The 72,089-nt window shown below is 32.8% G+C and overlaps 6 protein-coding genes across 7 annotated transcripts; 1 reads left to right on the top strand and 5 right to left on the bottom strand.

Annotated features, from left to right (window-relative positions):
• Positions 1–8,760: 8,760 nt before the first annotated feature.
• On the top strand, positions 8,761–14,757 carry LOC132052079 (vacuolar protein-sorting-associated protein 11 homolog). Its single transcript, XM_059443438.1, has 5 exons — positions 8,761–9,275; positions 10,731–10,904; positions 11,014–11,337; positions 11,473–13,233; positions 13,978–14,757. Exons 1-5 carry the CDS (start codon positions 9,060–9,062, stop codon positions 14,365–14,367), a joined length of 2,865 nt encoding a protein of 954 aa, XP_059299421.1. The 5' UTR covers positions 8,761–9,059; the 3' UTR covers positions 14,368–14,757.
• Positions 14,758–20,504: 5,747 nt separating this feature from the next.
• On the bottom strand, positions 20,505–21,975 carry LOC132052078 (F-box/kelch-repeat protein At3g06240-like). The gene has a single exon (XM_059443437.1). The coding sequence runs from the start codon at positions 21,781–21,783 to the stop codon at positions 20,575–20,577; it is 1,209 nt and encodes a 402-aa protein (XP_059299420.1). The 5' UTR covers positions 21,784–21,975; the 3' UTR covers positions 20,505–20,574.
• Positions 21,976–29,007: 7,032 nt separating this feature from the next.
• On the bottom strand, positions 29,008–30,358 carry LOC132052077 (transcription factor TCP8-like). Its single transcript, XM_059443436.1, has one exon. It carries the CDS (start codon positions 30,049–30,051, stop codon positions 29,098–29,100), a length of 954 nt encoding a protein of 317 aa, XP_059299419.1. The 5' UTR covers positions 30,052–30,358; the 3' UTR covers positions 29,008–29,097.
• Positions 30,359–41,002: 10,644 nt separating this feature from the next.
• LOC132052076 (uncharacterized) lies at positions 41,003–46,117 on the bottom strand. Its single transcript, XM_059443435.1, has 2 exons — positions 45,675–46,117; positions 41,003–41,309 (listed from the first exon to the last, which is right to left on the bottom strand). The coding sequence occupies exons 1-2, from the start codon at positions 45,852–45,854 to the stop codon at positions 41,136–41,138; spliced, it is 354 nt and encodes a 117-aa protein (XP_059299418.1). The 5' UTR covers positions 45,855–46,117; the 3' UTR covers positions 41,003–41,135.
• Positions 46,118–50,765: 4,648 nt separating this feature from the next.
• On the bottom strand, positions 50,766–57,617 carry LOC132052075 (probable alkaline/neutral invertase D). 2 transcript variants are annotated; one of them, XM_059443433.1, is made up of 5 exons: positions 57,463–57,617; positions 55,562–55,963; positions 54,847–55,278; positions 51,557–52,115; positions 50,766–51,342 (listed from the first exon to the last, which is right to left on the bottom strand). In XM_059443433.1, the coding sequence occupies exons 2-5, from the start codon at positions 55,928–55,930 to the stop codon at positions 51,047–51,049; spliced, it is 1,656 nt and encodes a 551-aa protein (XP_059299416.1). In that variant the 5' UTR covers positions 55,931–55,963; positions 57,463–57,617; the 3' UTR covers positions 50,766–51,046. The 2 variants fall into 2 exon arrangements, with proteins under 2 accessions (XP_059299416.1, XP_059299417.1); XM_059443434.1 differs by having other exon boundaries at positions 57,459–57,606.
• Positions 57,618–70,304: 12,687 nt separating this feature from the next.
• Positions 70,305–70,589, bottom strand: LOC132053887 (auxin-induced protein X15-like). Its single transcript, XM_059445982.1, has one exon. It carries the CDS (start codon positions 70,587–70,589, stop codon positions 70,305–70,307), a length of 285 nt encoding a protein of 94 aa, XP_059301965.1.
• Positions 70,590–72,089: the final 1,500 nt, after the last annotated feature.

Genomic DNA, 72,089 nt, shown 5'->3' with positions numbered 1-72,089 from the left:
TTGAAATTTTAAAGCGTCACTTATTTTGAAACAAAATAAAAAGTCTAAAAAAACACTTATTTTGGAATGGAGGGAGTATAGAACAGTCTCTTATTCATTTGTTTTCACGTCTCGTCTTTTCAGTTGCCATATAAGAGTAATTCACTTTTATTCCGTCTTCCTCACCGTTAATTCAGACGGATCCTCAAAAGTCAAAGTATCTTTCTAACCTCGATATTTTGGGATCTAATCACTGGTTACCTGTGAACAGCATGTATTTATGGAGTGATGAGGGATAAGATGTTAGGGGGGCGAATTGCATAAGTTGTCCCCTAAACTTGTCCGGAATTTTTTTGTACACACTTCAACTTTATTGGCGATCTATCACTGTATACCTTTTACTGTCATGGTGATCCAGGTTCCTGCTTTGATTCTTGACTGTGAGCCCAACACTGACTTTATCAGAGACATTCAAACAAAGAGGCCGTATGCCAATTTTCAATTTATCACTAGATAGTAGCGTGGGCCCAATATGGTAAAGCTTGGAATAACTATTCGCAATTAAACTTGTTTCGATATGAAATTGCAAACGAGAGATGGGCATTGATGCATCATTGGTAAGTGGCACAGTTTCTACGATGTTGTTTACATATATACTTCCTTCAGTTCAAAATAATTGTTTATCTAGCTTTTTTGTTTTGATTCAAAATTAGTGTATACTTACAAAATTAAGAAGGAATTAATTATTTTTCATATTTATTCTTATTTACTCAAGACAATAAACAAGTAAGAATGTTATTAATTAAGAATAGTTTAATTAAAATACCAATTTTTTTCCTAGGAGTTAGCAGTGTTTTCTTAAAGAGCGTGAAAAAGGTAGCTAGACACTTATTTTAAACAGGAGGGAGTATCATTTGACAAAAGTTAATGAAAATTCTTACCTTGTGCCTCACCCACTAACACAAATCCGCTTAAATTCTTTTACATTTCTAATTGCCAATAAGTTGTATATACAAAGCACGATCAATATAGTAATTCATATTCCGTATCCATAACTTTATTTTATTTACTTTTGGTTAGAGTATAGAGTTTGCGGAAACTCAAATACCTCAATATAATAATTTCATTAATATTTTTTAAAAAGAGATAACTTACGTAAAGGGAAACTGTTTTCCCCTTCTTATTTGAGACAAAAGAATAGCAATATTAAACACTAATTGAAGTAACATGCTATAATCAATAGATTTTAATTTCATTAATTTAAAAGTGTAAAAATATTGCCTTGTCAATGTACGTAAATTAGACTCAAATGATACCTCTTTTTAATCAAAATATAATTTGATTAATTATAATTAAATTAAACATATATTAGTTCAAATATCTAAATTAATTTCAAATGTTTAAAATGAAACAAAAACATAAATTTGATTTTACGATTAAATAAAGAATCATATTTTAAAATTTTAGTGAACACTTCTAGTTTACTTTAATTTCAAGTACTTCATCCCCTTAATTAGTTGTTATGATTGTTTTTTGAACACTCTTTTCTTAAATATTAATTAAAAGAATAATTTGATTAAATTAGTCTTATTTATTTTTCCATTCAGTTTACTACTCCATTACTTTTCATTTCGTCACATTAATATCTTTTCATATTTATTAGACTAAGTGTAAATGTGAAAATTGATTAATTATATTGTCATTTTTCAATGAAAAATATTTTATTTAGATCGATCATTATAAAATGATACAACAATGTTAATTATTTCTCATGTTAATCTTCAACTAACAGAAAAAGAAAAGAAAAATATATCTTTGGAAGATGAGTAACAAAATGGGGTCCACATTGAAATTTACAATTGATTTCTTCTACTTCTCCCAATGGGTGTTGTGATACATATGGAGCACGTGAGGCAGAGGACCTGGGTCGACGGTCCTTGGTCCTCACCCATGCTTCTACTATAGTAGAAAATTTATGAATGTCTATTCAAGTTTCGCTCACTGATACGAGAGGGTATTTCTGTTATGCTGCATTAGGATATGTTACCTATGTTCAGAAATGACATTTTTTCTGATGCATATGAAAAACTGAGGCAAACTGAGTATCTCATTTATCTAATGCTCCTTCTTTAACTAGTATTGCTGCTTGTCATTTTATCATTCATTCATTCTGCACACCTTGTGTAATGCTAATTGGCATTCAATATTATGTTAATAACTTTCAGATGTTACCTAGATCAGTGTTTACCTTAAATTTGAAACGATTGTCCGATCCATGTAAATAGTGGAGACAGTTTAACTTTCCATTAAGCAATCTATGTCAACTAGTGTAGAATGTTCCTTTTATAATGTGGCTCGTTCTTGTTATACAGTTTACAAAATTAAAGTGAAGAGTACAATAATCTCCACGACGAATGAAAAACACACTGCTGGTGAAGAAAGGGAAAAATTTGAAGGTTTTATTTTTATTTTTATAATTATTGGTTGGGAAAGGAGACTTTCTTTCTCTAACAAGAAGGCTGAAGAACAAATGCTTCTATGAAGTGATATAACGTATTGTTTCAGGGTCTCATTGCATTATGACATGTCTAGTGCTTGGTGTGCACTGCTGCAATGAATTGCCTGATAATTCTCATTATATAGTCCACAACAGTTTATTTATTTATTTATTTTAACTTTTAAAAAACAAACTGAAAAATAATAATTATTGTAAAAAAATATCAAAAATTATGGAAAATAAAAAAAATAGTTTAAAAAATGGAAAAGTTATTTTTTTAAAATAAAATAAGAAAAATGATTATTTAGTTTTCACTTTAAAAAAAAAAATCAACTTTTCCATTTTTTAAATCTTTTTTTTTTTCTAAGTTTTTGATATTTTTTCACAAAAAATATTTTTTTTAAAATCCAGATTTTTTCCTTTTTAAAAATGCTGATTTTTTTTTAAAAAAATTATGCAGTTTTTTTAAAAATATATAGTTTTTTTTAAAAAAAAATATTATTTTTAATTTCCATGTGTAAGTGCGCCACCATAACATTACTTTTTATGCTACGTATGCCATAACTTTTTTAAGAAAATTTACACATTTGCTTTTATAATGTGAGCTTCACACATTTAATTCAGGTGTGTTTTATAAATTAGATAATGATAATTTAAATAATTTTCTTAATCTTATGATAATTTAGATATGAAACTTAAAAAAAAAAAAAAAAATAGTTAAAGATGTGTTTTTAACCATATGTCTTTTTTTACTCCCTATTTGTATTTGGTTCCTCATCATCTTTTCTTTCCTCCATTTTTGACGGAGCTGGTGCCTGGTCAGTGTCACTTTCTCTTTCACTCACCATTTTCACTAATGTCAAGCCTCTCCTTCTACTTATAGTAGATAAAATTACTAATTTTCTTCCTCAAAAATTTCCCAACAACCAGCAAAATCGACCCTAACAAGGCTTCACCCCAAATTAAAAGCACCCTTCAATCTCTCATCTATGCCGGAGCAGAGATTTTTTTTTTTTTTTTTTGAGAAATGATGACAACCCAACCGGTAGTAGATCTGTAATTTGAAATCACAAGAAAAGTTAAGATGAAACAATGGTGAATCTTCCATGAGTTACTATTGAACCAACAAAAGATTTAATCATTCTCCTCCCCTGGTGCTCTTTTGTGTCTCTGGTGCTGGAGAGAAGAAAGAAACTTCCTTTTCATTATTTTTTCCAACGGATTTTTGGTAAAGATCTTTAATTCCAACAATTTTTTCCCAACTAAATGGAAACTCATATGACTATAATTGCTTTTCTATTTTCCCCTTTTTTTCACCACAAAGACCACTTAATCTGTTGTTTTTCCTGTTTCTTAGGTTCTATGGATCATTCAGGACCGTTGTTGAAATTGAGAAGGGGTTGAGGTGTTGCTATTATTAATAATGGAAACAATGGGGAAGAAGGAGAATGTTGCTGTTGTTAATGGAAACCATGGGGAAGAACGAGTAGGAGAGAAGGAGGGGAATTTAGAAGAGGGAGAAAGGAGAAAAGGTCATGAATAATCCTTATCTATGAGAGGGAGAAATGATTCTTTAACTATATATTTACCGATTTTGATCTTTTAATTATCTAAAAATTTATTAAATTTAGTCTCCGTCTATTTTTTTATACAAATAGCATATAAATTCATAAACCTTCATGAGATTAATCATTAAATCATTTTTCAGACCTATATTTTTCTCTCTCTCTCTCTCTACTTCTTTTTCCTCAAGCTTCTCTAATTTAAAAAAAAAAAAAAGAGCATTCTCAAGACTGATGTCGCTCTCGAGTCTCTAAAATTCGAAAAGACAAATTCAGGCATAAAATTTTTATAACCATTCTTCTCAAACACTACTAAAAAATTGGTAATAACCGATGGAAAAAAATCAACGGAAAGACCGACAAATTTTGTCGGTTTTTTCAATAATTTTTTTAATTTTTTTTTAAGAAAATCGACGGACTGCGTCGATTATTTTTTGCATAAAAATGCGCAAAAAAATATAATTATTTGTTATATTATTTTCTAAAATAAACCGAATGGAGTTAAATGGAGCTTTTTATTTTATTTTTATTTTTTTATAAAAAAATCGATGGAGACGGAGTCCGTCAGTTTTTAGAGCAAAAAAACAGTATAAATTAAATCAATGTAAGTATATGAACAAAAAATATCAGTGGTCTAGTGGTAAATCTCTTTAATGCCAAGGAACATACCCGGATTTGACTCTAAGTTCCTATGAAACATAAGGAATGTAAGTCCGATTTTTTTTTTTTTTAACAAGAGGAACTTGACGAAAAATTAGCAGGGAGAGAGAAATATAGGTCTGAGGAATGGTTTAACGATTAATCTCACGAAGGTTTATGAGTTTGTACGCTGTTTGTATAAAAAAATAGATGGAGATCAAATTTGATAAGTTTTTGGATAGTTAAAGGATTAAACCTAAAGTATATAGTTAAGAGACCATTTTAGACCTACTCTCAGATATGACTATTTATGGCCTTTTCGTGAGAAAGTCTGACAAATAGAGATGGGACCCACCTATATTTTTTTATTTAAATAATTTTTAGTTTAGTTTTAACGAATTTATTTAAAAAATAATAATTAGATGATGTGGACCAATCAAAGAGCGAGTGGTGTAACAACACCCACATCTCAACTGGTCTAGGCAAAGTAAAGTTGATATTAATTAAGGGGGTAAATAAATACAAGTTAAGTTTAGTTGCTAAACTAAATTTTCGTGTCAAATTCAGAGGTCAAATGATGTCTTTTCTCTATTAATAAATTATTTTTTATTAACGCTATACATGGAGGATTTGGTGTGGGATGTGTTGAACCTTCTTATACTCTACTTTTAAGATTAATAATATTTAGAAATTCTTCTGAAGTTTTTTTTTCGGTCCAAATTAATATCGATTCTTTTTTGAACAGTTAAGGGTAAAAAATACACCTTAAGTATCACATTTTTTTTAGTTTCATACCTAAACTTTCAGGTGTGAAGATTTCTTATCTAAACTATCATTAATTAGCTAGCAAAACACATCTCAAGGTTCAAAGTTTTCATTATTTTGATCTCTAAAGAAATGAATTTCTATTATTATAAGCATTCTGAGTTACAAAAGGTAGTAGAAAAAAGATTCGGGTTTAAGATGCATTGCGCTTTAAATAATGTATAAGAGAAAATACATAAAATCATCCCTTAACTTAGGGATCAAACTTTTTTAACCCAAAAAAAAATTGAATCAAACTAACCCATTAAAAAAAAGAACCAAAGTAGAACACGCTAAATGGTAAGTGAAAGGACCAAACTGTAACTTTTTGAGTTTGGTCTTTTCACGCACAAATTCTGTGCATGAAATAGGGTGCGTTTTTTTGTCTTTTCTTTTTTTAAGATATCAAAATTACGTTTTTTTCATACTTTGGGCAAAGATTAGTCATGTTTCAAAGCCCCGAAATATCAATATGTTACATAGAACTTAATATATTTTTTTGCGTATAATAATTTCGGCTCATTACATCAAGTATACCTAAATGTTTGGATCGTCGTTCTAGGGGTTGTAAAGTGCTCCGAAGTAAGTTTTGTTTGCTTGGAAACTTGTCATCTTTGTTCTTTGAAAATCAAACTCAAAATTAAGCTTTATTTCGTACTTTAACCGAAGATTAGTAACGTTCCAAAACACCGAAATGTAAATATTTTATATAGAATTTCATATTTTTTTAGCGTAAAATAATGTCGGCTCATTACATCAAGTATACATATATGTTTGGATCGTCGTTTTAGGGGTTGTAAAGTACCTCGAAGTAAGTTTGGAAACTTGTTATTCTTAAGTTTTTTTCGTACTTTGACCGAAAATTAGTCACGTTTTAAAACGTCGGAATGTAAATATTTTATATAAAACTTAATATTTTTTTAGCGTATAATAATATCGGCTCGTTACATCAGGTATACATATGTCTCTTCACTCACGTAAATAAAAAATAAGGACATGAGCATAGGTAGAAAATTAGTTGTAAATTGTTGAAACTTTAAATGGTCATAACTTTGTAGTCGGATGTCCGATTTACGCATTTTTTTTTACCCAGGATATTTTTTCGAGATTTACGCGGACAACTGCCGCAAGGCGGTTTGACCGAGCCAATTTTCCAAAAAACGCCCGTTGTCTCATTCAATTTGAATTTTGCTCCAAATTTGTGCAAAAATTTCATCGGTAGATAGAGATTTTAAAAATATTCAAGACTAAATCAGATTTATGAGAAATATATTTGTTTCCTTTTAGATATTTTTACTTCAAATTTACTATGTGCATGATATTAATAATGATAACCAGAAATATTTTAATGTTTATTTTTATACATAATATATTTCTGACAAAATATTATTGCACAATATTCAAGTATGGCTGTTATAAAAAGGTAATTTTACAAAGAGTGTACCGCTATAATGAATGTCATTACTTTTTTAGGTAGAATGCTGTTATAGAGAAGTAAAATATAACATGAAAAATCGATTCCGGAGAAAATCAGGCAATTATAGTGAAATGTCGTTATAATGAATGATAATTATAGAGAGGTTTGACTGTAATAAGAAAAGCTGCTAGACACTCTGTCTCGTGGTATAAATTTAATTAAAAAAAGAATCATAGTGATTGAAAATTTTAATATGTACTTTTCAATTTTTAATTAAATAAAAGAAAAAACTTTAACTAAAATATTTCATAATAGATATTTAAAATAATTCCTCTCTATAAAATAATCTAAATAGTAAACATTCATTCATACTCGTCCTATATAAAGGGTTCTTATGCTTTGTTATACACAATTCACATCAATTTGGTATCAGAGCCTATTTCACATCAATTTATTATCAGAGCCTATTTCATATCACGTCACATCAATTTCTCAGTTAAAAATAACTCTATGTGATATGGAGAATGGAGATGACAATAGTGCTATATGTTTTCAACTAAGGTTGATAAGCTAATATTCGTGTCGGTTTACTTGAACTGATTGAATTTTTTTATTGTTCGATGTAAGGAAATTTGCAGCAATGTCGTCGTCGTTTATTGCTATAGTAATTTATTAGCAGTTTTATGTGGTGAAAGTTAGCTGACTGAAAAAACTAACGTGGTTGTTGTCAAGACAGGTCCGGAGATTTTCGAACAATAGCTGAAGCAATACTGACAGCACCCAATCATAGTGTTGAGCAATACTACATCAAAATTAACAAGAAATATGTCAGAATATATTCAGGTTAATAAAAAGAAGACCAACATTATCCTCAATAGAGAAAGAATGGATACTAAAATAAGTTTATTATATTGAGCACCAAAACGTACAACACTGCAACAGTGGGTAAGTTTATTATATTGGGCGTTATTTTTATCATGGATTACGTATATGGATTTCATTGATTTTGATTAATTATTTGTTGTTTTTATTTTGTACGGGTCCTTGGGAATGGCTTTACAACCCAAGACATCACCTTAGGAATGATGCTAGACCAGAAAAGCATCAAGCGGTGGCAATTAGAGTAGAAGCAGGTTCGGCCTCCTTATACAGATGTCGTCTTGAAGGGTATCAAGATACTCTGTATATCGAAAAGAATCGTCAATTCTATCGGGATTGTGAAGTCTATGGCACAATAAACTTCATTTGTGGTGACGCGGCGGCCTCCTTCCAGAACTGCTTAATTGAAGTACGCGTTCCATTGCCCAGACAATATAACATAATCACGAAACAATAAACTTTAACTAAAATCTTTCATAATAGATATTTAAAATAATTCTTCTATATAAAATAATCTAAATAATATTCGTTCATTCATAATTAGTTAAACACAAACTGCTTATCAAAAGGACTCAAAAACACCTTTCAAATTAGTGAAAAACATTTTGAATGAAATGCAGTTCTCAACAAAATTACTTTTTGAAAATACATTTTTATAAAAATCACTTCTCAAAATAAGCAGTTTTAAAAGCTTGGTCAATCATGCTCTTATTCAGAAAACCATTTCTTAAGAAGAAATTGACAAAATTTCTTGAAAAGCCCTAAACAAACACATTATTGTTTTATTGTTGCGAGCATTTTATGAGCAAAAAACATTCTGAATGAAAAGCAGTTCTCTTCAACTCAAAAAAAAAAAAAATTAAAAAAAAATCAACAATTTCGCAAAAGAAGTCTGAAATAAACGCTATTTTCCATAAAATAACTTCACTGCTTTCAACAACATATATTAAAAAAAAAAAAAAAAAAAAGGCACAAACAAACAATAGAAAACAAAAACGGGTACAAGTGACCCGACAAATCCAATACGGTATCATTGTTCATCTTTCTATCCTGTCATAGACCTTTTCATAAAATATTAGATCAAAATCTCATACCAAGAAACCAAACAATCTGGTCAAAATTTTCAATTCTTGATCCTTTACCATAGTTGCAAAAAAAACAACAAAGATTGAATTTTTAGCTATAAACTAATCAGTGGGGCTCACAATCACACACATGTACATTATTTCTAGCTTCTTTAAATTAGTCCAGTTGAGAAGCTGTTAAGGGGGCTAACAAAAGGATGTATCAGTGGAGAAAGTTTGAATTTTTTGAGGAGAAGTATTCTGGGAAAGTGGCAGATGATATAACTGGCAAGATCCAATGTTGTTCAAGTGGCAAAGGAAGGATTGTTTTGGGTTGTGATGATGGTAGTGCTTCTTTATTGGATAGAGGATTGAAGTTTAATTATGGCTTTCAAGCTCATTCTTCATCTGTTCTCTTTCTTCAACAGCTCAAGGTATCATTTTTCTTTACTTTTTTTTTTTCAAGTAATTATTTCATAATAAGTGTCCCCGTAGTCTTTTTATTTTGGTTCAGAATAAGTGTTCAATTACATAATCAAGAAGGAAATTAACTCTATTTTCTTTCAAATTTATGCCTATTTGGATAGGTGAGTTTTTATGTAATCAAAAAACTATATTAATTATTCAACTAAGGGTAGTTTAGTTAAAATACCTTTTTTTCTTTTTAGGAGTTAGTATTTTTTTTAAGGGGTGCGGTAAAGGCTAAATGGACAGTTATTTTGTACCGGAGGGGTTAGTACTCACTCTATTTCAATTTGTTTGATATAGTTTGACTCGACTTAGAAGTTTAAGAAAGAAATGAAAGACTTTTAAAACTTGTTGTATTAAACATGCCCTAACATTTGTGTGGCTATAAAACTTTTGAAAATTGTGATCCTAAACATATCATAACATTTGTGTGGCTATAGAACCTTCTCATTGAGGAAATATAGAAATGTGTTATGATTTTCTAAGCAGACTAATAAGGAAATAGTGCAAAACAAAGTGGTATGGAGGGAGTACAATGCAGACTTAGTTAAGAACAGAACACAATGGATGTTAGGATTGAGGGTTTTGTTGTTGCTGTTACATTTGTATTGGGTTCGGTGTTTGTTAGGAGCATTTTCGGTTTGGTTGGAGACCTTGTATGTTAGTATATGGACAAGTGTAAGATTAGAGAACCTCTACTTTAATTTGTCTTAGAAGACAGATTTTTGTAGTGTTGCTATAAATTTGGGTCCAAATAGAGGGAAATGCATATCAGATCCATATAAATGATCCCAACTAGTTTGGTGTTCAGGCGAAGCTGATAGATTATTGATTGCTTGATTCTGCTTGTTGAAAGTTCTCACAACCCTGGAAATTTTATGTAGATAGTTTGATCAACTGTGTTTTGGTTTTGTGGAATTCAACTCTGAACTTGAGTTGAAAGAAATGCTGATAAAAATTTGTTTTTGTTGAGTATTTTGTTTTAATTAACTGGAGTTTTGGTTATTCGTGGAGATTTCCTTATGTTTGGGAACCGAAGGTATCATGTAAGATATGACATTTGAAAAGATGTGAAGTTGAAATTTCAACTTCGAACACACTAGAAAGTCTATTACAGCAATTTTCTTGTAACTCAGTTGTTTAACGAGTTGGATGGGGGGTTGCATTGATAGTATTGTTTCTCTGGTTTTCTTTTAATTGACAACTGTATAATTTTTCTGGAAGAACACCTGACGCACGTGCCTCCACAGAACTGTACTCTTTGTTTTTATGCTTTATGTGTATTCTGTTCACTTGTTTTTGTAAATATCAACAGAATTTGGATTAAAACCCAGAAAGTACTAAATCCTGAAAGTATGCTTATTTAAAGTTGATAATGCAGAATGCACTAACTTTAGCTTTCCTCTTTCTCTGTTAACTAGCAAAGGAATTTCTTAGTGACCGTTGGAGAAGATGAGCAAATACCTTCCCAGCCTCCAGCTGTTTGTCTTAAAATTTTTGATCTTGACAAGATGGAGTCCGAGGGAACAAGTACATCAAGTCCAGATTGTATTCAAATACTGCGAATATTTACCAACCAGTTCCCCGAAGCAAAGGTGTATATTAGTATTTATAAAGCTTCTTCTTTCTTATCTAGTTGTGTACCTTTTCTTTTATTGCATATCATTTGATTAAGTAATGCAAGAACAAAACATATAACTGCAGATTACGTCATTTTTGGTTCTGGAAGAGGCTCCGCCATTATTACTCATAGTTATAGGGCTGGACAATGGTTCCATCTATTGCATTCAAGGAGATATAGCCCGTGAACGCATCAAGCGCTTTAAGCTTCAGGTGGATAATCATTCAGACAAAAGCCAATCCTCCATCACGGGTCTGGGGTTCAGAGTGGATGGTCAGGTGCTTCAGCTGTTTGCTGTTACTCCAAACACAGTGAACTTGTTCAACATGCATACTCAAACACCTACCCGGCAGACTCTTGATCAGATTGGATCTAGTGTAACTAGTGTTGGAATGACTGATCGATCGGTGTGTGCTAATTTCTTTCTTATCTTCTTTCGCTATTGATGGGAATTCATTTTTTAGTGTCATTTATCCCCAGACCCCACTTTGTGGGATTTCACTGGGTATGTTGTTGTTGTTATTGATATTATCCTCTTATAGGAATTCATTATTGGTCGGCCTGAGGCGATATATTTCTATGAAGTTGATGGTCGTGGTCCTTGTTGGGCCTTTGAAGGAGAGAAGAAATTCCTTGGGTGGTTCCGTGGATACTTGTTATGTGTTTTTGCAGATCAAAGAACTGGAAAGAATACTTTCAATATTTATGACCTGAAGAACCGGTTAATTGCCCACAGTATAGTGGTTAAAGAAGTTTCTCAGATGCTTTGTGAATGGGGTAACATAATACTTATTTTGGAGGACAAATCAACTTTATGCATTGGGGAGAAAGATATGGAGAGCAAATTGGATATGCTTTTCAAGAAGAACCTTTATACAGTTGCTATAAATCTCGTCCAAAGCCAACAAGCTGATGCCGCTGCAACTGCTGAAGTGCTGAGGAAATATGGCGATCACTTGTACAGTAAACAAGACTTTGACGGGGCTATGGCTCAGTATATACTCACCATTGGGCATCTAGAACCTTCATATGTCATACAAAAATTTTTGGATGCACAGAGAATCCACAATCTCACCAATTACCTGGAAAAGTTGCATGAGAAGGGGCTTGCCTCAAAAGATCATACCACTCTTTTATTAAATTGTTACACCAAATTGAAAGATGTTGAGAAGCTGAATGAGTTCATCAAAAGTGAGGATGGCCCTGGGGAACAAAAATTTGACGTTGAAACTGCAATAAGGGTATGCAGAGCTGCCAATTATCATGAGCATGCCATGTTTGTTGCTAAAAAAGCTGGGAGGCATGAATGGTACCTTAAAATTTTGCTTGAAGATCTAGGAAGATACGAAGAAGCTTTACAATATATCAGCAGCCTTGAGTTGAGTCAAGCTGGGGTGACAGTGAAAGAGTATGGCAAAATTCTTATTGAGCATAAGCCAGCTGAAACAGTTGATATACTCATGAGGCTTTGCACAGAGGAATCCGAACCGCCCAAGAAGGGAGCATCAAGTGGTGCATTTATCTCCATGTTGCCTTCTCCAATTGATTTTCTCAACATTTTTGTCCATTATCCTCATGCACTTCTGGAGTTCCTTGAAAAATATACCACCAAAGTGAAGGATTCATCTGCTCAAGTGGAAATTCATAACACACTCCTGGAATTGTACTTGTCTCATGACCTGGATTTCCCATCAATTTCACAATCTAATATAGATAAAGGTGGAAATAATCTAGCACAGAGACCTTCCAAAGCAGTATCTAATGGGAAGGCGATATCAGACAAGAAAGACGTAAATGATGATAAAGGTCGTCAAGAGCGACGTCGGAAGGGGCTGACCTTGCTTAAGAGTGCATGGCCTTCTGAACTAGAACAACCCCTATATGATGTTGATCTTGCCATAATTTTATGCGAGATGAATGACTTTAAAGAAGGGCTGTTGTTTCTTTATGAGAAGATGAAACTTTACAAAGAAGTTATTGCATGCTACATGCAGGTACATGATCATGAAGGTTTGATTGCATGCTGCAAGAGATTGGGTGATTCGGGTAAGGGCGGTGACCCTTCTCTTTGGGCAGATTTGTTGAAGTATTTTGGTGAACTGGGAGAAGACTGCTCAAAAGAAGTCAAAGAAATCTTGACTTACATTGAGAGAGATGATATCTTGCCTCCCATTGTTGTTCTTCAGACACTTGCCAAAAATCCGTGCCTCTCCCTCTCTGTTATCAAAGATTACATAGCTAGAAAGTTAGAATTTGAGTCCCAGATGATTGAAGAAGATCGCAGAGCCATGGAAAAGTATCAGGTTGGTACTTGTCTGTTCGAATTCCATTGTATATTTCTGTATGCATACATTTTGGGATACCTGCAATGTGTAGACCAACTTGCCTTCTTTCAGTCATTTCCTTAACATAGTTAAAAGGTAATTACAGTACAGTGACATAACTACGGGTCACTTAGCTTCAGTGCACTGTTCTTTCTTGATGTGTGGTAAATTATAGAGCCGTACCATCTATTGAACTTATCTGAGCTTTTTCATGTAGTACATGTTGCAACAGAGTCTGTTGTTGGTATCTTCCATATTTTAGTGAAGATAATGACTGTTTCATATCATCCCAACATAGTAAATATCAAAGGGACTCCCAATTCTCTGAGCTCCCATCTCATCTTATTTGACATACTGGTGTGTGGCCTAATCAATATGGAGACTGTTTCCTTTCCTATTCTTTTTCCTTTTAGTTTGTATATTATTGGCCTGAGATGGAATTTTAATGGGGAATATGGTCAGTGAGGATTTATATGGGACTGAGGCGCAGTAATTGTTATAATAGTGTTGTTCTTTCAATGATTTTTCTTTACCCAATTGATATTTCAGTGGATAATGGAACTATCACATATAACATTCTAGGGCTAGACAGTCACTGTCATCATATACCTGTACGACGAGTAGTCTACTTGAAAAATTACTCCTTATCTTTTCTGTGTCCTTTTTGAGAAAGAAATAATCAGATCTTTATATTCTAAATATAATATTCTGATCATTTTGCAGGAAGAATCAACAACAATGAGAAAAGAGATCCAGGATCTAAGAACAAATGCTAGAATTTTTCAGCTTAGCAAGTGTACTACTTGCACGTTCACACTCGACCTTCCTGCTGTCCACTTCATGTGTATGCACTCATTTCATCAGCGCTGCCTTGGCGACAATGAGAAAGAATGCCCCGAGTGTGCTTCCGAGTACAGAGCTGTTTTGGAAACAAAGAGAAGCTTGGAGCAAAGTTCCAAAAATCCAGACCAGTTCTTCCAACTGGTTAAGAGCTCAAAGGATGGATTTTCTATAATTGCTGATTATTTTGGCAGGGGTATTATCAGCAAAACTAACAATGAACCTACTGAAGCTCATAGATCAAACAGTGCTTCTTCCGGCAATGATTTCTAGAATCGTGTCACCACATTTCTTGTGTGATAAATTTCTTGAGATCTTTTCGGCCATAAGGGGAATTAAAAATGCTTCATTAAACTGGATGACCATGCAAGGCAGAAAAGTTACTGAGTTACATGTTCAGAAGAATGTCATCCATCTTGTTTGATATAGTTGGTGTTTTTTAGGCCACTTTTTCCCTCTGAGGATTTCATTATGAGGAGCTTCTCAAGATTTTAAGTATCTGGCAGAATTTTATCTTTCATGATGTTTTGTTCTCTGCTGATTTTGTTTTAAGGTTATTGTAGAGCTGTGCAATGTTTTCTTTTTGATTGTTGTACCTCGGCATTGAAGTATCGTTAGAATTTTGTGTGAACAAAATAAAATTATTTTCTGTGTGCGGAAGAACATCTAATTGATTTGGATAGCTGAAGTTTGCGCTATAAAAGGTGGAATTAAGGTGTACCGTTAGTTTTTTTTGCTGGCATCGATTGCAAATAGGGTATTGGAATTTGGTAGAAGTACAATTGTGATATTATCTTTATATTACACTTGATATGAAATAATAATTCTGGAATTACTTGTAACACAGGTTGCGATATTATAGTCTTAACACACTCAACGTGGAATAACAATCCTGGAATACAGAGGTAATCCTGGAATACTACTACTACTAGTCAACAACAACAATAAGACTAATGCCTGTATAAACCAACAAAATGACAGATATTTTTCTCCAAAGAACTACTCCCTCTGTTGATTTCATTTTTACTTGTTCACTATGGACTTTGCACACTCCTTAAGAACTAATAAATGAAATGTATATTTTACAATGATACTCATATTAATTGGTGTATAGCCTTAATAGATTTGCAAAATGATTTAAAATGGATAATTAATGCTAAGGGTAAAACGGGAAAAATAAATTATTTTTCTCTTGATATGCGAAAGTGGACAAGTAAAATGAAAATTTATTTTTGAAATAGTGGATAAGTAAAAATGAACGGAGGGAGTACTATAATAATAACATACTCAATATAATTTCACAAGTTGGGTCTGAGAGACAGCAGGGGTGGCGCAATTGGTTGAGCATGAGGCTTTCATAACAGAGGTAGCATGTTTGAATTTCACTGGAAATTTACCTTTTGGGTGGAGCTTGTGTTGGACAGGATTTTCCATCCTGAAGTGCTTTAAGAAGATTAATGTTATAATTAAAAATTAAAACTTATTCAAATTTATCTATTGTAAAATTTAAATATATACTCCCTCTGTTTCAATTTATGTGAACTTATTTTTCTATTAATCCGTGCCAAAAAGAATGACCTCTTTCTATATTTGAAAATACTTTATCTTTATACAATGATTTATAGCCACACAAAATATATATGACTCATTTAAGATCACAAATTTAAAAGTCTTCTTTTCTTTTTTAAACTTCGTGCCCAGTCAAATGAATTCACATAAATTCAAACGGTTATTTCATATGTCATTTATAGTTTAACAAATCAAACATTGCTACTAATAAAAGTATATTCAATAGTAGCCCGTCATAAAACTTACTAGTATAAAATTGTACCAAAAGGTCCCCATTATCATTAGTTTAACCCTCGTTATTGAAATCCGGAAACTCCTCTTAGCAGAAAAACAAAGGCGATGGCGTTGAACAACGGCTTGCGTTCGTGTGCATCAATTCTCTCCAAAACCGGTCAGCTTTTTATCTCTTCTAAACTTTATGTAATTCTTCACATTTTTTATTTTTTAAAAGAATGAAATGAGCCCAGCTAGTTTGGGATTGATTCATAGCTGATCCATATCGATTTTTTTTTTTGGCTGATTTATTGTGATTTCTGTATGTTGATGGGTATTTATTGCTTTTTAGATCTACCCATTTTCTGGATTCTGTGTAATCTGACATTTTCTTGATTTATTGTGGATCTGTTTGACTATACAGACCACATACCGTATGTATTTGCGTGGTTTTTATTAATTCATATGAATGACCACTATTGTACACTTAGGTTCAATATGTTATACATTTGCTTAGCATGATGAACAGAATAATCATTTCATATGGTTGGATATATCAACCTAATAAAAGGATTTAGTTCAATGTTCTTAGGAATGTCTGTCCACCTCTTCCCGTCCTTTGTTCATTTCTATTTTGATGTTTTTGTTACACTTACATTAAGTGATGTGAGTCTTTTTAGGTTGGTTAGAAGTGTGAGATTTTGGAGTGCTTCTAGTCTAAGTATAACAACAATGTACCCAGTGTAATCCCACAAGTGGGGTCTGGGGAGGGTAGAGTATACGCAGACCTTACCCCTATCTTGGAAGGTAGGGAAGTTGTTTCCGAAAGAACCTCGGCTCAAGAGAAAGCATGACAATAAAGTTAGATAAGGATTGAAGAAAATAAAGAAGTCATGGCAAAATAGTATAGATAAGCACTATGAAGAAAAGTAACAGTAAATGCAGCAAACTAATATGATAATCGAAGTACCGGAGATAGCAGATAGCAACAAGAAATCGAAGGACAAGTAACTACAAAGGTAACTGAATCTCAAATTTGTCTAAGTGAGAATCTCAAATTTGTAACTGAAGACAAAAGATTCATTTTGGAGAAATGGCCCGAATACAGCGAATCCGATCAAGAGGAGGGGTAGTGTGGTCTTCTGACCCATCAACCCATCCTTTAAATAAGTGACTCTTTTTACTATTTGATAGCAAATCTTTGCGTCTGGTCTCGTGGTACATATTGAGCTTATACTTTACCCTCAATGCTGTCTGCTCCTCCTGGATAATGGAAGATTGCTGTTTTCACAGTGCTGCAATGAGCGCTAATTCTGATTCCCTTCTAAAGTAATATGTTGGACTAAAATATGAGTTGAAACTCTTGAGGTCATGACTTCTATAGTAGAACCCAAGTGGCCTATCTTTATAGTATTTTGATCTGGGCATGGGGTCCTATCTATCCGCACATGCACAGTAACTGTTGGTATATGACATCGTGGATAACTCAGCAGTTTATGTTGGATCACTCTTTAAACTTCTGTAGAATTTAGTGACAAGTAACTTTAAGGGTATTAAACAAGGTGCTGTGAGTGCATACTCCTTAGTATTTCTATTTTTTGGCTTATTTGCTGTTATAGCACATAGGCACCTCAGTAGAAGAAGCTTTCTTATATTATCTATCTTTTGGAGTATTTGGAAGGAAAGGAACCGCAGATGTTTTGATGGTATCTCAACTCCAAGCAGTAGTCTAAAATCTCTGTGGATTTTATCTTCTCTTTTTTCTCTGTAACCACCTCTTCTTCCAGCTTATCCAAAAAATCTACTTCTGATAGCTCTAACTTTGGTCTCTTTGAGATGATTGTATGTTCTGTATTGGCAAGGACAAAAGTATGAGTGTTATCATTGACATTCCAAGTTGAGGCCTGGTGCATATAACTATTGTTGTTTTCTGCTTGAATGCAGCTACCTCCAAGGTAAGGGTTTTGACTTAATTTTGGTCAAGAGTAGTCCCTCAACCTGGCTACGGATTCTAGAACAGGGTGTATATATATCTTATTAGACCATATGAACTTTATGATATCTTGCTTGGCCCATGGGATTACCTTTCCGTTTATTTGCTTCCAAAAATTCTAAAGGAGGTTCATCAATATTTTGCATTTATCTGGCCCTCGGGGTGATGTGTGGGGTGGTGCACATCACCAGTTTTAATCCTGCCGCTAGCAAGAGGTTTAAGTGGTAACAGTGTGGAGGAGTGGGCCTATACTCCTCCAAGTTCGAACATGTGTGCTGATTGGGTTTGGTCCATCAAACCCACAGACCATTTCTCAATTATTAAAAATAAAAAAAATAAAAATAAAAAAGTAAAAGTTGCGTTAATCTGATGCAAATTTAGGTTACAAAATCAGCAAAATTCTCCATATCCGATGCAGCAAAATCTCAATACTCTTTTGGTGTTTGGACCTGCACCTTCTGAGATATGCTTGGCATTATCAAGTTGCTTCATCTCTTAAACTTGTCAAGAAAATATTTTTACATAATAGGTTTACTCATCCTGATGACTTTTATTAACCCCATAAATCACGATACTGACCTAGCATTGTGAACCTGGATGCATGAAATAGTCAAAATGGTTTGGTTGAACTTCTGAGCATTGTTCTTTTTGTGGAAGCACCCTCTCTTATAAGTGGTATCTAAGGTTGAGATATGTGAAGTTTGTGATTATCAAAAAAGATTAAGAATAACACTCTGTATCTGTTGGTGATGTATTGAGGGACATATCTTTAGGTCTGTTCGAAAAACTTATATATGCTTCAAGTTTATGAATATATACTGATGTCAAAGAGGGAGAGCAATGTAGGGCATCTTTTAACAATTCAATTAGAAACTCTAAAACTAACTAGTTAATCTTCTAAAAATTTGAGGAACTTCCCCATTGGTATATGCCTTACTGGTAGCCCCTCCTTTATCAAATGAGCTTGTCTTCATCAGTTTGACAATCTTTTCATTGGAACAGTGTGGCAATTGAAAGTTTGTTTTGCTATGGCCTGCCTGAATGGCTTCCAAATATTGATTATGTTAACTTCTTTCTTTTTGCACACTTCAAATATTCTTTTTTTTAATCGTTACACTTCAAACATTCTTTAATACTTATTTCTTTTAGTTAATAATTCATGTTTTGAAATTTCATCTCATTGTTTTTTTTTTTATGATGAGTTCATTTAAATCAAAGCTTGGATGCTGCTGTTGATGCTTTTGTTTTGTAAGTCTGACCTTGCTGATAATTGAAATCTATTGTTTGGGCAGTGAAGAGAGAGTTCCACTCAACAGGTGTTAAGAGAATGGGAGGTCATGGACATGATGAACCTTTTTACCTTCACGCAAAGCACATGTACAACTTGGACAGGATGTCACACCAGAAGCTGAAGATGACTGTTGGTGTCTGGTCTGCAGTCGCCATTGGTGTTATAGTCCCAGTTTATGCAGTCATCTTTCAGCAAAAGAAAACTGCTTCGGGCTAGATCATCATGTTATTGCGTCTCCACCACAATAATGTTGTCCTTGGAGTTTCCATGTCTGAAGATGATGTGCTTGAACCTACTGAATTAGAGCATTAAATAGCTTTCAGTTTTGGCTTTAGCTTTAGCCTGGTGTGGTTGCTTTTCTTGTTTCCGTTTGGCGACAGTGTTGCTATGCCTGGTTCGTTAATAATATTTTCTGAATTTACTTAAACATGATCTTGATTGAAAATGTTGTGTCTGGTTTAATATCCACTTGTGATCTTCTCTCTAATTGGATGTCACTATTTTGTTGGAGGTTTTGACCTTAAGCAGAAGATATTGGCGCATCTTCCTTCTGCTTTTCCTTTCCGCAGGTACTTGTGAGTCAGTGGCATGTCTGTTTGATTGTATGTGTATCAGCCTATATGAAGATTGTGCTTTCTCTCCCTCATTGTGTAGATAAACAAATTTGTAAATTCAAGGATCACAAGGGTGATGCAGAATAGCAGCGAAGAAGGTTGATTTAGACTGTTGGATTTGCAGTTAATAGTGGGATAACATGGGTGTTTATAGTACTCCGTCGTCTCATTTTATGTAGTATACTTTCTTCAAAGGCTGAACTCATCGGAAGACACTGTGTTTGATAACATCTTTCACTTAGACACCTTAACTAAACTTTGTTCCATTTAGACACCTAGAGTATGGGACTGTGCTATTTAGACACTTTTCGCTGAGCACCGTGAATGTAATACATCCAATCTGGGCGCATGAGAGGCTCATTTTTTTTTTTCCTTAAAACTTTTGTCCCCATCTCCTACCTTATTCTGCCCCATGCCACGAGCTCCTCCGATCTGCCATTCCCACGACCTCTGTTATCACCACATCTCCTTTCCCTCTACGTCCTTTTTCGCCATCATCCCCAGAAAAAGAATCTTAACAAGCAAGCTTTTACTGTATTGGTCAAATCAACACTGATGGGTAAACACAAGTAAAAGAAAACAAACCCATGATTAAGCAAAAGCCATCAGCGCAGTACCTTAAGAAAATGAGTTTTATCTACTTGATTTCTTGCTAATTTCAATTTTTTTACTATATTTGTCAATGACCCCAAAAAAATAAATAAATAAATAAATAAATAAATTACACCACTTGTTACAACAGGAGTATCATTAATTTATTAATTATTCAATCATCATTCTATCAAAGCTGCTAGTAGGAATTACAAATTATGGACAATTTCCTTGCCAAAATTCTTGAGTGAAAGTAAGCTTGAGATGTGTGTAGAAGCCCAGAAATTACCACTAAAATTCTCAATTTTTGTCAAAATTTTCTTCTGAGGATGATATGTAAACAAGTAGTCTTCCCACCACTGAAACAAGATCTCTCCATCTTGGAAAACTTTCAAGACTTGTATCATTTGGTAGCAAATCCAATTGTATTCTGGGGTTATGTTTATCACAACTTCTTTGCTCCAAGAACTTGTCACTCCATATTCCTTCATCACCCATACATTAACCTGACTTTCTGCGTTATTGTCACACACACAAAGATGATCTCCGAACACTCCCAAACTTCGAAGATTTGGGCAGTTTTCCTTGTTAAATCCAGGAGCCGTGGAAAAGGTGTGACATAACTCACCATCCTGTCTATCTAAAATCCATTGGCCCGACTCTTCTTCATGCATATCAATGAAACAAATCGACTCATTTCCGTCCCCATCTCCAACCAACCAATGAAGCTTTCCTTTCAAATATACCCCTGAACTACGACATCCAAAACATCGCTTGACATAGCCTATACTTCTCCAAGACCCTGTCTGGCCAAGAGTGTACACTTGAACTTCGGACGTGTAATAACATGTCCCTCTTTCAGGATCGCGAGTTTCTACTTGATAAATTCGTACCACCTTGTACTCCATCCTCTGGGAATCGAACCCGAAGCCATAAGTGACTAAATTTGGGTACTCTCTTAGCCCTTTAACCTCAGGAAGAGTGATATATTCTCGAGTTGTTGGATTGAAAACATAAACAGTGTCAAGACCACTATAACGCGGCATGTGAAATAGGCAGATTAAACCATGGATTGAGCCAACTGGAGTGAAATCAGCATCTGGAAAGTGGGGTTTGATATCAAGGTCAAGATTTGGTTCATAAGTGAGAATATGATGGTAAGGCGTATCTTCCAAATTGACAAATTTGAAGACACTTGAGAAGGGGAGTCTCATGGAAATATGAGAAAGGTAGATGATAAGGTTGGCAGGGGATCTTGAGAGTTGAAGTTTGCAAAACTCAGGCAGTGAGATTAGGTTTAACCAAGACTTGGAAACAGTCCTGCAAATGAAGATTGTTTTAGGTGATAGTCTTGAGAGAATGTTTTCCATTATTAAGAGTGGTAAATCCATCATACTGGTGGTTGTTTCTTCTCTCATTTTCTTTTCCTTGGTGGCACTTCTAGTTATTGTTGGATATATATTTGATGTGGGATTTGCTAGCTCTGTGGTTTTTTGGGTGCTTATAAAGCTAGATACTGCTTAATAAAGTTGGAAAATTCTATACTTTGAATTTTATTTTTTGACCATTGGAATAGTCCATATCCTGCAGTTTCCAGGCAATTAATGTAGAAGCAATCTTAAATTCATTAATACTCCATAAAAAGGGAAAGAAACACTTCCATACGAAAACATGGAATTGCATGCTTCTATCAATTTGTCCAGTCAACACGTTTTTGTGTCAAAATGAAGAGTTAGCACTTTCCAGGCCCTTCATTTCGACTTTATACAAATTCTAATGGCTTTTGACGAACTTTCATCTACTCAGGACCTAGCGAAAATTGTCATCATTTAAGCTAAGAAAAAGCAAACTGTTGAACTTGTCGTAGTGCTCGGGCTAATTTTTACAAATCTATGGTAGTACTAAAAGATTTACCAATATGTACAACAACTTGCTTTGTTGGTTATCTATAATTCTTTGATCAAATTGTAAACAGGATCTTATATATTAATTCAACGCCTCTGTTTTTTTTTTCAACCTTGTCTAATCGATTAGCTAGATCTCCCAGATTTTGCATGATACTTAAGGTGTGGCTTTTAAAAAAAAAAAAAAAAAACTCTATATATATATACACGGCAAATCATATATTTTATTATACTCTCCATTTCATTACCTGTGTTTTAGTGGTTTTTAAGAAAGTAGACTTTTGAATCTTGTGATCTTAAACTAAAAATGTGTATGATGTTCCAAAATGCAGTCGAATCTGGTAGTCTTAAACGTATCATTTGGGATGTTGAAATTACAAAGTTACTAAATATAAAAGTGACATTTTTTTTTAACGGATTAAATAAGGAAAGTAAACACATAATTAAGTGACACAGAGGGAGTAGCTTCTTTAGAATCAGGAAATTTACAAGTGGAATTAATAAAGCTTAGTATTGTTAATGTGTGATTAATAGAACTTAATTGGTTAATTCAATTTCCTATGCATCATTTGGGGATCAAGCCATGCTAGTTTTTATGTTTATTCAAGTTATGAGACTATCGTGCTATCGTTTTCTGCTATTCTAAGTGCTCCAACAAAAAAGTAATTGGTGTGGAGAATACAGGCATACAGCAAGTAACATGTCTAAGCACATATGATATTTAGACCATATTAGGAACCAGCCTGAATCAATAGATAAGCTACAAACTGATCTAATAAAAAACATGTGATTTATAGATTCCTATACATCTAGATCATTAAATTAAATGGAGGCTATTGAAGTCACAAATAAATTCTTTCAATTCTCAGCATTTGCCTAGCTTGCCTAGAAAGAAGTTTGTGGTCTGGTGTGTGTATAACGTGCTGTATATCCTAAGAAATTAGTCCATACGTCTTACTTTGCCATAAAATGATAAATATTAATCCCTCCGTCCCATTTTATATGAAGATGTTTGAGTGGTTATGAAGTTAAAAAAATAAAGGAAGACCTTTAAAACTTGTGGTCTAAGAGAAATTACTACTATATATAAGTGAGGATAGTGAGTTTTTGTAGTCCTCACATCCTCACAACACTGATGCTTACATGTGGCTTTTCTTATTGACTTTTTCTTGCATATTCTCATTTTTCTTTTTTTGCTCTCATTCATTTTTTTTGATACCACTCCACATGGATTTTGATAATACCAATTTTTTGGAGTCCTCGAATGAATTTATTTTATCTCTTTACCCCCAATTAAAGTTTTTATGACTTTATAAATCCTCAAACATTTTGATAAATTTTGAGAATTTTAGGGGCTTTTTTTATGCCACTAAAAATAATGATGTCATGTAAAAGATTATAGTGGACCCCATAAAGCATACTCATATATATTTGAGTATTTTGAGAAAATATTATTAAACTTGTTTTAAAATATATTTTTCCTTATGAATTTGTTATAAACACGTAAAGAATTATCCTGTCATTCAAATTTTGTGACTTTATATGACTTTATAAATCCTCAAACATTTTGATAAATTTTGAGAATTTTAGGGGCTTTTTTTATGCCACTAAAAATAATGATGTCATGTAAAAGATTATAGTGGACCCCATAAAGCATACTCATATATATTTGAGTATTTTGAGAAAATATTATTAAACTTGTTTTAAAATATATTTTTCCTTATGAATTTGTTATAAACACGTAAAGAATTATCCTGTCATTCAAATTATATCTTAATGTAGGCTTAATAATGGGAAAATACATAAATACCCCCCAATGTATACTCGGATTAATTATGACGCACTCGACATTTGCGGGCGACTTATTACCCCCATGGCCTTATTTTTTCTATATTTTTGTACCCCTTTTTTGCTGACATAGCACAAAAAAATTTGATGCCCAGTTGCACAGTGGAGAGTGTTGCACACTCTCTGCCACATTGGCGCCACGTCAGTGCCACGTCTTCTTCTTCTTCTTCTTCATCATTTCAAGAAATTAATCAACCCATTTTATCCATTAACACACACACATTCAATTTCATCATCAATCATAAATATCTTTTCACAGAAATCAACCAACCATTTTCCATTTGAACACACAGTTGGTGCAATTTCTTCATTGTTTACACACATTTTAGAAGAAATATTTGAAGGGCAGTGAAGTGCAATTTCTTCATTGTTGGCACAATTGATAAAAATGTTGTGTCCCACTACATAAAAAAGCCAAAAGTTCGTTTTATGCTTTGCACTATATTTATGTAATTAAATTGGCATTTCAAAAATATGTTCAGTCTATCTGGCAGCTAATGTGAAGGAATTTTAAAAAGCCTGAGTTCAAATAAAGCCGACCAACACAATGATATTATTTTAAATTATTTCTCTATCTGTTTTAATTTTGGATTTTGAATATAACAGATAGGATAAAAAATTTCATGATATTTTGAATGTTTTGTTAAGCTTGATCGAAAAGTGGAGTACCTATTTTAAATTAAAAAATGTTCTTCTATGGAAATTTTTCTTCACTTTACCTTTGTCTCTTTTAGGAAGAAAATGGGTTGATTGATTTCTTGAAAAGATATTTATGATTGATGATGAAATTGAATGTGTGTGTGTGTGTGTTAATGAAGGAAGAAAATGGGTTGATTGTGTGTGTGTTAATGGAGGAAAAATATGGGTTGGTTGATTTCTTGAAAATAAGCTTTATATGATTGATGATGAAATTGAATGTGTGTGTGTTAATGGAGGAAAATGGGTTGATTGATTTCTTGAAATGAAGAAGAAGAAGAAGAAGACGTGGCAGCTACGTGGAACTAACGTGGCGCCAATGTGACGGAGAGTGTGCAACACTCTCCACTGTGCAACTGGGCATTAAAATTTTTTTGTGCCACGTCAGTCGAAAAAGGGTACAAAAATACAGAAAAAATAAGGTCAAGGCGGTAATAGGTCGCCCGCAAAAGTTGGGTGCGTCATAATTAATCCGAGTATACGTTGGGGGGTATTTATGTATTTTCCCCTTAATAATTGAATTAAAATATTATTCTTATAATACTATTTAATATTTTTTGATGTTGTTTACTAATTTTCATTTGCTATTTTCAATTTTTATTCGTCTGGTTAGACGTAAAGTTGTTTTATTTTCTCTTGTAATTTTGTGTCGTACATGCTGGCAAAATAAGTAATTAACAAAGATTTCACTTGAGGTAGAATTGAGTAAAAAATTAAAGTAATAAATACATATAAACTTATATTAATGCTAAATACTTTTAAAATGTAAACTATAGTCCTTTCGTTTCAATCGAAAAATAAACTTCGAAGTACAATAATAATTAATCAAATGTTACATGCGCACACTTTTACATAAACTTTATCTAATACTGTCATATCTTTTGGCAAAAAATAAGTTAGCCAATATGGGTTCAATTCGAAGAATCAAATGAAATTAATATAACATATGAAAAACTCAATTTGGATCATCAGAGACTTTATTCTCAAAAGATTTAAGTAAAATATAAATTAGAAGAGCTTTCTATTGTTTGATTTTTTTTTAAAAAAGAATTTAATACAACTAAAAAAAATGTTTTCTAACTTTCATATACGTTTTTATACTTTGAAATTTTAGAAATCTTTTTAAAATGTCAAATTAATATTACAAAAATAAAGAAGCAAGAGCAGAAAAAATTTAAAAAATATCTACAAATTAAATTTTTAATGTCGGTTTGGGCCCGATTTTAGCACGGGCCAACTGACACTAGTCATATAAATTAGTGTGGCTGAAAATTATTTCACTAATGGTAAAAGGGTAAACTTAAAGTTGAATTGTTACTAAATATAAAAATATGTCATTCGTTTTGGGACTGATTATAAAGAAAAAGTGTCATATAAATTGAGACGGAGAGAGTAATGTAATTAGTAGAGCTAAGTTGCATATTTTCATGCTACAACACATCGGGAACCAGAATAAAGAGATCATGAACTTTCTGATCTACTCTAGTAGAACGTAATTATTAAGACATTCAATAATAACACATTCAATAAGCGTGTATTAATTTTTCCTAAAAGAGGAAAATTATGGAAATGTAATTCTCCCCGTCTATTCCATATGAGCAATAAGATTCTTTTGCAGACAGAACAAAAAACGGAAAATTACTGAAGTAGTAGTATAATTTTGCGAAATGACTATATTATGCAAAACAAGTATATACCCTTGTCTTCTGAAGAGTCTGATCTTCTATAAATAATAAATAGAATATAACTAACTGGTGAGAGATCATAAAAAAAGATATATACTTCGGTAGAAATGTCATTCCAAAATATATTTTAAGGGGAAATTCACAAAACTCTTGGTAAGAACTGTCTTCAAAGTCATGCTGAGAAGAGAAGAACAGCAAAAAATTTGCTTTGGTGGTTCCAATAATTGTGAATTGTATCTTAAAGAAGTGTAGTACTATTTGTGAAGCAGGTGACGTTGTAAGACTATTCTCAAGTTATGTTACAAAATAATAATGAATGTAGCCGTATTCTGCATTAACTGACTTAAAATTTTGAATTGCCTATGAGTTTCAATTGAACAATCATACTATAGGCGGAAAACAAAAGGCACTGGCAAGCTTTGCCAAAATTGGGTAAGATAAGGCAGACAACAAAAAATGAAGAGATTCCCACCTTCTGTTTGGACTTGATGCTATTTGTTGTGCAAGTGGAGGCTTCAATAATTGGATTTAAATTTTTTTCTCAATTTTGAGGGAATCAATTTAGCTGAAAGACCTCTTATTCTTGTTACTATAAATATTTAAAAGATTGACAACCTCAACCTATTTGGAAAAAGCATATTGGACAGTTATTACAACCAGGACAGCCTATATCCAATGCTTGTTTGGTAACTAAGCACCAAAAGAAATAAAAACAAAGTCGAGAGAAAATTTTTGCTCTTATGATTTTATATTCCTTTCTATATTTCAAATTTAGTGAAATAATTGTAAAGACCTTCATTGAAATTTTGGTTCATAATATCCCACTCCCTGGTTGTTTGACACATAACACAAAGGCAATGATGGTGGGAGACAGAGGGCACCAGAAATCCATTGATAACAGGGGAAAAAGGTTGTACGATAAGAGCTTATCCTAAATTTTAAATTGGATCATTTTCTTTTTGTAACTTTGATAATTTGTTCTTGAAAATCAATAAGAATGAGGTTTTATAGTTTAAGGAATATTCTACGTTTATCCTTTTTACAAAACAAAAAAGAAGAAGAAGAAAACGAAAACAATATATATTAGAAACTTCCATTCATTCTTTTATAAGTTCTCTGACAATGATTTTACTATACCTTGAAAGTGAAGTTTTATAATAAGGTGCATTACCCTCCTCGCATATTCGCCTAATAAAATAGAATCTTGCATGTATAAACTTGATATATATCCAGAGTCACTGTTGATATTATATTTTTTTATGACGGTTTTAAGTAAATGCCAATGCCTAGTGTCACCAATGACCAATGTTACAAGTCATTGGTCTTGCATTTGACACCCCAAAAGTTTCTACTTATGACATTGACACGTTCAACCTAGTGTCACTAAATATTGGACTTGTCATTTGTCTTGCATTTTCACATGCTGAAAAAATTTAAGCTGTGACATTGGCACATTCGGCCTAGTGGTATACTGTTGGGCTTCTCTTAGTTTAATTATCATGATAATGGAATGGTCATGTCAATTCTATTCAATCCAATATTATAAATAGTAGCATGGAAAAGAATTGAGAACCAATCAAATTAAAAGCACAGCTAGTCCATTCTATTTCCGTCCAAACATAGAAGACTCAGTCAACTATTGATAATAAAGATAAACCAATCTTTATCTCTCCCTCAATTATGCACAACTTGGAAGGCAAGGAAAGGAGGACCATTTGTTGGAGAAGATTTGACTCCACCAATTATCAACATTTTATAGGTACATTATTGTTAGGCATTTCGTTTTGTTATTGTCCCCAAATGAATTCAACCACACACCAATTCCAATCTACATATACATATTTCCAATCCAAAGCCAGTATATCTTTACCGTGTTTCCTCCCAAAATGCCAAAACATACTAAAACATGGAACCATATATAAACAAATCACGTCATGACTAGTTGTTGAAAAGAAACAAGAAAAAAGGAATAAATAAATATATTAATAACCTTCATCTTAAAGGTTTTCTTGAGCAATTCTTTTTCTCCCAGGTAAGCCCGTGAATAGTAAAACAGGAGAGGTTTAAAAGGGAGGATCAAATGATTTTGTAATGCTTTAAAATAAAATTAAAGTTTTATGTCAACTTTACTAGAGACCTTCATATTTACATATAAGAATTCTGAAAAGATTCTTCTATTCGAAATTGTAAATAATTATCTCTAGGAAAAACGGGTGGCATTTGATAGAAGAATTTGAAGATAAGAAACTTTACCCGCACTAAACATTTACGTCAAATCAATTATTTGAGATATGTGTCTTCCATTTACATATTTTCATTTTATTTTTTAAAATTACTAAAGTTAAATTGTTTGATTAAGTGTATACTCGAATAAGTACTTGCAACTACATTCAAGTGGTGTTAAGTGCAATTGTAACCACTAGACTAAAAGTCCAATTCTTCTTCAATCAAACTGTTAAAAAATGAGTGGAAAAAAGAAAAAAAAACACTGAGAATAAAACATCTACAATGACCACAAGCAATTCTCTCCTAAAAAAAAAAAAAAAAAAAAAAAAAAAACATCAAGAATTAATCCAAATGACATCAACCTTGGAGTTAATTATGATTGTGAATCTTTGTGATTTTCATCACCACTATCACTACCTTGAGGCTGATTATTTTGATGATGATGTTGCTCCAAATTCATACCCAAATCAATCCCAGTACTACCCCTACTATTATTATAAGCATTCATAGATGCCAACATTCCCATATTAGTCTCTGTAACACCTAACCCAAGCTGCTGAACCGGTTGTGGTTGTTGCAAAAACATAGATCCTAGTTGAACCGGACTGAACCGTCCACCACCCGGTAACTCAAAACCGCCAATTCTGGTTGATGACGTGCCTGGTAACATCCAAAACGTGTTTCCCACGTTACCACCAGCCGGTCCAACCGCCCACATAGCTGGAGCCGGTATGTAACTAGAAGTACTTGATGAACCGGGTTTTGTTGATTCTTGATCCGGTTCATGACCGGTTCTTTCCGGTTTAGGTGAAGTTGCACTAGTTGTACTATCTTCTCTATACCTTTTTTTCATGTAATTCTCATCTGGGTCTTGCCCAAAAGTGTTGTTGTGGTGGTGGTGGAAACCTAGCATAGTGGTGGCGCCACCGTGGATGAAAAGAGGAGCGGATTTTGAAGGTGGTGCTGAAATTGTGGTACCACTGCTACGTAAAGACACGTTAAGAGATGAGAAATTTGCTGGGATCGTGCCTGTTCCTGTGGCAGCTATAATTGAGGGTTCAGCTTGTTGTAAAAGCCACTCTATGGTTTCGCCATCAGATTTGTGTCCCAGCTCTTTTGTGAGCTGGAACACTCGAGCGGCGCATAAAGCTGGCATGCGTATGCGCCGCCCACGACCGTCCACTTTCGTGTGACGGTCTTTAGATGGTTTCTTAACAACTTTGGTAGAAAGTGCGTTGTTGTTATTATTGTCGGTGTTGTTGTTATCGTCGTTGTTGCTGCCGGTGCCACCTTCTTGGTTTTTGTTATGTGACTCTCTAAATTCCATCTTGGAAAAGAAAATTTGAAGGGTAGCTAGGTGTGGGGGATTGCGTGGGGTGAGGGAAGGGCCTAAGAAAGATATATTTCTTGATATTTGAAGATTTTATCCAATTGGTTATTGATGAAATGGAAACACAGCTAGCAAAAAGGTGGAATGAAATGTAGTGGTTGGTGCAAGTAGTGCAAATTAGTCTTTAGAGCCAAAAGATAGAACAAGTGGAAGTAAGTGGGGTTTCTTTTTCTTTCACTTTAATTCAACTTTGTGGAATTGGCTGATGAAAGGAAGAAGAGAAGAAAGAAGAGTAGGTGTGGGTGCCTACCAAAAGAGAATCAGTATAAGTGTAGCTGGTGAAGCAGCGTGGGGTAAGTGGGGTTGTGAGGCTAAAGGGTTTGGGGTCCCAGTTGAAACTCAGTGGTGATGGTAGACAGAAGCAGATTCAGAATTTAAATTGTATGAATGTATATCACGATCTCAAGTTAACATTACTATTCCCCCACCCCTGCCGCCCTCCCAAAATAAGTGTCGTTTACCTCATTTCACGCTCATTAATAAAAATAATAAAAGCGAGGTATTTCCTTCGGATAAAAAAAAAAGGGTTCACTTAGTCATTTGCATACCCCTTAAGAAAATATTAAATTCTAGGCAAAAATAGATAATTTGACCGAACTATCCTTAATTAATTAAATAGGTGTTGGGTCACTTAATACTTAATAAGGACAAATTTGAAAAAACAACGTTAATTCTTTCTTGATTTGGTAGGTGGACACTTTTGTTGAATCAAAAAATAAAAGCTAAGTGAACGCTCTTTTTGATCTAGAAGGAGTACAGTTTACTAAATTATCCATTTTATTAATTGTTTATTACTATTAAGAAGAAGTAATTCTTAAATATAAGGGTATAGTTGGAAATAATGTACTATATTTTTGTCTTTAATTCCTAAAGTGACAGTTATTTTGAAACAAATATTTTTTGCTAAAATGATAGTATTTATTTTGGGAGGAAAGATTAATTGAATTCACAGTAATATTTATAAATATCTTAATATATATATATATATATATAAGGCTACGGGTTCATGTGAAGGGGTAGGGCAGGGGGTGTGGGACTAAATGGGGGTCCAATTCAAACTGAGTGGTGGTACTGGCAGGGGCACGTAGGGGACCTGTAAAGTTAAGAAGAAAGCAGTGATAAATTTTGCAGAAGCTAAAAAGAGAAAACTCCCACTCGTGGGGTCTCTTTGTTAGCAATGTTATCATAACTCATCCAGAATTCGTCTTTTTTTTTTTCTTTTTTTTCTTCGCATGTCCGACATTATTGGAGTGTCGATTAATTTGGATTAGCGTCGCGTAAAGTTCATTTAAGGAGAAAATATTTCCTAACAAAAAAATTTTTATATTCAAGACTCAAAATCGAAATCTTTGATTAAGAGTGACGAAATCACATTCATTCCACCACAACCCTTATTGGTATAACTTATCTAGAATTTAATTTGGGTTCAGATTTTATCATAATTTATTTAATTTGTTCAATTCAAAATTACAACAACAACATCATATTCAGTATAGTCTCACAAGTGGGGTCTGAAATGTACGCAAACCTTATTCCTACCTTTGTGAAAAAATTATTTAATTCAAAATTAATTAGTTATATTTATTTAGTAATTTTTTAACATGTAGCTAAAGTGCAAACCAAATTAGTGGGTTTTGATACACCCATATCTTAACTTCCACATCTACCCTTGAATGTTATTTGTATGAATGTAACGTATAACAACAAGTTATCTGTCTTATGTTTAGATTATTAATTTAAGTCATAATGGATAGTTGCATGTAAATGTAATTAATGTTTAGATGATGCGATAATGTTAAGAAAAAAAAAGATTATTTACTAGCTAGTAGGGTGTACATGGATCGGGTTGGTTCGGATTTTTTAAATACCAAACCAAACCAATTGTATAGGGTTTTTAAATCTATAAACCAAATCAAACTAACAAAAGTCGAGGTTTTTAACCTCGGGTTTTCTCGGTTTTTTCGGGTTACTCGATTTTTCAAATTTTTTCCGGTATAGTCTTCATACTAAACATATAACTTGTACTTTAAATATATTTTTAGTCCTAGTAAGATACGACTATCTAATTAAGATATTTTTTAAAAAAATAACACAAAATGTGATATGAGAGATGACATTGTACTAAAATTTTGCAACAACAAAAAAGTAATAAAATTGCATAAAATAAAACAATCATAATCTAAAAGTACTTCAGGCTATAATACGTACGTCTAATTTATAAGGCATATAGAAAATGATCATAATCTAAAAGTACTAAGTCATGCTAAAATAAATATGGCTAATAAGTATTAATTACATGACTAAATATTAAAGAAAAAAATAAAATTTAGTTATGTATTTTCACTTTCTAAACCAATATAAAACTAAAGAATAGATATCCAACATTATTGTTATTTCTAGTGTTAGAACTGAATTTCTTTTGTTAGCATTAGTATTGATTTGATTTTTGTTGAGTTTTATTTGAGTTACTAATATCCATGGGCTATAAAATTTATTGTACCATTCAAAATTCTAATTCCAAGTGAAATAATATGTAAAAGACAAAAAACTATGAAAACGATTAAGAAATATTTATTTAAATTTAATGTCGAGTTGATTTGATTCGGTTTAAATTTTTTTTTTAGTTAAAACCAAACCAATAGTGGTCCGGGTTTACTTTTTGAAACAAAACCGAGTCAAACCAAACCACTGGTTGAGCTCACCCAGATTTGAACTTGCACTATCACCACATGTTGCACAACCTTAGTTACTGAGCTATCTCTTTCATTTGTTTCACTGTATTAAATTTTATTTATTACACATATTTGACCTATATACTTATATTTTCGCCACTGCTAAGCTATTAATGACCGGTTCAATACAGTATTATCCCTCAATCGTCATTAAATTTTTTATTAGAGTTTATGTCAAGATAATAATATTAAAATTATCTTAAAATTAAAGTTAAATCTCTGACCTATTTACGCGATATAACTTTTCACGAAGATTGAATGATTTGAATCCCTTTCATAGCACGTGGTTCCGTCAGTATATTCAAGTCCAACCAATGGCCCCTTAAATTAACCCTACTTGTCTACTTGTGTTAGTACATACATACAGACACGTATGCATTTATTCAACTTAAGTGCAGTAAAATAGCTAAAAGGAGACTGAATTTCTGCATGTGTTTGCGACCACAAAATCTGAAAGACAAAGAGCTCTTCTTTGACATTGATGTGACACTATTATTATAGCTGTCACAAAGAAAAAACTTACCACCCCTTGTTCCCACCCTAGTGTATAAAAATCCTTAGATAAAAGAATTCGTGCATGGTAACAATTCATTTCAAGTGGAGTAAATTTTTCATGCATTTATTTGTAAGCAACAAATTGACACTACTAACTATTCAACAACAGGTAATTGTATGTAGACGGATTTTGCAATTCAATAACGATGACACATAAGGGTAAATTACTTCAAATGTAGAAGAAAGTCTTTATCTTTAAGCCGTTTGACGTGTTTGAAATACGTGAGATAAATCGTGATTGAAATCACGTTTAGATACTCAATTTGAATTTCTTAAGTTATATTTTTCTTATACTCATAAAAACCCCACAAGTTGTGAAAACTATCAAAATATTCTCAATTCTTATACATTCTTACCAAATGAGCAAGTTATAGTTCATAACAAAATTAATACGCTACTAGAAGGCCTTTCTAAAAAATACAACACCAATTGATTAAACTTTAGTTCAATAAAAAAGAAAACTTAACATGAATAATAATGTAACTACTCTTTAATATAATTCTCTCACATGGTAGACATAAATAATGATTGGTCGGAGTAATTGTTAAAAATATCTACCAACTTATGAGTCTTTTTTTTTTACAAAATATAAACTTATGAATCAAGTTTTATATTTAAAAATTTAAAAATCATGATTTAAAATTTCAAATCATATCTTTTTGAATGATTTGGGATTTAAAATCATGAGATGAAATACATATCCAAATGTTTTCATCTCATGGTTCCAAATCATCTGTCCAAATGCCTACTCAGTGTATACTATTGTATAGCAGTTAGTTCATAAGTCAACCACCCCCCACACGTCTTCACTCTCAGCTCCCCTGACATTCAACATTAAGAGAAGTGAGAGAAAGTGGCCAAAAGAAATAATGTTACAGCTGAGCGAAGGTTGTTTTTTTTAAAAAAATTATTTTTATTACATAGAGAGTCGGGAAAGAAAAAAATGGGGAGGGGTTACAATGTGGGGATTCGAATCCTCACCAATAAGATGAAAGTTCAGGTAGTCAATCAACTGAGCTACTAGATTTCTACGAATGAAAAGGTTATGTATGGATTCCAAACCTATAATTTTAATTCAAATTTTATATTTATATTAATAAAACTATTAAATATGTATAAGATTAAAATTCAGAAAGCAATTACTAACACATAATGTCATTATCTTAAATTTAAAACATATAAAATTTAAATTCTGATTCCAATCTTAAATATTATCCTGAAGAGGTAAAATGAGGGAAACCGAAAATGAGAAAGAGAGGTGAAATTTCAGGGGTGAAAGTTAAGGGGGTAGATGGATGTGCAAGTTATAAAGTAAAACAAATGATGAGTAAATAGATTCAAAATATACTAGTGAACTTGTCTGCGCGAATATATTATATTATAAATTTAGTTGTACAGATAAAATAAATATTTTATAATACCAAAAATTATGAACAAATATATCGTAAAAACATGTAGAAGCCAAAAAAACAAATTTATAACAAAACATACATATAAAACATTAAACATAAAAACAAATCCATGCATACTTTTTTTTTTAATTTATAATGAAAAAGTTCTTGCAAAAATGAATTATCGATCATTTGGGAAAAAGAAATTAACTTTTATTAGTAATTTTATTTAGATGTAGTTTTCAGTTTTCATCCATAATGAGAGATTTTTTATATTATGAAGGCTCTATCACTGAAAAATAATGTTGTTAAACGCTTAGTTAAACTGTGCCTAAATCCTGCAGTTCGGTAAAGTCAGGCTTCACCTCATCTTATCTTTTGTACTTTAGTATAGGCAATAAGATGTTAAGCCATGTGCATCTTCAGTCTCCACGAATGAATTCTATCTTTAATGACACAACACTATATACATAAGTTAATTAATTACATATGTTTTCATTATTTTGTCAAAATAATCAATTCTTTGTGTTTATAGTTATAACTTACAACTTTTTATCTCCATTGTTAACCCAAAAAAAAAAGAAGGTTTTATCTTCATAACTTTTTAATATATGAGTTTACTATTAAATTTGGGTAGTTAAACTTTGTGAGAATTTGAATGCCTCCTCGTTACACTACTTTTCACATCTTTGGAATGAAGAAACATAAGCACGTTTTAACTTATATAATTAATAGAGGTGATTCATAAAAAGGAGAAAAATATAATTATATTTCTTAGAGGTGCCACATCACTCTTCTTTTGCACTTAAAGCTCCAATATACTTAACGCTTTTTGACACTTTTCGCTCTTGATTACTTTGCTCATAATTAAAAAAAAAAAAAATTAAATAGTTTATTGCTCTCACCGAAATATTTTGAATTTTTATATTTTATTATTTTGAAAATGCAAAAAAAAAAAAATTGTTCTTAGCAAGGAGAAATGCAAAAAAAAAAAAAATGGATTTCTCATAAGTAATTTCTTGAGATCTCTCTATTAAATTCACCATTGTACAACGGTTTCTTATTCTTAGCCAAGTCTGTAAATATTGATCATGTAGTGATAAGTAGTCGTATTTGATCATGTTGCAAATTATTCATAACGCTACATAAAATTGTAGCCATCAAGTAACTCTATCGACACTCTAATAAAATATTGTAGCCAAGTAACTATACCCGTACTGTATGCTAATCTTGTTTAAGAAAAACAATAGCGAGTTATAATTAACACCAAAATAGAAAACATATAATTGAACATCAATTCTGAACTATGATTTCTTGGTAAAATAACAATCTTCTCCCAAAAAAGATAATGAATAGAAAATACGAAAAATAAAAAGTTATCAAGAGGATAATCATGTCTAATTATAAGCTTATCATCAAGCATGTCCAAGATGCTCCCTGCAAAACGTTAGTGAATGAACATCAATTTGAACTATGATTTATTGGTTAAATGACAATATTCTTCTTCAAGAAAAAAGATAATGAATAGAAAATACGAAAAATAAGAAAATTATACAATAAAAAGATACCGAGAGAATAATCATGTCTAATTAAGCTTATCATCAAGCGGCACTACACATTCAAGATGCTACCTGTGCTTGGTTTCTCTCCTTTCTCTGATGAAATCTCTATTGTTGGATCTTGAGGATTTACATGAATGCAATGGGTGATGACCCAACAACCACAATTGTTATATAGCCTACCTTCATAACTTACAATTTTTCATCTTCATAGCTTTTTAATATATGAGTTTGTTATAATTAAATATAGCCATTATTGGGGTAGTTAATTTTTGTAAGGACTTCAATGCCCCATACTCTTCAGACGTTTCAATATTAATCTACGTTTGGAATGACCAAACTTTAGCACATTTACGTGTCATTCATTTTTGGAATAAAAAAACTTTAGCACATTTAACATATATAGATAAGAGAGTTAATTAATTATTGATTTTTTTAGTTTTTTTCCTTAGCATATAAATGAGAAAAATAGGGAAAATGTCAAAAAAGGAGAAAAAAGATAATTGTGTTGCTTGGCCAAAAAGAGGTCTTGTTTTTTATTCCTTTTATATATATATACATATATATATATATATATATATATATATATATATACACACACACATAAATGTTGGTGATTTTAATTAGGTGTCATAACTTGTATACTAAATTAGAATTATGAAATTAATTACTAATACTAATTAATATAAGTTATGAAGATGAAGGGGCGTGAGTTATGGAGATGAATTTTTAAATTGAAATAAAATAATTAAAAATGATATAAAAAGCCAAAAAAAGGAGAAAAAAGATAAATAGAATCCTTGGTCATTGAGAGATGCCACATAGGATTGTCTATTCCTAACTTTATATTATATATTGATTCATCGCCCGTGTAAATAATACTCTCTTTGATCCAATCTATATGAGATATTTTTTATATATAATTCCAAAAAGAATGACACATTTCCTTATTTGATAACAATTTAACTTTAAATTTTATCTTTTACGCTTAATGAGATGATTTATACACTTTAACTAGAATAAGACAAAATATTTTTAACTCCGTGTTTTAGAATCACAAAATTCAAAAGCCATATTACACCTTAGTTTCTAAATTAAGTTTCTAAATTAACATTTCAAATTTATTATGAAATTATATTACATTTCAAATTTGAAATTTCGGAGGGAGTATGTGTACAATTTGGAAACAAATAGTTTCTAAATTTTTCCATATCAAATTTATTATGAAATTACATATATTTTTATAAATAAATTTTATATAATAATATAAAAAAATTTAAGTTATTATCCGTACATAGAACTTGAACACATAAATAAGAATTGGATTCATTCAAGAAGGGCTGAAAGGTTTGAAAGAGAAAGACAGGTCAGGTGAGAGCATCTAATCCTAACAAGGAAACACAGCTCATCACAACTCTAACCCCACTTCCCCTACCCAACTTTATTAGTATAAAACAACCTTTAAGACTAATTGTATCATTTTTCTTTGTCATTACTACTAAATATAATTTGTTACCTTTCCCTTTGGGTTCTTGTTTCAGAATTTGAAATCACTAATTAATACAGCAGCTGGCAAATTCACTCCAACTCATCCCACTTTTTGTTATAAGTGTATGATTATCTGATATTTATGTAATTAGCTTGTATTTACTTTCAATTTCTTGCTATGTGTTAGAAGTATGAATGAACGAAATTGAAGTGGCTAGTTCAGGATCTCAATTTTTTTTTTTTTTTGAGAAAAGGAAAGAAAGAGATTTCATGCAACATTTTTAAGAGACTTTGCAGTGACTTCACAAGAAATTAATTAAAAGATATTTTAAGAGCTTGTAATTAATTATAAATTCATCTCAAATATATTATCTTTAATTTGATTCGATAATTCACAACTCACACGTCATATGGATCCATATGACCTGTGAAATAATTCGTCCGTGGCGTTTGGTTCAATTTCTTTGTGTTGCGAATTTCTCTTTCAAATTGTTAAACCAAACGCCATTGACTTCACATGATTTAAAAAAAAAAGAGTTGAATAGGTGAATTTCTAATATTTGAGAAACTTTCTAGGTCCATAAAGTTTTCTATTTTTGTTTTTGATGAGTTGAATTCAGAAAAGAATTTAAGGAAAAGGAAAGTAGGGTAATCTTTGTAAGAAAGGAGTGATATGTTTTTTATAGCATGCGTTACAAATAAGATTAGCTAGCTGGACAAGCTTTGGAGGAAAAAAAACATCAAATGTACTATTCAAAAAATTCAACTTGATTTTCAGGGACCACAATTTTTATATAGTAAAATTTTCTAGGAGCCGTTTGGACATCATGAATTGAAATCATGAGATAAAATCATGTTTGGACATGCAATTTAAATTTCTTAAGTTGTATTTTTTCTTATAGACATAAAAACCCCATAAATTGTGAAAACTATCAAAACTTTCTCAATTCTTAGATAATCTTACCAAATGAGTAAGTCATAGTTCATAACAAAATTAATACACTACTAGAAGGCCTCTTTAAAAAAAAATGCAATATTAATTGATCAAACTTTAGTTCAATAAAAAGGAAAATTTTACATGAATAGTATGTAACTACTCTTTAATAGAATTATCCCACATAAATAAAGACTGGTAGAATTAATGAGGTTAGTAAATGATTGATGGAGTAATTGTTAAAAATATCTACCAACTTATGGGTCTTTTTTTTTTTTATAAAATCTAAACTTATGGGTCAAGTTTTACATTTAAAAATTTTGAAATTTCAAATCATGCATTTTTGGATGATTTGAAATTTCATTTCATCTTATATCCAAACACTAATTTTATCTCATGACATGACATCGCATGTCCAAGCGCTGCTAAGTGTTGATGTCCGTTACAGCAGTAAAGTGTTGGCTGACATTTGAAAACAAAGTAGTTCATCAATATTTTATTTGTTTCACCACACAATAATTCATCCCCCATAAACATTTCTAGCTGGAATTTATGGTAAGCAACAACGTAGACATTGAGGGGTCATTTGGTACGCGGACTACTTTATACCATCTGAAAGATGCGATAAAATAATTTCAAATTTGATGGAATAATGTGGAATATCACAGAATTAAGTTTGGGATTAATTTTATATTAAATTCATACCTTCTATCAAACAGAGCATAAAATTAATCCTAAACTTAATCACGTGACATCGTACCTTATCCTGCGTACGTATCCTGCGTACGTGATGAGGACGTCGGCCATGATAAGTCACTTTCTTTTGCAGCCAATAAGTCAAAGATGAAGCAGTGAGTGACTAAGACGTCGGCCACTGTTCTTGACTTGAACTATATGTATGGTTAGACACTCCTATACTATATTTATACTAAAGTTTGCAATCATCGTCACAAATTGATAGTAGGTGCCATAGACTGGATTTAGTGTAAAATCGTGAATCTAGGTCTTACATTTACACGATAATATTGGTCTATCGATCAGGTTGTGGTGAAACAGTAATTACTCTTCCTTCATTCTTAATCAGAGGTCGCGTATTCGAGCCCCAGTATGGCAGTATATATAGAATCGCTTTTGTTAGGGAGCTATGAAACTTTCCGGCCTGAATCCGGACTTAGTCGGGCCTTGATATGAATACTGGACACCGAGTGGAAAAAATATATTGTTGGTCTACTAAGGAAAAAGGCAGCATGTGAGAGAACTAAATTGAATTTTTCAATGGCTGGAATTACCTGCTGTAAAGAGAGAGTTTCCCATTCTGACTAAACCAAAGATAGGGTTCCACATATAATGGAGTTGTCTCCTTATTAGGCTTCTTCTTTTCTATTTTCAAACTTTACTTTCTTAGCCCCAGCAACTTTCACCTGGAAAAGGAGACAAGAAAAATACTCTTCTCTTTTCACCTGGAAAGGACCTCTCAGAAGGTAATAGGTAATGACTTCCAACTTGTCTCTCAAAAAGATTCCTTAAAGTTTCTATCAACACATACACCTTTTCTGTTAAAAACTTCCTACAGTACTTCTAGACCGTAAGGTCTTATAATAATATATATAAGTAGTAGCGACGCTAGGAATTTGAGTTGAGGCGATTAAAAAATATAAATATCGCACCTTAGATATGAACCTATGCCAATGTGATTCAATAGTTTATATGTACACCCCGACAAAGGGAATTCAATTGAACCCCCTTCCCCAAAGCTAGCTCCGCAACTACAAGCAATCTCGCTAATGGGATTTGGGAATAACTGAAATCACAGCTCTTTGTAAACTTTGTTACAGTGTTGCCTCAAACAGTACAGATGAATACAGGCTGCTAATTTATATGACAGAAAAGGACAAGTTTGTTTTCTAAGAAAAATTACAAGCACTACTTTTTTATGTGCAAATGACACAACAGTATGACGGAGCACTACCTTGCTCTACGTTGAATCGACTGTGGACTCGTAACCTCATATTATATTTGCAAGCAACCATCACTTATCTTTTACAGGATGTAGTTGGACTGATCAGTGAAATGTCTGAACAACATCAAAAGGAAGAGAAGGCTCGGATAAACTCGGGGCTTTTCAGGGTTCCAAGGAAGAGCAAATTAGGTAGAACTGATTTTTAAAGCTCAAGCCTCAGAGAGGAACAACAGAAAAAAAAAATTCAATAAACTTTGAAGAGAGGCAGATCTAAAAAATTTCTTCCCAACTAAAAGAGGCAGCATACGTTCAATCTTGAATAAAATTTTATATGAGCATCCAGCAACTAGCTGTATAAACAAAACATAAGGACTGATATACTTTCACCTACTTTTAGTGCCTTCACTTCTTTGCTTTTGCAAATCTCAGACAACGATACTTCTCTCCACTAACTGTAATTTCAAGAGCTCCATCTTGATTATCTTGATTTGATGCAGTCCCCATTAGCACACTTTTCTCTTTCTCAAGGTTTTCCCTCTCCATCTTTAACCTGGCTTCTTGCCGAGCAATTTCTGCCTGGGATCAAAACTATGACATGTTACAATTTCTACGCTGTGGAACACCATCTACCATAAAGGCTCATACACTAGATACTTGACTCGTATTTGCTAAATCACTATAAAACGGCCATATATTTCCTTCTTTGACTAATGTAACTTCTGTGATGAACTTTAAACTCGAATAAATTGACCATGCTGCACATTTCCCGCAGCTACAAGTAAGAAATGTACTTATTTTTTGATAAATAAGAAATGTACTTTTAGCCTTAATGTGTTGAAACCATGAAACATGTAAGAAAACAAAGTCAACAAAAGAAATGCTTGCGTGCACAAAAAAGAAAAGAAAAAAAAACAGTTCTGCAATGTTAAATTTCACTACTTCATTAAGCATTCTCAATTTTCATTTCAGGTGTTGGCAAGGAATTAAATTTCCATGGATATCAACATTAGGCACGTGAAACTCCTCAGAACTAAGTTGTCAAGGACTTGCATTAAATCAAGATTCAGTTGAAATTCTCAAGAAAATCAGAAAGTATGGAGCAGGTCCTCATTCACTGTTCGCATTTTTGGAGAAACATGGAGCCTCTTATTCCATAATTGAGATGTATAGGTGAAGTTGAGCAAGTAAAATAATTATTGTTGGAACAGCTAAACAGCAGAAATACTGAACAAAATGCAAAATAATTATTTAAGTTAATGTGAAATTTTGTCTTAAACTGTGAGTACATTGAGTTCAGCTAGTTATCTTAATTGTGAAAAAATTAGCATTCACACATCTCTCAGTTCTCACTATTCCAAAATTGATCTATATTATTGCTACATTTGTAAGTCAAGACCTGGGAAAAACTACAATGACTAACGTTCCAATTGTCGCTTCCGACCAGAATGTGGGATTACAACTGGTTTTCTGTCTAGAAAAGGTCGCTGGCAAATGGTGTAAAAAACCACTACTAGTAAAAATCCATCCACTATAAATGAATAACATTCCAATTGTCGCATCCGATCAGAATGTGGAATTACAAATGGTTTTCTGTCTAGAAATGGTCGCTGGCAAATGGTGTAAAAAATCACTACTAGTAAAAATCCATCCACTATAAAACTTGATGAAGAGAAGGCCCTGATGGGAAGGTCAATTTTGAAAAAATATACATAGTGGAACAACTAGTAGACAGTTGAGCAACAGGCAATTAGAATTTTTATAACTGTCTTCATGTCAAAAAGATATGATGCTGGAAGGTGTGGTTTTCAAGAGGCAGCATGTAGTATTTTACCAGGGAAACCTGAATAGCCATTTCAATTTGCACTCAATGGTAGGAAAGAAGTAACAAGTGCATTGATTTCTTACAAGATAATTTAGAGTTCTAATACATCCGGCTTCAAAAGCTGAGTCTTCTTTTAAACATGTCGAAGGAAGCTCCACGGTCACATATTACGATATCACGCATCAAATCAAGTTTCCATATGACTTGTATGCTCAGAAGGTTTTTAACAGGGTTAAAAGTAAGATTATATCATGTAAATAAGAAGGGGTACATCTGATCCCTTAACTGCCTCGACAGATATGGGTGGAAATCTTTTAATCCAGAAAACTGCCAACCCTGTGTAATCTCTTGCATAATAGCATGACTTGGGCAAGCTAGAACTTAGGGCAGGAGCACGAAATTTCTATCTGATTGTTCCATTACAATCATCTTATAAATTATGAGATCGACTCATATCCACTATATGTTGCATAAACATATAAGTAAGAGAAGGGAATGTTCTAAAGTCACATCACACTGGAAGTCCTAGAGTTTGAACGGCTAATAGCTCCAAAGGGCATTATCTCAAAGTGTTGAATGCGCATTTCATGTGAGGGGATACCACTATGACTATGGGAAGCGACCTGAAACATTCCTATTTTCTTGAGTTTCTTATGCAAGTAATATAATTGAACTTCTGTAGATTTACTGATGAACCTGCTTTTTTCCATATAAATGCTAAGGATATGACTGAATTTCCACAAAACAATATCACTGAGGAATACTTTCTGATTCAACTCCGGGTGTTAATGTGTTGTCTACCATAATTGAGATACCACTCAGGTGGCCTTTATAGAGAAAGATTTGAATGAAACAGGGCGAACACAAACTCTAAAACTTCAGTATACACGGTCTAATTATTGCAAAAAATCCTATCGATTGGTCGTTAACCAATAAGATCAACCTTAGACTACAGAGGTTCTGTTAATTTATTTTAGAAGCCTCTTGTTGAGACCCTGGTACATAAATTAGGTTACAACACAGTCAACTAGATAACCTATGATACCAAATTGACCAGAAGTCAAATTAAGCAAAGGGCATATAGTACACTTTTTTATATGGATATTTGACATTTCAATAGCACCAATAAGTCTGTACATCATCATTTCCAACCTATACCATTACGCTTATCCAGTGCCTGTAACAAGGATGCATTTATTGTATCAGGTGAATGTAAACCAGATTGGTTAACCCTGAGCTAGGTAGATTAGTTAATCTTTCAAACCACATAAAATTCCAAAGCAACATGAGGGTGGCTTTACATATACACTTTAAGAGGTCAACGAGCATCTTTTTAACACAATGGAGTAAGCTGGTCATTTTTCATTTCATTCAATTCAATGGAATGGCCTAACACTTATAAGTTAAAGGAAAACAATAATGCTACACGTTCTATATTATGTCCCTCCAATATTAGTTATCAAAAGAAATTAAAAAAAAGTTCTTGCATTTTCTCAAGCATGGTATAAAAGGAATTTTAAGCTAATCAATATCTCCCATTCAATAAATCAACAAGGCCTCAATCCCAAACTATCTGGATTAGATTAAGAACCCTATGTGTGCATTCTACTCTATTAGGGCTCATTTTATCCCAATGCTGGTAAGTAACATGTGTTTCTCGGAAAAATAGGATTTCGAGGTTCTCTCATCTCATACTTACACCTATACTAACATACACGTCCTTAAACAAATATAAGGACTTTTGATAAACATTGGACTTAATGTAAGTGCTACAACAATTACGCATTACTCCCAACTAGTTGACATATCCTACATAAGTCCTTTGTTCCATTATGTTATATTCTTACTAAATACTAAGTCTGCAATAATTCCAAAAGATTATAGGTCTTTTCAACTAACTACTTGATATTTGGTCAACTTTGTTCCCCTTTTAATACATATTGGTCTAAGTAGGACAGGAAAAAACCTACTGTTCCTATACTATGGCTCCTTCAGTTTTTAGTTATAAAAATTAAGAAGAAAAAAAATGTGCTTCCTTTTTTCGAGCATACTTTGAAATTTATACTCCCTCCGTTTCAAAATGTTTGTTTTACTTTCCTATTTATTCTGTTTAGAAAAGAATGTCTCTTTCCTTTTTTGGCAACTCTTTAATTTCAACTTTCCACAAGCATGTTTAAGACCACAAGATTAAAGGGCATTTTGGTACATTCTACACATCTTTAATTTAAGACCACAAGAATTAAAAGTGTTCTTTACTTTCTTAAACTCCGTACCAAGTCAAAACCAGACAAACATTTTGAAACAGAGGGAGTAATAAGCTGATCTGTACAAAAATACAGCACTTGCATCAGCAGTATACTTCGAGTAAATTCAGTCAATTGAACAAAATGGAAAGCCTTAAAGACTTAAATGAAATGAATCCAAATAAGTAGAATGAATTTCGAGGATTCCTCTAACCAACCCAGTTAGTAGTTTACAATTGAGGCATAATTGACTGATCGATTGATTTAAAAGACAGGAAGCCAAAAATCATACCAGAAAAAACAAAAACAAAAAACTAAGCTTTCCAAATAAAGAAGGGATTTCCTTTTCAAATCAATCTATTCCATTTCTCCCAAAAATGGAAAAATCTGTCCCAACTTATTTGATAGTCTTTGAAGCTAAATTGGATTATGAAAAGTACTATAAGCTGCAACTTTTCTCATATCAATTTGGTGGTGAAAAATTACATCCTAAAATGTTGATCAAAGTTCATGCAGTTTGAATCTCGGTGAAAAGTATCACATAAATTGGGACACATGGAGTACAAAAGCACCCCACTTGACAAGTTTCACCATACTTCAAGAAATTCACTCAACCCCAATTCAAGAAACAGCAAAAATAAGTTCAAATAACTAAAAATTTCAAAGAAAGAATGGAATTTTCATCTACATCTTAAAATGCTAGTCAAAGTTCATGCAATTTGAATCTCGACGAAAAGTATCACATAAATTGAAACATAGGGAGTACAAAAGTACCCCACTTGACAAGTTTCACCATACTTCAAGAAATTCACTCAAACCCAATTCAAGAAACAGCAAAATAAGTTCAATATTTTCAAGAAAGAATGGATTTTTCACCTCACGACGAGAGAGTTCAGCTTTCCAAGCAGCTTCACGTTCAGCAACCTCACGTTCACGCTCTTCAATGTAACTCTGCATCTCCCTTTCTTTCATTATCCTGTCTTGTATGTCAGCATCTAATGCTTCTTTCAATTCTTGTACAAATTTATCAACCACTGCTTTTATTCTCAACGACATGAAAGAAAACAATCTTTTTCGCTCTTCTTCTTCAAAGATTGTTTATTTTTTCTGTTTCAAAGAGACAGTTTTTGGAGAACACTGCTATTTTTTTGTTACTGCTGCCACTAAAGGAGCATTCAAAGCGGGGAGAGAGGTTTGCTTTGGCTTTTTTGGGTAGAGTTAGGCTGACTGAAGAAGGAAAGAATATTATGTGAATGTTGAGGAGATCAATTTTAGGCCTTTAGTTTTCTTCTCTTTTTGTTTTCTTCCTTCTTCCTGACAAACACTAATACTGGTAACTTCTCTTTAAGGCCCAATAGTCTTTTAATGAGTTTTGGGCTAAGATTATCCCTCGTTTATGAGAGTAGATCTATTTTGGTCCCTTAAATATAAGGAATAACTACATGATATAACAAATATATAGTGAGTATTTATATTTAGTAGCTATAGTTTAATTTAATTACTTCTCATAGCAAATATTTGTGTATTAATATCATTTAGTAACTATATATATATATACACACACACAAAATAGAATACTCATCCTACTATTCACTTTCAACCCATCTCTCTCCCCCCTCTTCTCCCCACTGCTCCGCCGCCGGCCACCACCGCCGCCAGAGCTCCGGCGAAATGCCGTGCCGTTCACCACTGTCACTGCCAGCCCCTTCCCCTTTTCCCTTTCTTCTCCAGCCATACTTTTTTTTCCTTTCTTCTCCGACGGATCTGAGCATTGTTGGTAGCAAAAACCAAAAAAAGCTCAGATCTATGACGGATCTGAGCAAAGCAAAGCCCGGCGGTGGCTTCTCCGAGAAGAAAAACTCGTATCTACGTCGGAAAAAAAATGTTCTCGTTGTATTAGCCGAAATTTTTTTAAAATTTATGTTGTTGTATTAGCGGAATTTTTTTTGTTAGATCTAGAAAAATCTAGATTTTAATGTATTTGTTGTATATTTACCGTGTATACAATATTTTTTCGCTTGTATTTGTTGTATACATACCGAAAAATATGGTGTACTTGTTAATTTTTTGGTGTATCTATGTTGTATACAATATTTTTACTTTGTATTTGTTGTATGCATACCGAAAAATATGGCATATTTGTTAATTTTTTGGTGTATGAATGTTTTATATTGTATTTTTCTATATCGGTTGTATACATACCGAAAAAATATGATGTATTTTGTGTAATTATTGGTGTATATGTATTCAGCTTTTTAATCGTTGTATTCATTTAATACAACAAGTCAATTTATGAATACGATAGTTATTTTATGAATACAATTGGAAAAAATTGTTGTATTCATGAATATAGCTAAAAAAAAAAAAATTGAATACACATGTAGAGTCAAATTTGGTTTTAAGAACGTAAATATTGAAACATTAGCTATGCAGCTTGATTAAACCCTAAATGTTTGCTATTTATGTAAAATGTCATAAATATAACGTTAAGCATATTTAATTTATTATTTATGAGAGTAAGTTTATTTTGGTCTCTTAAATATAACGCTTTGCATATTTAATCCCTTAACTATGCTAAAGTGGAGCACTTTTGGTCTCCCTAATAGAACTCGTTTAAAAAGTAACGGTGCTAAACTCATGTGACACTCACGTGACTTACAAGAGGCTAAACTCATTGGACAAAAATACTAAACTCATTCGCCTTTCCCCCTAACTTCATATGAAGAAACAATTCACCGAAAAAACACCCTAGCCTCTCTGTAGAAAGCTTCAATTGGTTGGAAGAAGAGGAAGCTGATTTTTCAAAACAGGCAGAAGATTTATCAAATATGTTGAAATTTGCATTCACATGCTTCTGAAAAAATTGGAGCGGTTTCACTAATTAAGATAATTTATAACAATTGTTAAAAATAATTTTAATTTTTTTTTAAATATTTAACAAAAAAAAAATTATATTCACATGCTTCCAAAATAAGTGGAACGGACCCATGTGTGCTGCCAGATAACCGTTTAAGAGTTGGTTATCAATCATATGATCCAAATATTATGAGTTGCTTTGTTAATATCTTATATGAGTTGCATTTTTTTTTTTTTTTAGAGAAACTCCATTAGTCTGCTTTGCATTTTGTCAGATGGATTTAGCATGTTACGAGTCACGTGAGTGTCACAAGGGTTTAGCACAATTACTTTTTAAACAGGTTCTATTGGGGAAACCAAAAGTGCTCCCCTTTAGCATAGTTAAGGGATTAAATATGCTTGGCGTTATATTTGAGGGATCAAAATAAACCTATTCCCATAGATAAGGGATCAAATATGCTCAGAATTATATTTGAGGGACCAAAATGAACCTACTCTCATAGACAAGGGATAATTTTAGCCCAAAACTCATCTTTTCTCCACTCCTTTCACACAAATGCCCCTATTTTGGGGCGCTCTTCAATTTTTCCCCCCAAATGTTTGGTCTTTAATTTTATTATTCGGCACTAAATAATTTAGATTTCGTTTGGCAAAATTTACATTTAGCTTCGGCATATGTATAAGGCAAAACTTTCAACACTTAACATAATCTGAAAAATACTACACAAATTATGCGGCATAACTTAATTTCTACGAAACTTGTGCCGACTGAGATGAAGCTCAGTTCCAAAGATAAAAAAATATTACAAAACCTATGCCGAACGAAGCACGTCTGAATATTTTTCTTAAATAAGCAGCAGATGCAAAAATTAAAAACCACATATATATGGAGCAAAAATTAAAGAACAATGCATTTGACGGCCAATCCGTGCAAAAACTTATTTTCCTTACTCAAAGAATTGAGTGATATCATATCACTATTACTCTCGTTTATTTTAAATTAAGGACATTTTATATTGTGTTGCTTTTTCAGTTATTATACACTTTTAAAAAAAAAATTATTACATAGGGGGTAGGGAAGGGGAAATGGGGAGAGAATTACAACGTGGGGATTTGAACCCTCACCAACAAGTTAAAAGTTCAGGTAGTCAACTAATTGAGCTACTAGATCCCTACCAGTTATTATACACCTAAATTTCTCGAGATATCATTTTTTTCATAAGTGTTTTTTTTTTAACCCCTCCCCCAGGAGCTTTCCCTAAGTTGTCTTGGTGACTCAACTCATAATCTTCGGGTTGAAGATGGAGCGAGCTTACCATATGAAGAACCCTTCTTGTCTCTTATAAGTGTTCGAAACATTACAAGCAACATTTTTATTTTATTTTATTTTATATATATGGTACTTGTTGCATTTGCACTTTATGGCCTAGCATAGAAAGCCCCGAACTATTTTTTTTTTCTTTTTTCCTCTCCTATTTATTCTTTTTCTCTTTTTATTTTTAAAGTTTCTTATTTTCCTCTCCTTGTCACACCATTCACCACTTTTAGGCTTTTACCATCTCATATCACAGCAGTCAGAATCAGAGGAAATTATGTATAATCCCTTTTAAATTACAATTATTTGATTGACACAAAAATTAAGAAATTAGTTTGACTAACAAAATGAAAATTAGAATAATAACAGGCAATTAATTAAATAGAAAAATATCATGTCAAAGTAAATTTAAAAACTTATTTTGAAATGGTGCTTTTATATATAAAAAGGTTGAGTTTATATGTGCATTCAATTTCCACTTGAAAATTAGTCAATTTACCATTTTTATTAAAGAATAAAAAGGGACCAAAGAGAGTCTTTGGACAACCAAATAAACGCATAAGATGTGTTTGTTAATAGATTCAACAACAACAACAACATACCTAGTAAAATCTCACAAAGTGGATTTGGGGAGGGTAGAGTGTACACAAATCTTACCCCTATCTTGGGAGGCAGAGGTGATATTTCTGGTAGACCATCGGTACAAGAACAAGCAATTCAAAACAATTAAAAAAACCCATACAAAATACAATTGAGAGCATGATAGAGCATAAGATGTGTTTTTTAATAGATTATTATTACTTACTCATGGTTAATTAATTCATATTTTTACCTTATTAAGTTACTTAATCATGATAAATTGATATAGCATGATGTATATCGAGTATGGATAAGTGTTTGCCGAGATAAACCATCCCACGTTCAAAGTAGGCGTTAGATAAACTAAATAATACAGCATCTGTAATTATAATTGCTCTGTTTATTCTCATTATGAGGCAAATGTTCCAATTCCCATATTTCTTGGCAAATGTTGCAACTTTTTGGGGTCGTAGTTTTCTAATTAACTGACAAAATAAGCGTACCAACATATTTTTTTCCTAATTTGTCAAAAACATATTCTCTTGGATGATAATAAGTGATGTCGTTTAAACAACTTCTATTTTCTTGCATAGTGACATGCTCGGATTATGTGGGATCCAAATTAACGGTGGACACAGAAATGTTCTCAATTATTATGAAAATTGTGGGTCTTTTTCTTATTCTCGGTCTCCATCTGTCTCAAACATGTTACATCTCTAAACCTGATAAGACTGCCTTTATACTACATTTCTTTTTAATAATCGAAGCTGTCCAAGTTAACTAGTGCGCACCCTCAACTAATTTTATAGGTATTTACTATCTCCCATTTGCACGGCTTTCAAATAACTCTATCCACTAAGACTTGGACAGATATGAAGAAATCACCTAGTATTTTTTGCTTTTGTAGAATTTCAAACCAAAAACCTCATATGGTTTTCATTTCATAGGCCACTAGCCTTTATTCAGTGTCTCCTATGATAATTGGTGCTTTGTTTACACCTCTTTTGTTGAAAATTACTACTACTTTTTTATTATCAGTTGTTGCTTTATCAATAGGACCGCAAATTGAGGAACTTTTTTCGCAAACATGTTCATTCGATTAGTTTGTTAAGTAATAATCAGGGCAGGTAGCTATCTTTGAGTATACCTTTGTTTTAGGTGCAGCAAGGGAACAAATTATATCAAGAAGGTTTGTTCAATTTAGGAAACAATTAATATAGTTAGAAACATCATATTCACTGTCTTTGTCCAAACAATTAGAGCATTAGTTTCTAAAATTTGTCCAACACAGTGGAAACTATCAAAACAAAAGTCTCTTATTTTGAGAAAAAAAGACAGATCTGGCTGGATGCTAATTTACACAAAGGAAACTTTTAAGCAAACCTACAAGGACAAATAGCCAAAGAATTGTGTTCTTGTAAAATTAACAAAAAGATCTCTCACCTTCTGTGTTTCTCTATCCATTTCTACTGTTTGTCTCTTGCTTCAAATCGACGCCTCAGCACGTCCACGAAGATGATCGTTTGATTACAGGCTTCATTTGCTTGTCCTCTTCCAAAGAGATCATTCCCAAGTGTGAAGGATCCTCCAGCAACATCTTTGCTACAAGATATCCAGCAATTGACCATGTCTGGTGCTTCCTTGCTTGTTTACCAATGTATCTTCCGAGTTTTCCATCGTAATATTCGGGCCAGCTGTCTTTAAGCAAGCGGCTCTCAGCAAGATCAATTGCTCGTCTTGCGATTTGTGGCCGCCCAGTCTTAATGCAGGCAGCCGTTAGCAACCACAAAAGCACTGCGTTTAATAGATAAACCATACTTTGCATTAGCAAGTACAAGATCAATTGACATCAAGAATTAGCATATGCATTTCATTTCTTTCTGACAGTGCCACAGAAGCAATATAGATGTCATCTTTCTCTAATAAAACTAAAACTTTTCTACTCAATAGCAGGAGTTAAATAGTAAAGTATCAAATCAGGTGCAGTGCTAAAGGACGATGGTCGAACCTGGCCAAGATCCTCCGTTATGGTAACTCCATCTAATATTCTTGGGATCACAACCAGTTACTATCCGCCATTCATGATTTTCAATTGCTGGATAGCATATCTTCAAAGGCATATCGGCTACTAGCTCCTCCCAGCGGGCTTCTATGAGATCCATAATAGCAGAAGCTTGCTCTGGAGTGGCAAGGGAAGACAAGATGGCAATACAGTTACCCAAAGCAAACCACCTGAAGTCCATCCTTGCAGGACTAACGTTTCCAATAAAGTAACCACCACGCGTAGGCACAAAATCAAATACCCATTCTGGGATTGAATCAGGAATAACATTAAACTTATTTACTGCAGTGTGAGAATACTCTTCAGTTTTATAGCGATATATGTCATTTAACTGTTGAAAGTCAAGCCAAAAATAACTTCGCATATGATAACTCAAGGCATGCAGGCGTTTCACTATTCTCTCAATAAATTCGTTCCCCTCTGTATCGTGCTTCAACATGGCCAATGCAGATCTTAGTGCCATGAAGAAGAGTGCTTGGATCTCAATAGGATATCCATAAACTCCCTGAAAATCAACCACAATAATTAAAAGATCCAATTAACGTCTCTTCAATAACTTTTACGTTAATAATGTCCATTGTAATATTTATCACTACAAAACAGAATTTGGGAGGCAAGAAATAGTTGTATTACTACTAATCTTTTAAGGAAAAGTATCCAGTCCTCTAAGAGTGGATAAGGAAACTCACAAAGGCGAGAATTCTAGTCTCTTATTTAGAGCCATTTACAATGTTTAGAGTTTCCAGATCATTGTCAGATATGCAGAAGAAACAACAGAATAATATAAAGAAAAGGTTCACCTCCTAGATATTCATCAACTTAAAATTCAACTTTTTAAGAAATTTGTATGTCATGGATAACTAAGCTGGAACAGAAGCTTCAGAAACGATGAAATATAACAATTCAAAGCATGAGGCATAACCAGAAACGATTTAATTAAGCCATGTAATGTTTTCTCCTTTTTCTTAGAAAAAACAGTAAAGAAAGATTTCACTAGATAAGCCATGTTATGTTTTGTCTTTTATCTTCTAATAGTCTGTAGATTATGCCTATGCAAAGAAGCAGGAAAATAACAAAAATTAAAAATTTAAAGAAAAAGAAGAGGAAGACGAAGATTTCTTTCCCCTTCAACAAAGAAGAATATGAGCTGTGTGGCAGCTTTTTAGCGCTGAAATACAGAATAAAATCCTACTATTCCTCCTTTTCTCTTTTAGCTTTATCACTTGTTTCTCTTTGATTGACTATCCCAAAGTCAATGTAAAACGAGTAATTGCTAAAGACGAATGGTTCGTATTTCTCGCAAAAGTTCTTTGTCCGAGAAACTATCAGATAAGTTTTAGACAAGGAAAACTAACAGATTAGTTAATAACTCTTAATCCAAACATCAAGATTGTATGTCCGACACTTGAACTGTTGAACTTAAGTTAGGGACCAAAATATCAATATTCTGAACAATTGAACAACAATTGCTGACCAAGGAAGAACATCACTTTTTTATAATTGTTAACAAGGAAGAACATCACTTGAAGAGGCTAATGACCCAAACAAACTTTTAGGGGGCTATTTTTTTTTTGATTAAGCACCGGGTGTCCGTCTCTTTGAACTAATCCCGGAAGAACCCGCAAGTGCACCACGGGTAATTCACCCCGTCCGATGGCCCTCGAAATTGTTTGCACCCAGCGGGTTTCGAACTTGAGACCTTGAAAGGGAGCACCCCAAGGCTCAAGTCAAACAACCCCGAGGGTTAACTTTTAGGGGGCTATTAATGCTACGATAACTGTGTATTTGTTTTGTTGAAAAATCTCCCATGAAGTTTATCTTAAGATGCCTTCTGATGGACTGAGGGATTGCACAAGAGCATTTCCCAAAGACACTGATATAAAAATAAGCAGGGCATTGCCTATTGCTATTTTATTTTCCTACAGTAACTTAGGACAGAGATTTGAAGGGGAGCCTTGGCGTAACTGGTAAAGTTGCTGCCATGTGACCAGGAGGTCACGGGTTCGAGCCGTGGAAACAGCCTCTTGCAGAAATGCAAGGTAAGGCTGCGTACAATAGACCCTTGTGGTCTGGCCCTTCCCCGGACCCCGCGCATAGCGGGAGCTTAGTGCACCGGGCTGCCCTTTTTTTTTTTTTTTTAAACTTAGGACAGAGATTTACATGCATAAGCCCTTACCTGAAACATCACCAAGAAAGCTACACTAGGAACATTCACTGAATTCTACTACATTTAAATTCCATTTCCTGTGCCTTAGAGTCCATCTCACGTACTCGCAGGGACAAAGAAAACAAAGCTAAAGGTCTCTAGTAGACAATCCGTTGCACAAGTTCATTTTCTGACCGGAAGATTTGTGAATCGTAGAGCAATAACCACAAAACATAAGATGAAAAAGCATAGAAGAACATAGGGTACACATCTAAATGCAATCCCCGTCACAAAAATTGTAAGCACTAAATTAGACAAGCAGATACTTGCAACATGTTCATGAGTTCTGCATAAAGGGCATCACCTCCAGCATCAGCATAATAGTCCATCTCCACATTATGCATAATGCAGGGATCGGAGGGCAGAAGCACACTATGAAGATTGACAACTTCATAAACAAATAAAAAATTCTTTTTATTTCCAGAGATGTACACATAGAAGTTTCGAAAAGTCCATGATACCAACCCTTTTAGTCAATTGATCATGAGATTTCTTAACAAAATTTCTTTAGTTATGTTGATTCTGGAAGGATCAGCCAGTAAGATCAGTGGATACCAAGAGATCAGCTCCATTATTAGCACCATTTGAGTTTTTGTACGAGCTTATAAGATACTTTGGCTTATCTACCCAGACTGGTAAAAGCTAAAGTGCTTATAAGCCAAAATCAGTCAAAACCTTAAGTTGGGGGTATAATGAGTTTAAAGTAAACTAAGACACAAATTAATTTGTATTTGAATCAATTCAGGATTAAAAATCTTGCAATGATCAACTTATTTTTAGTGTAGACATCTTTAATGGTATTTATGTTATTTTAAATGAAAATTACTTATCATCACTTTTTGAACAAACACATCAATTGCTGATTATCAGTTTCAACAGTTCTGCCCAAAAAGGTAACTCCTTAGGTATAAAACCATCTTCAGCACTTGATGCTTATCAACTACCCCAATGGCTAAGCTAAATAGGCTTTATAACACAATGATAAGAAGATCCAACAATGTTAAGAAGGTAAGATGACAAAATATATTACCATTCTCCGATCAATCATTGAGCATCCATCAGCACATAGGAGCGTTGGAAATGTGTCAAATCCTTCGGATAAACACAAGCTTAATATAAGCCTCATCCCCTTCTGGCACTCTGGTGTTTCAGCAAGACTCAGATCTCCAGTAGATTTTGTGTAAGCACGGAGAAGAATTATCCACCAAAACCCAGAATCAACTGGAGCAACTCTTCCAATTGCACTCTCACCAAAATCTGCTACTATGGTATCTGTCTTACGAACAGGATCATGAAGAACCTTGAAACTAGCAGGCATAACCCCTTCTCCCAGCTTGAAATTATCTATTCTTTTTTCCCATCCCTGAAGCTGAAGTGTCTTTAACAAGAAGTTCTTAACTATATCCGGCTCTCCATTCATCAGGAAGGCCAAAGCACTAGGCACAAAATCTCGAACAAAAACCTACACATCAAAGAAAAACTTCAATGTATAAATACTCTGATAATACAGATAATATGATACTCCTTATCACATCACTGTACCTCCATATTAAACCCAGTTTCGGCATCAATATGACAATATCCCACACATATATATGTATGGCATATAAATGGGTTTCCAGTATTTTTGTCAAAAAGTCACACCTGATCATAGTATATAATACCAATATTATGCAAATTACTAAATCAAAATCACATAAGAGCTCCAAGATACCGTAACGCTTAGATTTCATGTAAATACTGACCTGATCATAGTTGAGGACTTCTTCAGAGGAATGGTCAACTGCAGCAATTGTGCCAACTGGTTGACTGCGAAAATAAACCAAAGAGTGGCGGAGAGCATCCCATGCTTCAGCGACCATTGGATGGGGCTCAAAAGAGTTCCGGGCTGATGAAGTTGGTGTGTCCAAGACTGACCGGCCTGGTGAGGCACTTTCATAATGATCTAAACCTCTAGATAGGCCTATGGATAACTCACTGAGTGACCTCTCATCAAAAGATCTCTTCCTCTCTATGTTTAACCTCGGCTTGTCGAGAAGCTTAGAGAGATCATAATCATCTATTTCAGAAATGGAGCAGTTGGAGCTCACATTTCTCATTCCAGTTCCGTCCATGCTCGCCTTAACCCTTCAATCCCTGGAAGTACTCTATATCATAAACAATAACACCTTTTAGTACAAAACACAAGTTGCAGACCCATATAAAAAAACAAAATTGTTATTTATTTTAGAGCCACCTGTCAACCCACTAGCACTCTGTGTTGCACAAAAAGTATTTGTGTGTGTGAGTGTGTTTGTGAGCATGCATTTGTATTAATCAATCAACTTGCCGTAGTAGCAAATTAGTTAGATCGGCTATATGAATCCATTCCACTTCATCCGAACAGATTTTATTTCAATACTCGTAAGTAACTTACAGGCATACATGTAGATGCATTGATATACACATACATACAAATGTGTGTGCACGTACGCTCAAGTGTGTCAAAACACATATATAGGATAGTCAAAACCTCCAGAAAATCAAATATAACTAGAAAAATCATAAGCAATAGCCCCTTTAGACTACAGTACAATTTGCAAACCCACATAAAAACATGAACTCGTTATCTATCTATATAACTGGGTACTCCTCAACCAGCAAACATTATGCCTCGCATAAAAGAAAAAGGCACTTTTCTGTACTTAAAGTTGGAAGATTTGTGTGCTTATATGTAGAAACACATAAATAGATGGTCAGGAAGTCCAGAAAATCATATAGTATAGAAAAATCCAGAACCGAAATTGTACTGAGCACGAATCCACGTAACATTATGGCTCAACTGGACGCAAAAAATGAGACAATGACCAATAGCTATCATCCCAACCATTAAACAAAGGGACAAACAAAGTAAGAATAATAAAGATTTCACTTTTCAATCTTATCCACCATTTTGAAGGACTGCAGTAGCCAGTAAGTTATAATGCTGGTTATTATTATTACATTACTATAATCAAAATAACCTTATCCAAAAAGAAAGTATGGCTATTTAACCGCTAGTACTAACTACCATAATCAAGATTTTCAGATTTCTCCAATAGGATGATAATAATTTTAGAAAGAATAATAATATAGGATTCTGTAAAAGTAGCTCATTAAAAAGATCAAATCTTTGAGCTTTTAATCCCAACCATTATGCAGACAAACAAAGTAAGAATAATAAAGATTTCACTCTACAGTATCCAATAAGTTATAATGCTGGTCATTATTATTACATTACCATAATCAAAATAACCTTATCCAAAATAAAGTACAGATATTAAACTGATACCAATTAAACATAATCAAGCTGTTCAGATTTCTAATTCTTAAAAGAACAAAAATACTGGATTCTATAAAAGGAAGCTCATAAAAAAGATCAAATCTTTGAGGTTTTTAGCCATACCCCAATTCAGAAAACAAGCTACATATGACAAACTCAAGATCCAAACACAATGAAGAACAGAACATAATGAAAACAAAGAAAAAGATACAGTAGAAGTGTTTCTTGAGAATCAAAATAACCAATTACCAAGACCCAAGTTAGATCTAAAGCTGATTTTCCACAAAACACACACAAATTACAAGCTTTTAGAGAAACAAGATGAATATGTAGAGCCAAACAGACCTTTAGTTAGAGAGAGAAAGAAAGAAGAAGGGATATTTTCCGACGTAATAATGGCCGGAGCAACGGCGAGATCGCCTGAGAGAAAGAGTGTGTGTAGAAATGGAAGAAGAGAAAAAAAGAGCTTATTGTTAAGAGCTCATTATTTATAGACTGATACAATTAAAAAGTTTTGGCTATTGTGGGTACCACGTACAGCTGGAATATTATTTCTTTAGGATAAATTGGTTTGGCAATTGGCGAGTAAGAGAAAACCAACAAAGAATTGTTTAAGTACTACGGTAGGACTACAATTTATCACCCTTTCCCAAAAGTGTATAAAAAATTGGAATATTAAATTTGGAAGGATGGAGAAAATTTGGTGACGCCTTCGTGGAAATCACACGAAATGATAATTAAGGAAAATACGAAATTTATAATGAGGAAATAGAATATTATAAAAAAAAAAAGTTGCAAAACATTTCTTTCCTTGATTTGTTGGATTCATAAAAAAAAAAAAGGAAATAGGATTATTGGATCTAGTGATTAAACTTTTTAGTAGGCTTTTGGCTATGAAAATCAAATATTTTTCACTTTATTTGAAATTGAAATTGAAGATAAAGTTGTGTTTGGTTATAGTTTTTAATAAAGAATATTTAGTTATTTGAATGTATTGAAAGTGAAAAAAGTGAAAACAAGGTTTTAGGTGTTTTTCAAATTTCAACTACAACTTCAAGTTATATTTGGAATTTTCATGGTCAAACGTTGATTTTCAAAGAAAGCGAAATAAGTTTTTGGAAAAAAATAAAAAATTCTCATGGCCAAACTGGTCATAAGTAATATTCTAGTTACAATTTGTTCTTCTTTTTTCTTTTTTTGGTAATTACCGAATTTTCTTACCAAATAAAACAGTTATGGCTCAAAAAAAAAAAAAATACAGTAGAAGTACTAGAAAATGTCCTGACAGCTGCTGAAGCACCATTACACGGTTTCTTCTTTTTTATTTCTAATTAATGTGAAGACAATTCTTGTAAACGTATCAATGAATTTTTACATGTTAGATTTGCTCATTTTTAGAATATGGTTGGACAAATTAAAATAAATTATCTTATGATGAAATTTCGAAATTCCACGATATCCTTTCTCCAATCCCCATCTAAAAAAATTTAACTTCAATAGAAAAGATTGATTTAATTACAAGTTAAAAAAAAAAAAAAAAAAAGGAGAAAAAAATCAAACAAACTAAAAATAAAACAAGGATTTCCTTGAGGATGTTACGGGTAGTGGCAGGTGAGATTACCAAGCACGAGGAAATTGCCGGGAATCCACGTGGCGAAAAACGACACAGTTTTGACGATTTCTTCTGACCAAATAATGTTCTCTAGTGGCTGTTGTTAGAAAGACCTCAGCCAACTTGACTTAGATTTATTCCATGTTTTTTTATTCTCTTTAATTTTATTATTATTTTGTCCCCACTTGGCTGTCCTTTTTGGACCACTACTCTAGTCATTATTAAAAGGTTAATGTTTGGAAGAGAGAGAGAGAGAGGGGTCGGTAGATTTTTTTTGAAAAAATAAAAAGAAAAATAAAATCTTACGGAGAATAAGAACATTAATAGCAGACTTACCCTATTTAGGCGGGGTCGGGAGGTTGTTTCCTGTATATCATACCCTATTTAGGCAGGGTTGGGAGGTTGTTTCCTGTATATCATCAGCTCGAACGAGAAGTTTTCGAATCAGAAAAATTATGACAATAAAATAGCAAGATACAAAGTAAATGAAGCAACAAATACATAGTACTAATACAAATTGGAGAATAAGAACGTGATTATTAAATACTACTACTGATAAGGAGGAGAGGCGAGAGCTAAAGTGCGACAACGCTCGGCTACTTTTATGTATTGAAGTTGTAAATATAATTACACAATTAGTCATATAAAAGATAATGTCGGTAATTTTATATAATAATATTGATTTGATATTTATGAATAAATAATAAGTTACTTACACTATAATATGTCAAATTATACTGATGATGTAATCATTCTCTATTTTATTTTTGGGATGCCTTTTAATTCTCCAAAAATAGCAGTACTTGAATTTGAACTTTTAATAAGAAAAAAAAAAAAAAAAACAAGACCATTTTACTTTATGAGACTCTCAATAAACCCCTCAATTAATACGTCTTCGTTATGTAAGTAATTTAGCCAATATCCTTAAGCAACATTTTAATATTTTTTTTTTCAAAATCTTTTGGCTTTGCTTTTGGTTAACTTCCATTTTGACGTTAAAAAAAGGGGGAGGTGGGGTTGCCTTTCCTTGTCTAGTAGATTTATGTTACCTTTATTCCAATATTCATCCATCATAAAAATCAACCTTTTGCTTTCAGTGTGATCTTTTCCTTATGTGGTTAAACAATTTGTCGGAATAGTATATGTTTTCGTAGAAAAGATTGTGCAAATGAAAACGCGTTTGAATAATACAATATGGTTTTATGAATATTTTTAGGCTGCCAAAAAAATAAGAAAAGTGCCTCAATGGTGACTGTTCCCTATAAAAGAAATTCTAGGAAAAACTTTCCATAAAATGATTTTAAACCAAACAAGTCTGATGAAAAATGTTGCAACTTTTCCAAAAACTTCCTATAATAGGAAAGCTAGAGATATATTAAGTTATAAAAATCTTTATTTTCTTCGTTTAGTTATTATAGAGAATTAGATATCAAAATTTGTCCTTTGAATCTTTATATTTTGTACGTCCCAAAGGGGAAAAAATTATTCACCTTAATATAAGTACATAAGGATATATTATCCATTTATGCGCAATTTTTTTTTCTTCTGTTTCTCACTCGGTGCTCGGTATTTATATTGGCGTCCGACTAAATCTAAATTTACATTGTAAAGTTTCATATGGAGTAAATCGCTCTCTAACAAAACGGCAACTTAGACATAGGTTTGGATAGAGTACTATTTGTAATTTGAGATTTTCTTTTCTCTACTCTATTTTTCCTATCCTTTTTCCCCCCTTTCGTCTTTCTATACTCGGAATGACGTTGAAAAGAGGTATAGCAAAGAGTACCAAAGTACAAGAAACCATGATAAATAAGAATATTCTTATTGTAGCCCGATAAAAGAAAATATAATAAGCATTTGTTTCAGCATAAGTCAAAAAGAAAGAGAGAATAAAAAAGATTCAATGTGGAAGGAAAAAAAAAAGGCAAATCTCAAAAAAGATTTCTCTCTTTTACAAAATCTTTTGGGTAAGAATCTGTCCCTTTGGGTTTGAACGGGCAAACAATTCTGCAACTTAAAATAAAATAACAGTCATTAAATAATCAATCGTTGAGTTAACAGCACTCCGTAGAATGGACCACCATCTTTGTTTTATTTTATTCAAACCAACGAAGTCCAACTAAGATCTTTGTACAATGTATAATTCAAAATTTTTATTTAATTTTTGTTTAAAATATGTATAATTTAAAAAAAATTAAAACTATATTTTTACTATTATGAAGGTCTATTTCGTAATTTTGTTATTTGGTAATTTAATTCATATATTACTAAAATAACATGTAAATTCCTGCATAACTTATTCAGATATTACTTATGCATGTATTACAATTAAAAGGACAGCAAAAAACTGCATAACGAATGCTGAATTTGATGCTGAGTATCAAAAGGGCAACGAAACATTGCATTGTTATTGCTAGATTTTATGTAGGTATTATTATGCCTTGTATATGAAACCAAACAACCCCTTATTATGTGTTTTTTAAAATTTTCTTATTATAATTCTTAGCTTCGCTAGCTACTGTGTACATTGAAGTAAACTTTGGCCTTTAATTTAGATTGCGACATTAACAGTTTATTTATAGCAGGACCATATCGCATAAAATTCTTCCCCTATCTTATGTGTATCTTTAAAGATATAAATGCACCCTCAAGAAGTTGGCACTTCATAAGTGAATTACTTGAATGTATGCCCTCAAGAAGTTGGCACTTAAGTGACTTATTTGAATGGACATCTCTTTTGAAATACTCCAACCAGGGCCAGATGCAGATTATCTAGTACAGTGTTTATACAAACTCAATTACATTTGATGCGGAGCATAGATTCATATGTAAAAGTTCACTAAACACGCAATAAATAATACTATATGAACTCATAACTTTTAAATATAATAGTTTCAAAGCTAAGAACCTTAAATGTTGAACTCATAAAATTTAAATTCCGAATCTGTCTCTGAATGTAACTATCTTCCAAATTACATACTATTTGGACGGTTGTAATAATAATAATAACTGTGCGTAGAGTTGAGACAAATCATATGTATCAAATTCAAAGATCTTTGCAATTGAATAGCTGTTGTTTTTCATGAGATTTATAATGACTAAAGTCATGATTATGTAATGCAAGTGACAAATGTGTGATCTATTTCAAATCCCCATATGGTAGGGCAATTTAGCTGGTAGAAAAATCAGAGTTGATCTGCATTAATAAATGAGATAATAGGCTTAATTAACTAAAGAGATGTAAGATTTTCTAAGTTCTTAATTATTTAATTGTATGGAAAAGAAAGTAGGCGAGACCTGTTTAAAGTTATTAATTAGCACTATTTAATTTGATATATCAAAATCGTGGGATAACTTCATAGGCCTCCCTCCAGGTTTAACTATATCACACTTACTTCCCTCGTGGTTTACAATATCATGCTTACTTTAACCATTCATTAAACCTGTTTAACAAAAATATAAATTACATATGTTTTGACAAATTTTCCCTTTCATATTTCTTCCAGTTAATGAACACTATCCAAATAACTTAGTTAACAAATTCTTAATAAAATCTTTTCTAGTCATTCTCATCGGCTTCCTCTTTTGGGTATTGCATTTTCTCCTCCAACTTGAAGGTGGTCCTACCGGAAATAAAGTCGACGGTGAAATTGGTTTAGTAAGGTATGTGTGCAGTGAGAGTTATTTTTCAAAAAAATAAAAATAAAAATAATAATTCATTTTTTCATTGCTACACGTGGTCCATGGTCATTAATTGGTACTAATAAATAAGCTAACACGTTTATCTGTATTTTTTTACTAACGTATTTTGACAGTGTTCATTAATTTGGAGAAATTAATATAAGAAAGGATAAATTTGTCAAATCATATTTGATTTATATTTGTAAAAAGTACATAATATTGTAAACCATAAGCAAGGTCAGTATAATAAAACAAGAGGAAGATTTCTCAAACTATCCCTAAAACCATCAATTAGATTTTATTTATATATATTTCACTTGTAATATAGTGAAAATGCACTCAACTGTAGTAATTTCTATTTTCTTACGTACATTTGAATGATCTTCTTTTTGAGAAAAGAATAAACTAACACTTACGCAAATCCTCCCCAAGTCATTGCTTATATCTCTCCTAACAATAGTTGGTACATACCTAATAAAATTAGGTGGTGTGTGAGGGGTTGGCAAGGCCCAAATCCCGAACCAATCGCAACACAGAACTGGATATAAAGTAAAGTATACGTTTTAATTATTATTTTCCACACGAGGAATTTTTAAATAGATCTTGTGCACGCATTACTTTAGCCATCATGAGTGCCATGTATATGTCTACAATACTAGACCTTGGAGCATGACATTTTGTTAATTTAACTTATATCTATGCAGGGCGGATCTAGGGCCTCAATAAAAATTACGTCACATATATAAGGTAATTTTTTTTTATGTACATATGTAGTGTTTGGATACCTTGAATATAAGAGAATAGGTTAGTTTAGTGGTTTAGGGGGTTTCAAAATCAACTTTGAGATTTCAAGTTCAAATCTTAGCTACAACAATTTTATTTTTCTACAATTATGAGCCTATTTGGATGGGCTTAAAATAAGCGGAATTATAAGGCTGAAAGCTTGACTTATAAGCCAAAAACAAAATAAGTTGGGGTAGGCCAACTTATTTTTTTTGACTTATAAGTTGTTTTCGATTTATAAGCTTTAGATAAAATTTAAATAAACGGGCCCAATTAATTTTTTGGGCTTATTTTAAGCATAAAATGACTTTAAAATTTAGTAAAAAACACTCAAAAAAGTTGAAAACAAATTTATAAAGAACTTATAAGCCAATCCAAACGGGCTCTATGTAGTATAAGTTAACATCTTCCTTCAGGGGCAAATTTGTGACAAAATTAGGGGTGCCGGGCTTTCATTGATCGAAAGGTAGACTAAGGGCAAATGTAAGACAAATCAAAATAATATGTCATGTCTAACTTGAGCATTTTTCCTTAATAGTTACGTTAAACATTAAATAAAACAAATGAATGACAATTTTAAATTTATTAATTACATGGAACTAAAGGCTGATTTAATCGGAACAAATTCAATAAGTTTAACCGATTCACTTATTTTTTATTCAATTCGTAACTACATACGCGAGAAGTATTTATGTTGTCTTGTGATGTCGCTTTTAACACACATATATAATTGTTTATGTATTTGTTTGAGTCAAAATTCGCATTTTACTCAAATAGTTGAATTTGTTTTAAGGTTAACCACAGTTGGTTGTAATTTGATACAAAAGTTAGAATTGACACAAGCAAATTATATAAAGATCAATAAAGAATAAGTAAATAAAAGGAAAAAGTAAACTTATGCCAATTGTAGATGAACAACAATGATGGACTTCTTCGTTCCCCCAGAATGAATAAGAACTTGATGATAAAAGAATAATGATAATGATAATAGTAATAAGCAGAGAATAATCAATAATCGTCTATTTTTCAGTCAGTATTAGATGCCTACATATACAAGTGAAAGTCCTATTTATAGGTATCTGGTCCTATCTGGGGTTCTTCCCGTTATATACATGCAGCGGCAATCATTAGTTGCTGAATTAATGATTGTCATTTAATTCCTTGACTCTGATCGTTAGAAACCGTTTTACCGTTACTGTAACTCTATTTAATGCGCAATCAAGAGGGTCTTGTGTATTATTTCCGTTGATACTCTCTTCGTCGACCTTGTCGTCGGTGTCAGCTACCTTTCCGTAAACGCTATGCTCGGCGTTACCATCTGATTTGTCTACGTTATTGTACACGTGTCAACTACATGTTGATCCACGTGTTAGCTGCGATTTTTTGCCTATACAGTATTCACTGACTATAAATTTTAAATTCGAACTTGATTTTCACAATGGTGAAAATGCATAAGGCTGACAGGCTCTGTCCGCACTAATTAATTCACCATGGGCGTGAAAGAGGCTATGATTCGTTATATACAAAGTATGTCCACCCAATTGTTTACTTGATGAAATGTACTTTAATTATTATAGAAGTTCATGTCAATAATTTTCTGCTGGGAATATGAATGACGCGGACAAACAAGTTGAAGAATATACAGTAGCAAACTTTTCTTTTTAATTAGTTTGTCCAAAACAAATACTCGTATGAATTATATTTTTATAGTTAGAAAGAATTTAGCTTAAGAATTCTCATTCTATCCTTAACTAGATGATTCATAATCACACAAATATTTAAGGCTTGTTTAAAATCAACAAGTTATTTTTTAAAACTCAGTGTCCAATTAACTGGTGCCGCATAAATTGAGATGAAACGAAATATAATTTGGGCCGATTATTCAAATTTTAAAATATGATTTGTTTTTGCTTTGACTTCTTCTTTTTATGCTCGTGAATCATGACACAAACAGATAAATGAAATTTTTTAAAAAGTTTAGCAGTATGGACCATTATTATGTCAGGTGTAAGAGGAGGATGAATTCGATCATTTTCGCCACATTTGATAATTCAATATTAAAGATCAAGGCAGATTTTATTCGGGGGGAACACTCACATTAATATTTCTCTTTTAGTTTCGTATATGAAGCAAATATCATAACCTGTGAAGTTCTGATTATACTTAAAAATGATTCCAAAATGAAAGAGTCGGATTAATAACAATTAAAACAATATCATAAAATAAAATGGCATTACAATGGGAATGAAGCGGAGATCTAATTTTGTAGTAGTTGATATATAAAAGCTAAAAAAAGGTTTTAATATTGGGAACGTTTGACTTGAAAAATAGCTAAATCTTTTTTTTTTTTTTTTGTGGGTCATTGAAGGCTTTCAAGAATAAAAGCGAGACGTGCATGAAAAGTCTTTGCTTTGGACATCAGCAATTTTTCAATTGGTTTCAAAAGTCTTAAGGATATAGAAAGCGTAGTTATTTGGGATTGGGGATTTGGCATTCATATTGTTGCCTTGACCCATGCAAGTTATTCCAATATTTAGAGTTTATAAAATGTTGAAGAAGGAAGAAATATCAGCTGTATATTACTCCTTTAATTTCCCATTTTATAATTAAGAATATTCTTATTTAGAGAGTCGTTGTTGTCAATTTTATTTTAACCATCAAGTTCCTTAAATTATACTTTGACCCTATTTTCAATCTATAAATACCATTCATTCTTCTCCATATTATCCCACAATTCCCTACTCTCCTCTTTCTCTAAATTTCCTACTCATCTAAATGGGAACTAAATGGGAACAATGCACATGAGTTTTGATACTAAACCAAAGTTCTTAATTAATTATCTCATATGATCCTCAGTCCTAATGTCATGTGCAGATTGTCACCTCTCCATCATCGGCGGAGACATTTCAATACGCTAAAAAATATTTAATTATTATTATATATAAAATATTTGAAACTAATAAGATTTTATTAATATATTATTATATATATAACTAATAGTTTATATTCGGCGGAGACATTTCAATACGCTAAAAAATATTTAATTATTATTATATATAAAATATTTGAAACTAATAAGATTTTATTAATATATTATTATATATATAACTAATAGTTTATATTATTATATATATAACTAATAGTTTATATTATTATATACTGTATAACCTATTGAAATATTTTTGAACTTGTGTAAGCCAACAGCAAGATACTAACTTAAAAGGGGTATTTGATTTATTTCACGCATCGGCAATTTCAGAGGCTTGTCATTTCACTGATTTTGTCAGCCTATTATAATGTCTTGTTGCTTTTGGGCACTGATCAATGTTTGTCCCTCCTTGCAGAAATTTATCTTGGAGTTGCTGCTTGTGTAGGATTAGTTTTACACAATTACATTTATAGTTCTATTTTGACTGCGTACAGATTATTATTCTTGTAAATAAAATTATAACACAAATTTGAAAAGAAATTCAAAGGCTCAGTGAGCCTTTAGTTTTATTAATCGATAATTGCAAAGTCGAATTTAAACTTTAAAGCTTACAAACTTTCCCCAAGTTCTTACTTGAATAAGAGACACATTACATGAGTTAAAATTAATGGTTAAGTTTTAATTAACTAAAGTAGGATTCTAACTATGGTTTGAATAATTAATAAATATTTCATATATTTGCTTCCAAAATTTTAAGAATCCCACAATTATAGCTACAGCTATTTTATTGAGATACAATGTTTTTAAAATACTTATTATTAGTAATAAATGTAGTACTTATCTTTTTTTCTTTTTTTTTTTTAATTTGAAGTGGGTACAGGCGGCCCTGGTGGGCCATCACCCGATTATTTGGTGGGCGGGCGTGGGGGTCCACCTTGTCCGGCCCGGCCCTAATAAAACCCGCTAGCCCAGCCCCTTATACCTCTTAGTGGGCTTGGGCCGGGCCGGTGGTGGGCCGGGTTCGGGCTGGCCCGGCCCACTTGACACCCTTACTCAAGAGGAGCTTGTATTTGAAGAAGTCGTCACTAGAATAAACTCTTGTGTTTCCTTGTCGATCAATTAAACGACATTTGATTTCTTCTTAGCTAGCTTAGCTATTATTGATTGTGTCATGAATTCTGGTGGATCAGTGTAATAGCTCAGCCCGCTAGTGATATTGTTCATTCTGGGTTTAAGCCCGCATGACTTTAAAACACGTCAATAGTGTCTAAGGCATGCTTCCTTACATACCCAACATCCCGCTCTTATTTTGCCAATGTGGGATTCTCCTATTTATGTTGGGGTGTTACATACACACCCTCTTATGGACTCAGCGTCATCGTTGAAGCTTGCCCCATTGCATGAGATTTGCCTAGACTCAGCACTGAGTTTTGTCCCGCTCGCCTACCCAGAATCTACCTAAGCTTAGTTGAACTCTTACCAACCATCGACAAAGCTAGCACAAGAGTGACTCTGATACCATCTGTAACAGTGCAACCCCCTAGTGATATTGTCCCCTCTGAACCTAACCCCACGAAATTTAAAATGTGTCGCTGGAGTCTAAGGTATGCTTCCTTATATACACAACATCCCTCCCGTGTTTTGCTGATGTGGAGCTCTCCTAGCTAAGGTGTCACAATCAGAATTGCGACCCCAATCAAAATTGAAGAAATTGATAGGAATTTGTGTCACGTTAATTAAGTTATTGCTATAGACAAGAACTTCAAAGGCTTGCGCTAAGTTGGTGCTATAGCATAAGAAGTTACGAAACGTGTGCTAAATTAGTGCAATAACACAACTACACAAGAATAACATAAGGAGTTCTGTAGCTCGTGATAAGTTTGTGTGATGACACGACTGAGAAATCGAACCCTTTTTAATATTTAGTTAATTTTGAGGTTAATTAACACGGTACGTTTGTAAACACTTGGGATATATACAAGGGTAATCTCAATTTTTCTCATCTTAATGGAAACTCTCTCTATTTCTACATTTATACCCTTATGTATGCTTCACCGAACCTCGTCAAATCCTTGTGTTATCTCTTCTTCTCTATTTGCTTTATATTTTATTTTATTCTAGTTAACCCAGGATCTTCCACAACAATATGTATCTTATTATTCTTTTATGAATTAATTTTGAATATCAACTACATCTCTTAAAAAGGAATTATACGAATTCGGAAACTATATACTCCCTCTGTCTCAATTTATGTGATACACTTTTTTTTTTAGTCTGTCCAAAAAAGAATGATACATTTCCTTATTTAGCAAGAATTTAACTTTAAGGTTTACCTTTTATGCTTATCGAGATGATCTATAACTATATAAATATCTTTCACTTATTTTAGACGACGAGATTCAAAAGTCTTCTTTTTATTTTTTTAAACTCTATGCCGAGTCAAACCCGTGGCGGAGCCACACTATGCCGAGGGTGTTCATCCGAACCCCCTCGGCGGAAAAAAACACTGTTTTTATGAGGTTAATTTTTTTTATATATTTATATATAGTAGATGTTGAACCCCCTTAGGCTTCTACGTATGTTTACCTTTTTATATTTTGAACCCCCTCGGCGGAAATTCTGGCTCCGCTACTGTCAAACTATATCACATAAATTGTGGCAGAGGAAATAGTATTACGTCTATCAGAAACTATATAATAATTGTAATTGAAGATCAAATTGTTAAAGGAATTGATATTCTTTCCGACCAATAGTGATTCCTTTTTTGGTTTGTCTTACCAGCAAGACATTGTCATAAGAAAATGCCAAGCCGCTGTAGCCTGCAAGCTGCAGCAACTGACCTATTGATGGTTACATAGACGGCAAAATAATGAAGACGATGGTGATTAACTGATTATATTGACTAGGAATTCAATACACATTGAATACTCTCTGTCCTATTGTATTCATGATGTTTGTTTGTAAGTATATTGATGGCTTCCACTTGAAAGAAGGATCCTATGCTTGGGGCTATGTAGTGTCAGGTGCATTCTTTTAAGAATTCATTTGACCAACATTAGATTAAAATCACATGAATTTATCATTTGAAAATAATTTCTAGGTAATCCTTCAAACGCGTCTGAAAAGAAAACTGTAATCCAAGTTTAAAGACAAAAAGAACGATTTCGATTATGCGTTGAAAGCGAGGAACCATTAGACAATAAACATCATTCATTTTTTTTCCTGAATAATTATTTACTCTATTTGAAAATCAGTGTTCGGCCATATGAAAATTTCAAATTCTACTTAAAGTTGTATTTCAAATTTGGGAAACAACTTATAACCTATTTTCCAACTCACTTTTGAAGTTGTATTTCAACACATTCAAGCATGAATATCATTTCAGACATTCTTTATAATATATATAACCAAACACAACTCTATCTTGAACTCCAATATCCAAAAGTTCCAAATAAAGTGAAAGTATTTGGAGTCTATGGCCAAACGCGCCTACTTAGTATTATAAATAGATACAAATGAAATATGTCTTCCTTGACCAATTTGATTTGTGCAGTAACTCAAAGAACCAACATGATATATAATATTGAATTATTGATTATCCAATAAATTCGTACATCTACCAATTTATGATCCTTACAATTTATTTTCAGTCAAATCAGTGAATGTATATATATATATATATATATATATATATATATATATATATATATATATATCGTGACATATTAGTTTAATCAGACTATGTTTACAACTAATTAATTACAAAGATGTAGGATGCTTCATATCTATAAGCCTGCCACTATATATACGTTTATGGTACCCTCTCCGCCGTATAACTCCTTCAATCACTTGGCAGTTGCCATAATTAATCAATATTCAGCAATTAAAGATTGAGGAAGAAGACAGTATATTCCATTGCGGTTAAAGCTCATTTGAATCAGTCTTATCTTGCGCAAACTATTTTTACTAGTACAGTAAATAGTTTCTAGCTATCAGCTGATAATTATTCATAATAAGTTATAAGATTACCTGAAAAATAAGATATTAACCTGTTACAACAAGTTAAAATACACTGATAGTCTGATAATATTGTAAATAGTCTTTACATGACTATCCGTTTATATAAGTTAAATGTATTTATTTACTAATAATAGAAGCATACACATATAGATGTTAGTGGGATCAATTAGGGTTTATTCTTGTACTATTGAATGAGTTAGACCTTGCTAAAATGGCAATAAGCCGACGAAAGGTGGATTCATCGCAAGGGAGAAGGATCAGGTTCCTGTTATCAAAGCCATACTCTTCAGCAGCATTATCAAGCAGGTTTTGGAACAATGGATTCTTCAAGTAAGATGTAGGCACAGCAAACCTTTTCATTTCACTCCCAACATACACAACAAAATGCCCTTTTGGTGTTCTTGATCTTCTACTGCCTTCATCTTCTATAGTGTTTTTCTTAGGCATTTCAAAGTTTGAAATACAAGACAATATAAGAAGAGTTAACGGACAATAGAAGGGATGTCTCTCTCTCTCCATATATAGAAAGTTAATTCCGTAACAAGTGCATGTGCTCATTTTCTCTTTCTATTATGGGTAGAAGATAAGGTAATTAATAAGTACAAAAGAAGTAAAAGAATGAGGCCAAAATGTGTGACTGATGGAGTTCTCATGACCATGCAAAATGGCTAAATGGGCAAAGAATAGACTTGGGAGAGTCTAAGTATGCTAGGGTTTAGTGGTCATGGATGCATGGTACTGATCTACATGCAGGGAGAGCTTAAGCAGAAGCACATGGTGTCAGATAATATCGATATCTGCCGCCATACCCTTAATCTACTAAATTGATCAAATGCATCCGATAGATCCACTGCAAAATGCATGCAGAGAAAACTACCAATCGTCTACCGCCACCTCTTCCTTTAGTGCATGTGTGCCAATGGCCTTTGGATACCGAAGGTTTATACCCAAAAAAAAAAAAAAAGAACTACATATTGAATTTTGGTGATGATAATAATAGTTGAGCGTCTCTACGTTCTTATGATCAAGTGTGGTATGGGAGGTCTCCTTGATCAAGAGTTCCAAGAAGGAAGCATCATTGTGAATCTGGTTTGAGTTATAACTTATAAATCGTTAACAATCGAGTATGCCCTTCTAGAAATCGGCAGTTTTATTCCATGGTTGATAGAGTTAATAAATCTACTTGTAATTATCTTTTAAATGTATTAATTTATAAAGATTTCTTAAGTACGCAACTCTTTTAAATTGTGATTGATGATGTGTTCTAAAATCTCTTGTAGTATAATCACGTATTCTAATTGCCCATGGTCCCGATCCATATTTTACCAGACGTACGTACGTGACCGGTACTTAACGGGCAGCTACTCACGCTATAAGCGAATAAGTTTCCATGACAGTACTCCAATCATAAGTAAACGAGCATCTTCCGTAACGTAGCAGCGAAACCCATCAATCCTACATTCAGTCATAGAGTATCTGAGATAATTAGCTAAGTACAAAGTTCATGGGACGTATATATATAGCTCAATATGACCGATGAAAGTAAAATGATAAATCCAGGCTCCACCTCCTCAAGAAATATGGAGATCAATCGATAATTTCTTCAAGACTCAGTGGTAGTACCAGTTGTAGTATCTACGAGAAGCAGTTAGTTATTAGCCATCATATCACTACTAAAAACCAAGAATTAGCGCCGGATAAATTTTATTGCTTATTCATAAATTCGGTCGCTAATCTTTTAGCAACGGATTAACAAGAAATTCGGTTAGCTACAAGTAATTTAATGACGAAATTCATAGCTAATTTCATTTTTTTTTTTGTGCATGAGGACTCAACAAGTCTTTTAAAACAGTAAGTGTCAATATACGTGTACGCCACAAACCATGATCTCTAATGCGTGCCCATATTCACAGTATACTCAATATAACACATATCCATACATCCGTA

This window comes from Lycium ferocissimum, chromosome 4, assembly GCF_029784015.1.
Source record: "Lycium ferocissimum isolate CSIRO_LF1 chromosome 4, AGI_CSIRO_Lferr_CH_V1, whole genome shotgun sequence".
NCBI classification, from domain to species: Eukaryota; Viridiplantae; Streptophyta; class Magnoliopsida; order Solanales; family Solanaceae; genus Lycium; species Lycium ferocissimum.
Note: the sequence above shows the minus strand (reverse complement) of the source record. Positions and strands in the feature narration are given on the sequence as shown.

Bases quoted from the DNA above. Each gene is read 5' to 3' on its own strand.
- LOC132052079 (XM_059443438.1), top strand. From the start codon at position 9,060: ATGTATCAGTGGAGAAAGTTTGAATTTTTTGAGGAGAAGTATTCTGGG. The intron at 9,276-10,730 runs GTATCATTTTTC...TCTGTTAACTAG, and splicing joins TCTTTCTTCAACAGCTCAAG to CAAAGGAATTTCTTAGTGAC. The intron at 10,905-11,013 runs GTGTATATTAGT...ATATAACTGCAG, and splicing joins ACCAGTTCCCCGAAGCAAAG to ATTACGTCATTTTTGGTTCT.
- LOC132052078 (XM_059443437.1), bottom strand. From the start codon at position 21,783: ATGAGAGAAGAAACAACCACCAGTATGATGGATTTACCACTCTTAATA.
- LOC132052077 (XM_059443436.1), bottom strand. From the start codon at position 30,051: ATGGAATTTAGAGAGTCACATAACAAAAACCAAGAAGGTGGCACCGGC.
- LOC132052076 (XM_059443435.1), bottom strand. From the start codon at position 45,854: ATGTCGTTGAGAATAAAAGCAGTGGTTGATAAATTTGTACAAGAATTG. The intron at 41,310-45,674 runs GTGAAAAATCCA...TTTTGATCCCAG, and splicing joins CTGAACTCTCTCGTCGTGAG to GCAGAAATTGCTCGGCAAGA.
- LOC132052075 (XM_059443433.1), bottom strand. From the start codon at position 55,930: ATGGACGGAACTGGAATGAGAAATGTGAGCTCCAACTGCTCCATTTCT. The intron at 52,116-54,846 runs GTAATATATTTT...GTTGATTTTCAG, and splicing joins CAATGATTGATCGGAGAATG to GGAGTTTATGGATATCCTAT. The intron at 51,343-51,556 runs GTTCGACCATCG...TATTAAACGCAG, and splicing joins TAACGGAGGATCTTGGCCAG to TGCTTTTGTGGTTGCTAACG.
- LOC132053887 (XM_059445982.1), bottom strand. From the start codon at position 70,589: ATGCCTAAGAAAAACACTATAGAAGATGAAGGCAGTAGAAGATCAAGA.